Below are 72,089 nucleotides of genomic sequence, written 5' to 3'. Positions count from 1 at the left end.
GCTGTTTCCGAAAAGTCTGCATGTTAGATTGGTCACTCAGCTCTTGTGGAATAGAAATCTTGATAATGAAAGTGGGATACAGAAAACCTCTTCCGCCCCACAAAGCTCTGTGAATCCTTAGTACCACTACTTTTTTTGGCGACTGCAGATCACAGATTCCTCTTAGGTATGGTCCAAGAAAATCTCCTGGACCTGTCAGGTGAAGAGCTTTGTGAGATGTACTTAGCACTTTGAATGCAACCTTCTTTTTAACACGCAGCCAGTGTAGTCCCTCCAAGACTTTTGAAATAGTCGAACGTCTTAATTTTACTGAGCAGATGAGCTGCTGCATTCTGAATCCACTGCAGTTTTTTTTAACAGCCTTTGCTGCATTCGCACATAAAGGTTATTGCAGTAGTCCAATCTTTTATGACAGGCACTTAAGCATGCTTCTGCTTTAAAGGATGTGAAAGGTTTTTTGAAGGCTGTAAATGCTCCGTTCCTGGCCGCCAAAAATTCACCAACCTTCGCAAATATGATAGATGAGGATAAATGGGTGTCTTACTTTTCTAACCTCTACTGCAACAATGTCATCCCCATTACCAACGAGGGCCCCAGTGTGGCCTCCTGTAGTTACCTCCCTATCTGCCTTGATTTTGAGGTGGATGAAGTGATTGTGGCTATTAATGCTAGTATAGGCGGTAAAGCCCTGGTGCCAGACAGTGTACCAGAGGACCTCTTTAAATCCTGTCCTCTGCTCTGAAGCCCTCTTTTACCCAGGGTCTTGACGGCTTGTTGTACACAAGGCTTTACCTCGAACTGGACGGAATCTAACCTGGTTCCCATCTTTAAGAAAGGTGACCGCAACACCCCGGCCTGTTATAGACCTATCTCTCTTTTGGATTCCTTAGTGAAAGTGTGTTCTGAAACAGACTACAGGTATGGGCTGAGGACTCCGGTATCATCTCAGAACTCCAGTATGGATTCCGTAAAGGCATAGGCACCATGGAACAGGGCTTGAACTTGAGCTTATAATGGGAAAATACAGTCAGGCGAAAACAGGAGTCTTTTCATTTGCTTTGCTGACCTGAGCTCCGCGTTCGACTGCGTTAACCACCAGAAGCTTTGGTGTATCTTAGAGGACATGGGGGTGGAAACTCAAATAGTCAACTTTATAAAACAGTCCTACTCAGAGGCCAGGGATAGGGTTCGCTATGGCAGAAATGGTGAGCTTAGCCATAGCTTCCCTGTTAAAAAGTGGGTGGGGCAGGAGTGTGTGCTAGCTCCACTCCTCTTCACCATCTACATAAATAGCCTTGGTGATACTTTATCACAGGAATGTCACGATCTACCCCTTGTCAGTAAAAAGAAAGTTGGCGCATTGTTATACGCCGACCATGATGTCTTGTTAGCAAGCACCCCAATTGCCCTACAAAAAATCGTCACAAGCTTTGTTTCCTACATGTCAAGACTAGATCTTCATGTTAATATTTCCAAAACTTTTATCATGAAATGTAGTAAGCCTAGTGTTAAGTGCCGAGAGATTCGGATGTATGACGTTACAACGCATGCTTTTACCACGCATGCTGTTACAACGCCAGTTTTACAACGCAAACCTTTACAACGCAAAGTGCTTTGGGGTGCTGGATAGTGAATAGTTTAATTTACTATTCCAACTCCAGTCCCCGTGGACACTAGGGAAGGTGTTGGATAGTAAATTAAATCTATTCCCTATCCTAGAGCACCCCCAGCGCAATGCGTTGTAATGGTTTTCGTTGTAAAACCTGCGTTGTAATAGCACTGCGTTGTAAAAGTTTCGTTGTAAAGGATGTTTCCCGAGAGATTCTTATAAGTAAATGAAAATTTTAATTTGTTGATAATTTTTCATACTTGGGCATTGTTTTTGATAAACGGGGTACATGGGTACAAGCCGTAAACTGTAGAAAACTACTCTTCTCAAAAGCTATAGGTGCCTTAATTAATTTCGCTAGGAGACTGGGTCAGTGTCCCATGAATGATCTATCGACGATTTACAAAGCCAAATGCATCTCAGTTCCTCTGTATGGAGCCTGCATCTGGGGATATGTAACCGTGGAGTCCCTTCAACGAATTGAGAATCAGTTTTTGAGGTACCTATTAGCTGTTCCGGATAGTACGGCTATGTACATTTGTCATTCTGAATTGGGATTGCTATACTTGTCTGATCTTATTAAAATACAGCCGATCTTGCTGTGGCATAAGGTCTGGACAGGCATGACCATAGGTTTTAAACGGGATGTGATTTTAGATTGTCTGAACTTGCAACAAGTAAAAAGTATCCCTTGGCTTGCCTATATTAAAAACTATACGTGCAACTTAGGCCATCCTGAGTTTTTTGCTAATCCTGACAGCCTGTCCCTTATTACGAGGGAACTAAAATCAATATGTTTAAACCAACTGGAGATGATCAGGCTGTCTTCTAATATCATGAAACCTTCAGTGAGAGCCAACCAATTGCTCCTGACTCAGACTGGGATACAACCATATTTATTGCGTTCTTGCAGTAAATATGACATGTTCTTAATGACGTGCCTACGTTTAGGCAATTTTCACATCCTGGTTACTTTTCCCCAGATTAACGATTGGTCACATTCTTTATACCCTTGTCCCTGTGATGCTATTTCAACGCAGACAACAATCCACATCATGCTCTTCTGCAAGTTTTACACCTCACTTAGGAAAATATGGATATTGTCTTTTCTGAAAACACAAGGCTTGAGAACTTGCTGACCCACTTTTCTCAAGTTGCAAATTTTGGATGATGAAAGTGTTAGTGACCATATCGCTAAGGTTCTGAAAGGGGTGGTCAGAACTAGAAAAATGATGCAAGGCCCGAACCTCGATTAAACGAGAATGGTTATCAATCGTGTTTAGGTGGTGCATTGAACTGAGATGGTGGTCTTCTCCTTTAATCGATTGATTTGATCTGTGTAAATTGTATTTGCTGCTACATGTTTTATGTTTTATGATTTTATTTATTTATTTATTTAAAAAGTTTTATATAGCGCTGGCTAGATCCGAAGGTATCAGAGCGCTTTACATGAGAATCAACAATGTAACAGAAAAAGATTAACAATTACACAATGCATCAAAAAATAGGCAATGCACTTAGGAGAGGAGAGAAAGGAGAAAGAAAAGTAGTGGAGGGGGCAAGGGAGGTGGGAAAGGGAGGATAAGGGAAGAGACAACAAGGAGAGACGAAAGGAGGTCTATCTAAAGACCGACTGGGTAGGTGATGACCAAGGCGGGAATCCACGGTCCATCTCCCCTATAGCTAAACCAGGTAGCTCCATCGGGTATCATACAAAATATTTCAGTCTCAATACATTGAGAGAGGAGAGAAGGAGAGACATAGATGGAGGGAGGATGCGGGAAGAGACGACAGGAGAGACGAAAGGAAGTCTGTCCAAAGCCAAAGACCGACAGGGTAGGTGACCTCCAAGGAGGGAATCCCTGCCCTGTCTCCCCTATAGCTAAACCAGGTAGCTCCATCGGGCATCAGACAAAATAGCTATATCTCAATTGACAAGGGAAAATTCACAGATAAACAGGGTGGGGACTAAAGGCCAGGAAAGGCGAGGGCAAAGGTCAGTAGCAGGAAAGTGGAGTAGAGCGGAGAGGGGTAGAGGGAGGAGGGACATAAGGTTAGGAGAGACGCAGGAGGGTTTGTTACGGCAGTAATTTTAGGCAGGTACAGGCAGTATTTCAGGAGCAATCACTGTGTGGGGTGACTACATCGCAGCTTTGTTGTCTCTCGTGTCCCTGAAGGCTCTGAAAATCCACTGCATAACACTGTTTAACACATTAGTTGATGTGTTCATTGCTTTTATGATCTGATTTTTCAAATCTAATAAAGCGTATCTTGACTTGAGTTGAATGCAACCTTCTTCTTAACACGCAGCCAGTATAGTCCCTTTAAGACTTTTGAAACAGAGTCGAACATCTTAATTTACTGAGCAGATGAGCTGCTGCATTCTGAATCCACTGCAGTTTTTTTTATAAGCCTTCGCTGCATTCGCACATAAAGGTAATTGCAGTACTCCAATCTTGAAAAAGCTAGAGTAATGACAGCTATCTACCACCAAAGCCAATTCCATACTATTAACTTTTCTATACCCAAACTGGTCTTCATCCAGGATCTCGTTATTCCCCAAACAAATTTGAATTCATGATGTTCTTATGTCTCTCCATGATTTTAGCTGGAATGGGGAGCTGAGAGATTGGACAGTAGTCCTTCTCTTCATTAGGGTTTAACATGGGCCCTAATGATATTATTTAACAGTGTGGAAAGAGGTGTGGCAATACATCCCGCAATCTCATGCTACACTTTCAGAGGACATGGGTCTGCTGGGGCACCTGATGTGGTCAATATCAATTCCACTACTCACTCAGGTGTCAGGATAGGAAAGTTGTAAACACCCAAAGTGTTTTCCTCTGGGGGAGTATCATTACCCTGTGGGCAAGCATCCCACTGCCTAACACATAACTCCTCATAAAAATCCTCTACCATTTAAAAAAAAAAAAATCTGCCATCACTTAGTTGTTGGCTCAGAGATATTGGGCTAGCAGATGGGAGTTACATAGGTGACTGCACAGTTTGAAATAATTCCCTTGGGGAAATGGTAGCCATTTTAATCCTGTCAGAGAAAAACTTAGGGGCAAAAGGGGCCTCGCCTTATTTACAAGGCAGCGTTAGGCCACTCAACGTGGCTTAATGCTGCCTTGTAAAAAAGGCCCCCTTTCAAGCTATGCTAAGCGTGAAACAGGAGGGTAATGAGTGTTGTTGCTGTGGGCGTTCCACCGCAACACCTATTGATTCTGATGCTGCCACCTATTACCAAGGGAGGCGTAAATAGAAGGCAGCGCTAGAATTAAGACCAGGTAAAACCTGGTCTTACCCTGGCGCAAGGAGAAATGCTTCATTTCGCCTCATTTTTGTTGTTTTCATGAGTGCTGCATACATGAAAACAGCAAACGGCCAATGATTGTTTATGTACAGGAAGGTCCTCCTTCCTGCACATAAACAATCATCTTTTTTTAAATGCTGTTTCGCAACTTCTGTGTGTGCTGCATTGAGCATCACACATAGAAGTTATAAAGCAGCATTTAAAGATTGCTTATGTGCAGGAAAGGGACCTTCCTGTACATAAACAATCTTCCCCTGAGGCAGACACCCTTTTACCATGGTACAATTGTGCCTATGTTGGCGCTAGGTTGCTAAACTTAGTGCAAGCTCAGGGGGAAACGCAGAGTTGCACCATATTCTTGTAAATATGGTAGAGCTGTGCGTTTCAGAAGTGGCAGAGCATGCCGTTAAGCAATGAAGGCTAATGACACACTCCACCACTTCTGTGTAAATATGCTCCTTAGTCTTCTCCAATTTAATCAAGGATTTATATTCTTGGATACAACATGTATAATTTTCCATCTCTTCTAAGGAGTAATTACCCCTCCAGATTTTCCGTTTTTTTTTTGGCAGCTCTTTTTAAATTATTTTAACGATTGTGAATATCAATCTATCAATCCATCATTTGTTAAGCGCGATTATTCACCCTTTAGGGTCTCAGGGCGCTGGGTGAGGGGGTGGGTCAGTTCCAGTCCATCAAGGAGGGGGTCTGTCGAAGAGCCAGGTTTTGAGGTTTCTTGCGAAGATGGGAAGCGATGTAGTCTGTCTGAGGTAGAGTGGAAGGGCGTTCCATGCTTTGGCCACAAGGAAGGACAAGAAGCGGCCTCCTGATCTGGTTTTTCTGGTGCGGAGGACCACAGCATAGGAGAGCTGGGCTGATAGTACGGTCCTTTGGGGTGCGTGGTGGCTGTTTAGGTATGTTTGTCTGGTGTTGTGGAGGGCCTTGTGTGCGTGGGTGAGCATCTTGAAAGTGACTCTATCCTCGATGGGGAGCCAGTGGAGTGTACGCAGGTGCTGGGAGATGTGGCTGTATCTTGGCAGGTTGAGGACCAGTCTTGCGGCGGCATGCTGGATGTTCCATAGCTTGCGGGTGAGGTTTTTGCTTATTCCGGCATAGAGTGCGTTGCCGTAGTCAAGTCGGCTGGTGACCAGGGCGTGAGTGACAGTCTTTCTGTGTTCGAGGGGATCCATTCGAAGGTCTTATGTAGGAGGCGGTGGGTGTGGAAGAGGGAGGACGAGACAGAGTTGATCTGGCGGTTCATTTTGAGCTCGGATTCCAGGATTATTCCCAGTTTGTGTGCGTGGTCCGTGGGGGTGGGCGGGTTTCCGAGGGCAGGGGGCCAGGTGTCGTGGTTTGGGCCCATGATGAGTACTTCTGTCTTGTTGGTGTTTAGTTGTAAGCAGCAGATTTTCATCCATTTGGCGACAGCTTCCATGCCTTCTCGAAAGTTGTGTCTGGCGGTGTTGGGTTCAATGGATATGTAGAGGATGAGTGGGCTGTCGTCTGCGTATAACACAATGTTGAGTCCATAGGTTCTGACGATGGGGGCGAGTGAAGCCATGAATATCAGGCAGCAGTTGGACAACTTTTATGCTATTTTACCATCTTAATGGGGGCCACATGGAGTGCTGCCTCATTAATCCAGTTAAAAAAATAATCAGCAAGTTCATTTGGGTCGCTACTTATGGTTGGTTTCAATGCATTTAAGGTTCTGACTAGTATTTTCTTATTCATTTAATTCCAGGCCCTTATAGCTTTTGACTGATTGGCTTAGTCATGGATTTGAGAATAATACTGAAACACACCATCAAATGGCCTGACCAGACAACTGGAAAAGTATTCTCCCACTGTAGGTCAGAATAGTTTTAAAATATCCTGTGAATCATATGTCCTGCACTCTGAGTAGGGGTATTTCAAATCAAAGCCATAATTATCAATGAATGTTTTTGCGTCAGCTTGCAACTGAAGAAAAGAGCTTCACAATCAGTTATTTTAACTGGTTCACAGAGAGTCCCATAGCACTCCTTATGAATTACTGCTAATCCTCCCCCACTCGCTTTTCAACCTTGACATACATGCCTGCTGGAAGTGTAAAGGCTAAATCTGGGTCAGAACATTTGTCTGCCCAGGTTTCCTTTATAAAGGAGATGTCAGGGGAATGTAGGTCCAGGTACTCAAACACATTGTGAATATGTTTAATTGTTGAAGGGGTGTTGAGCAAAAAACTGTTGAGCTTACAATTCAAAGGAAACCCACTGGTGATAATCACTGAGCTGGAAGCATTGGGTGCTGGTTCTAACTGGCACATGTACTTACACATATGACAGGCATAACCATTTTGTTCCAGATTAAATTTAAACTTGTTGCATGTTACATTCTTACCTGTATCTTTAAAATGGAGGAGTGTTTTTCTTGAATATGTAAAGAATTTTGCAAGGGTCCTGGCGCATGGCTCTGTCCGGCCGCGGAGGGCGTAGATGGACCTGCTCAGGGCACAAGCGGCGCAAATATTCTCTGCAATTAAATTTCACAGCCAGCTTGGGCGCATGGTCGGGGTGTAACTAATCACTGATCTCCAGTCATCATCAGGAATTGAAAAAAAGGGACAAACAAAATCATGAAACCGGAATCGAGCAACTCCTAACGCCTAGTTCAGGCTTCCCTGAACAAAGTGCTTACTGGAAAAGCAAATTTAACTAAAAAAAAGGTGCGAAAAGAAAGTCATAAATTTAAAAGAAATTCGACAAGCCCTAGTATGAATCAGGTCAGGTAGGAGCCAGGCACCTCCTTAAAGTATAGACACCCAATGTCCTACAAGGAAAAAAAACACAGATTTAAATTATAAGGGCATTGTAGTGCAGACGCTGCATGAATGAGCTCAGCAATTGAATTTCACAGGCATCATGGGGGCATGGACCGGTGTGTAAGCGAACACTGATCTCATGTCATCGTCAGGAATTAAAAAGCTGGGACACACAAAATCACGAAACATAGAGCCCAGTAATTCTTAACACCTGGTTCAGGCTCCCTTGAACCGGGTGCCTACTGGGAAAGTAAATTTAACTAAAGAAAACTTGAGAAAAGGAAACCATACATTTAAAAGAAATTGGACAGGCCCATAGTGGATGCAGGTCAGATAGCACTTCCTTAAAATATGGACAACCAATATCCTACAAGGAAAATAAAATCACGTCCAGAGTATCAGAGCACCGTAGTGCAGAATGTGCAAAATATAATTCATTAGTGTATAAAGACCTTGGGCCCCATTAGGATGGTGGGCGGAAAACCACCCCGACCGCCATGGAGGCTGGAAACAACCTCCCGCCAGGACCGCAGTGAAACCGGCAGTCAGATTAGGAACAACTGCCAAAAAAGACTGACCGCGGCGGTAGCAGGCCTTCAAAAAACGCCCAGCATGGGTGGTGACATAGAAAAACCGAAACTGCGGTCAGAAACGCAGCGGAAAAGCTACAACCCGCCTCAAGCAAAGCGTAGACACCGCATGGGAAATTAGTATATCCCTGATTGTCCTGCGGTACGAACCGCTGTTTCTGACCGCTGCGGTCGCACACTGCAGTGAATGGGAGAGCCAATGGGAGAGCTGCAGCATGGCCACCGCTGCAGACAATCCTCATAAAACATGGCGGACAATGCAAAATAACCACAACAAAGGCAAACAGTGCACACAAAAAAATTAGCCATGCCCCTCAAATACACAAAACACTTCCAAATGATAAAAATCTCTAAATGCCAAACAAAAACATACAAATTCCAGGACAACTCCCACAACACACCTGACAGCAATACCCCATTGTGACACACCCACACAGCTGAGTATAAAACCAGCCCCTTCACTGACCACAATCCTATGCAACACTCCAGAAGCGAAGGGCACGCACCAGACCTGACAGGAGAGGCAAGACAACACAGAACACCCACCACCACCACCTCCACCACCACCACCATCACACCAGCACCAACAATCCCGCAGCACATAACACACCTCACACAAAAACACCACACCCACCACCTACACCCTTGCACCCACAAACACTTCAAACACCACACACCAAGGTATCACAGAAAATAGCCAAATTCACAGAGAGTGAGTTGACAGTCATGGTAAATGAGATAGTCAGAGTGGAACCACAACTGTTTGGTAGCCTGATCCAACAGACACCATTAGCGACAAGGACACAAATGTTTGAAAGGATAGTACAAAGGGTCAATGCAGTAGGGACCACCCCTCAATCCAAGAAGGAGATCATGAAGCGGTGGCATGATCTCAAGAGGGTTGTCAAAGAGAGGAGGAGCAAGAACTGGGAGCTGGCTAACGGGACTGGCAGTGGCCCTCCCATCCCACAGAAAACATTCACACCAGGAGAGGAGAAGGTGCTTGCCACACTGCATCCTGAGAGTCTCACAGGAGTGTCCGGGGGAGTGGAGGCTGGTAAGTACAAACAAATGTTAACCAACACACCGATATGTACTGTCTTGCACAAACAAAAACCTGCACCACCCAAGACAAATCCCACCACACACCCACCAAAAACCTGTCTCACAGATCCAACCTTCACTCCCATTTACCCTAAACATAGCCACCAATATTACCATGGGAGCATGAACACAGGCAGCCTGTACCACTACTCCCACCATACTCCCTGGCCCACACCCCAGCAGTAAAGAGCACTCCCCCACCCACAAGCAGTTGAAAGCCATTGCATTGTCTACCCTCACCTTACAGGTAGGTAGCCATCTTGCTTTGAAGGCTTGTATGTGGGAGGGAGGCCTGTACTACTACTCCCACCATGCCCCCTGTCCCACTCCCCAGCAAGATGAAGCCCTTCTCCCACACCACCCAGGAGCACATGGAAGCCATTGCATTATTCGCCAAACAAACTTACAGGTAGGTAGCCATCTTCCCTGGGAGGCATGTTTGGGGGAGAGAGGCCTGTACCACTACTCCCACCATGTCCTCTGTTCCACACCCCAGCAGGATACAGCCCTCCCCCTCCCAGGAACACTTGGAAGCCATTGCATTGTTCACCAAACAAACGTGCAGGTAGTTAGCCATCTTCCAAAGGAGGCCTGTTTGGGGGAGGGAGGCCTGCACTACTACTCCTACCATGCCTTCTGTCCCACACCCCAGCAGGATAGAGCCCTACCCCTCCCAGGAACACTTGGATGCCATTGCATTGCCCACCCTCACCTTACAGGTAGGTAGCCATCTTGCTTGGAAGGCTTGTATGTGAGAGGGAGGCCTGCACTACTACTCTCACTATGCCTTCTGTCCCACACCCCAGCAGGATGGAACCCTCCCTCCAACCTATAAGCATGTGGCAGCCATTGCATCACCTTCATCAAACTTACAGTTAAGTAGCCATCTTGCTTAGGAGGCTTGTAAGTGGGAGGGGGCCTGTACCACTACTCCCACCATTCCCCTTGGCCCACCCCCCTTTAAGATGGATCCCTCCTTCCACACCAGACAGGAGCACATGGAAGCCATTGCATTGTTCACCAAACAAACTTACAGTTAGGTAGCCATCTTCCCTGGGAGGCTTGTTTAGGGGAGGGAGGCCTGCACTACTACTCCCACCATGCCTTCTGAACACAAACCTGAGTAGGATGGAGCTCTCCTCCCACACCACCAAAGAGCATATGGAAGCCATTGCATTGTTCACCAAACAAACTTACAGGTAGGTATCCATCTTCCCTGGGAAGCCTGTTTGGGGGAGGGAGGCCTGCACTACTACTCCCACCATTCCATCTGCCCCACACCTGAATAGGATGGAGCCCTCCTCCAAGACCACTCAGGAGCACTTGGAAGCCATCGCATTGTTCGCCAAACAAATTTACAGGTAGGTAGCCATCTTCACTGGGTTGGTTGTTTGTGGGTGGGAGACCTGCATCACTACACACAGCACCAATTGCATGCAATGCATTGATATCTGACATGTATGAGTAATTGATGTTCCTCTGCACCATGTAATGACGCACAGTATTGCACTGAATAATAATAGTGAAGATCTCTCAATTGTGTAGTGTACAGACAGTGGATGACATGCAGCTAACAGAATACTTGCACACTGCCCAACACTGACCATTACCCATCTAATCCACAGGTGATGAAGAACTCACTGCTGAGGACAACAACGACCAGCAGAGCCAGTCTCCATCACCGGCACATGGACTCTCGGATGTTGACTCCCCGGATAGTTTAAACAATGAGCTCTAGGCCGGCCCATCTGGTGTGCCAGGGACCAACAGGTCCCAGTCCCCCATCCTCCCCACCACCATGTCTGCTGCAACAACAGCACAGCAGACCACTGCAGTCACGGCCTGTGCCTCCACCACTGCCACCTCCACTACCACCAACACCACCAGTACCACCTGCAGCACCCTCCCTGTCCCAGGGGACGACCAGGCCACACCAACAACTGGGGACAACAGGGAGATTGTGCGGGGACCCACAGTGGTGAGGCAACAGGTCCCTGGCAGCAGAGCAGGTGGGAGGGTCAGGGTCACCCCCAGACCTCACGAGCTTGGCACACCATCCCTGGAACACTTCATCCGAGTCATCGAGACATATGAAAAGGTCCAGGGACAAAGTGGCTAGTCTGATGAACTATTACGTGAGCTCATCCTGCCGATGAGGTCCATCGACACACGCATTGGACAAATGGTTGACCTCATGGCCCAGCAAGTGGCATTACTGAGGGACAGGCCTGCCTCCCAAACAACACCTCTGCCCCCTCTGTTGTGCTGCAGGATAACAGCGCACCATCCTCCCCTGCGGCCACAGAGTGGGGTAAGTCCTCAGACGCCGCTGGCCATGCAGCAAGCCCCCCCGCCAAAGCGATCAATGGGGCATCCAAAGAAGAGCCTGGGAGTCTCTGGAGGCAAAGCACCAGCCACACGCCAGTGATCAGAGCCAGCCCTGATGGCAACCCTCTTCCCCACTGCATTGACTATTTGGACTGTCCTTCCCCACACTGCCTTGTGAATGGCACCTGTCTGTTGGACTGGGTCACCACATCCATGTGGTGTCTACTCTTGCATCTCATTTACCATGACTGTCAACTCACTGCTCCATCACCACCTTCATGTAAATATGCCCGCACCCCTCACATGTCAACTTTGTAAAAAAAATACCTTACACACTTAAATTGTTGCAGCTTTGTCTTTAGTGCAATACTTACAGTGTTCAAAATGTCCATGATGTATCCAAAAGATGTACAGAATGTAGACCTTGATAATTTTGAGGCACCTAGGGAGACAAAACAGTCACTGGCGTTAGTGTGGCATCGGAGACATAACACAGCACCAAACATCCAGATAAGTCTACAGGCAGACAACACAATGTGCAGCAAGTATCAACAAACAGAGTTTGGTATATGGTCACATGTGAAATGTCACTGCCACATTTCTACACACAGGTGACTCAACATGTGCCTTTCTGTACCATCTGCACATAGCCCTTCACAACAACAGCAATCACACCATACAATATACAAGTCGTACCTCGTCACTCACCTTCAAGTGAAATAGCAGGTGATGAGCTGTTGACGCATGTCAATTCTTCCTCCTCTTCTCTGTCCTCATCACTGGACTCAGGGCCCTGAACAGGCGGGGACCTTAGGTCCTCAACATCATCCAGGATCAGGGGAATCCCCTTGTGAATGGCCATGTTGTGGAGCATACAGAATGCCACAATGATCTTGCAGACCTTCCCAGTCGAGTATGACAGTGCACCTCCAGTCCTGTCAAGGCAGCGGAATCTTGACTTGAGCAGGCCAAATGCCGCTCAATGACACAACGTGTCCTGCCATGGGCCTCATTGTACCTGACATCAGTCGGGGTCCTGGGATTCCATAGTGGGCTCAGCAGCCATGAACGGCTGGGATATGCAGGGTCACCTGTGAATGACAAACATACATTGCCATGTTGCACAGGCAAAGGGGAACAGGTCACACACACAGCACGCCATATCACTAGGCATACTCACCCACAATCCAAGCACGATCCGGAGGAAGATTACCCATCAGCCTGGGCACAATGCTGTTCCTCAGAATGCAGGAGTCATGGGCTGAGCCAGAGAATCTGGCACACACATGTGATATGGTCATGTCCGCAAGGCACACCACATTGATAGAGTGATAATGTTTTTGATTCCTAAAAATGTGCTCAGTCGCCTGTGGTGGCACCAGACCAACATGGGTGCAATCGATGGCACCAACAACATTGCGGATGTTCCCAAGCGGATAGAAGTCTCCCTTCACAAAGGCCATTTCTGCTCCCCTGAGGAAATGTATGTATCTATGCTTATAGATCATCATGGCTGCAAGTACATCCCTCAGCACCAGGCTGAACATGGGTTGCGACATCCCTGCAGCGCTGGCCACAGCCTTCTGGAAGGAACCAGTTGCAAAACAATGGAGGGCTGCCATCAATTTGTACATTGGTGTGAAAGCAGTTGGGTAGTGGCAATGAGGCTGCAGGTGGAGCTCCAATAGATCACACAGGGTCTTCAGGGTGGGTCTGTTGAGGCGGACTTTTCAAACGATCGCAACATCCACCATGTCCTCCAGCAGTGTCAAGTGATGTAGGAGATTAGGCATCCTCCTAGGTGAGAAGAACATGGACAAATGTCAATGACTACCTTCATGAGATGCCCACAGCACATCCCGTCAAGGATGTCACGGAAAAAGAAAGACTGCCATGTTAAATGCGTGACACTCCAGGTTACATGGGTGTACATTTGTGACACACAGAGAGGACACCTCTCCATTTATTATGCATAAGTGCCACAAACAACACATAGGTCAATGTGAATGCGCACATACTGAAACCCACATTTCACATGTGTACGCCTTGTAGCGTACCATCCAGCCAATGTGTATAAAATTAACATGACTATCTCATATTCATTTGCGGTACCTGCCACACCTCAATACATCATGTAAACTTGGCACACATCCACAACACAATGATCATAGTAGGCGGCGAGCTATCGTTTGTGTGCATGATCAGATATGAAAGCAAAAGTAAGTAACAACACCATACAGTGAGACAAGCCTTGCCAAGGTCAGCAATGACACACAACACATTGATGTGTTACACATTGTTGAGTCCACTACAACCCTGTCACGCATCATCAACCATCAAATGCATAATTGACATGGCGGGGACCACAGACCAATGTACGTCACACATATCTAACCATGGCACATGCGTCAACCTGTGGATTTGATGGAATAATGTCATTGTGTGCACGATGATGTGCCCTTAACCATGTCTCCGCTGTGTACTGTAGAAGTGTTCAGGATGGACATTGCCATTGCATGTGACCCAAATCGGGGTAGTTACCGCCTGGCCCCGGTGGTGTGACACCAGCACCACCCCCTTCACAAGTGCTGTAGTCATTGGCATGGAGACATGGGTAGATGGTGGTGGGCATACTCTGCCACCCAAATCGCGGTAGCTACCACCTGGCCACAGCACGAGACACCAGCACCACCCCTTCACAAGTGCAGTAGTCATTGGCATGGAGACATTGGTAGATGGCGATAGGCATGCTCCGTCACTCAAATCGCTGTAGCTACCGACTGGCCATGGCGGTGTGACACCAGCACCACCCCCTTCACAAGTGCGGTAGTCATTGGCATGGAGACATGGGTAAATGGCGGTGGGCATGGGCCGCCACCCAAATAGCGGTAGCTACCACCTGGCCATTGCGGTGTGACACCAGCACCAACCCCTTCACAAGTGCGGTAGTCATTGACATGGAGACATGGGTAGATGGCAGTGGGCATGATCCGCCACCCAAATCGTGGTAGCTACCGCCTGGCCACGGCGGTGTGACACAGCCATGGGGCATTGCCTACAGCCAATGGGAGCGATGATTGTGGTGGTAAGATGCAGTTTTGAAAATTGCGGCGTGTTCCGCCACCGCGGATGCAGTCATTGGATGGGTTTGAAAGATGCACCTCGAGGTAGCGCACCCCAGGCCCCTGCAGTGCATCACAGCCATGGAGCATGGCCTACAGCCAATGGGAGCGATGATTGTGGTGGCAGGATGCAGTTTTGAAAATCGCGGAAGGCGTGCTCTGCCACCACGGAGGAGGTCATTGGATGGGTTTGAGAGATGCACCATCGTGGTAGCGCACCCCGGCCCCTGCGGTGCATCACCTCCATGGAGCATTGCCTACAGCCAATAGAGCAATGATTGTGGTGGCAGGATGCAGTTTTGAAAATTGAGGAAGGCGTGCTCGGCCACCGCGGAGGCGGTCATTGGATTGGTTTGAAAAAGGCATTCCTGGACAACCAATTGTTGCAGCTTGGCACCTAAGAAACCACCCCAGAGGGCTATAAATATGTGGGAGTGAGCCTCACATTTCCACTGCTCACTGAGCCTTCTGCCTGGGACCCTCTCCTGCTGCTGCCTCCGGACCGTGCTGCCTGGGACCCTCTCCTGCTGCTGTCTCCAGTACCTGCTGGCTGGGATCCCTCACCACCCACTTCCACCACAGGTGTTTCATGTCCACAGGGATGGCAAGGAGAGAGAAGATCCGTGCTAGTCCATTCACAAGCGAGGAGCTGGAGGTCCTTGTGGACGAGGTGCTGGCACAATACCCAAGGCTGTATGGGGCACCCAATGTTGTGGTAAGTCATTGTAAAGGGAGGAGTATGGCAGGGGGGGTCAGAGATGTAGTTTTACTGCTGCAGTATATGCCTGAGGGTGTGGGGTTGTGTCATACACTGACAAACATGCTGTCTCCAGTGCAAGGGAGTGTGTGTGTTCTTAAGTCACGGTTTACCCTGCCTGCAGTGGTATGTCTGAGTGGAGTGTGTTACATTGTTAGCCATACAGAGCCACAGGATGTTGGACATGCAGGTGCTAGAACACTAATTGCTTGGGTGATCGTCTCTGTGTGCCCCTGGTATCTGACTCAGCATGTACCCAAAGACTATGCCAAGTGCCCATCAACCAAGACGAGATGACATAACTGTACTTACTGTGTCCTTACTCTTGTTCATTAACACGGAAATAAAGATATGCACCATCTCAGCCCTGTATAATTGCACACAACCACACTTGTGTAGATGGATATTTTGTTGGTGAGTCCATGTACCCGATGCCACACACATTACATACACATAAGTTCACAGGCCATGCTCATTGAATGCTGCCCAGTCATGCACACAGTGATTCTACACATAGAAACAGGTAAATATATGAAGTATGTAGTGGCCAGACATGCATAGGACTGGAGATGTGTGCAAGCCACTGAAGGGGTTCAGTGCAGTCATCCTGCATGTGTGTGAGATTATCAGGGACCCTGTACGCCCTCATAAATGCATGCAATCACATGTGTTTGGACCATGCAGAGTGCCCTTGTGAGGTGTACCCCAGTTTGGGATGGTAGGAGATTACAATTGGTAATGAGTTTGTGTCTTCCTACTGTACTGATAGATGTTGATCCATGACACTATCTCACTGATCATTTCCCCTTCTCTTCTCCCATGCCTGTAGCTCAAGGTACACGACCGTAAGGCCTTGTAGAGGGCCTTTGCAGCAAAGGTATAAGCCTTGGGGGTATCCAATGGATGACGCACCCACTGCCACAAGAGGTGGGCCGACATCAGTCGGCTGGCTAAGAATGTGGCAGAGATGACATTGGGGCTGCTTTCACGCACTGGGCATTTGGCACAGCGCAACATGACCCCGCTGATGGGCCGCATATTGGCATTGACTCATTCTGAGCTGGATGCACATCTGAAGGAGCACTGGCAGCAAGGCAGGGGTGAGTATTTGGGGAGGGTGACTTTGCCTGGGAGCGGATGCATGTGTACACGGCCTGTGGCAGCGGTGGCACATGTGATGTTTGTGGGGTGGTGGTGTCATGTGAGTGGCTGCTGGGATGTGTGCCAGTGTCATGCAATGTCCCAAACTGCCCTTACAAGGGTGAGCCTTCCTGCTGTGCTTTCCCATTTCCAGATGTGTTAGCATCTACATGGTCATTCAGCATTGGGATGGTGTGGGGAATCTATTAGTGGGTGAACAGCAGTGTCCACTATCTGACTATGACTCCATGTATGCCTACTTTGCATGCACCTTGATTGGTGAGGCACACACCAGACAAGAATGTGCCCCAGAGTAGCACATGGTCTTTGTTGTGGCCTACTTGGCCGATGTGGACTGTATTGTCCTAATAGGTTTGTGTGTTGTCCCCTCCTGTTCCTTCAAGGTCTGTCAGTGGTAATAAGTGGTGTCCCCACATGATGTCCCTAGGTATGGGCAGAGCAAGTTGTGTGTTTGGTACACTTCATACACAGGCAGGGTGTTGTACTGTGTGGCCTCAGCATTGGCAGATATTCTGGGTTACAGGCACTGTTTTGGTCGATGTAGTGTGTAGTTGTATTGTGATTGCAGGGTGTGGTGGTCACCAAGTAGATTTGGGCATCTCCTGCACTGCACTGATTGTTTTGCTTTGACCTGCTAATGACCCTAACACAACCCTGCATCTCTCACTCATTCAGAATCAACAGTGGACACGGAGGAACAGAAGCCGGAAACCAGTGGTGGCGAGGGTAGCACTACAGCTGCACCGGATGCTAGTGACACAGAGCCCACCAGGACCTGGAGCGTGAATCGGGGGACTGTAGTATGCAAGAGGAATCCCTGCCTGAGACACAGAGTACAACATCATATGATGCCAGCGGGGATGCATCCATGTTGGAAGGCACATGGAATGGGGTCTCTGCATCATCTACTACCACACAGCGGCCAGTGCCCACCTTCCCATCCACTTCCTCTGGTGCTGCCCATGTTTGTGTCAGTAAGAGAGGATGTGTTACATTCACACCTGGCACTGCTGAGCCTGAACCTGTCCCCCTCAGTGCTCAGTCTGTAGAGCTCCTGCCCCAGCTTTGTGTGGGCCAGACAGCCCTGCTCAATGCCTTCAGTGACCATGACAAAAAATTAGGCCAGGTGGTTGCCTACATGGAGGGTATACACTCTGACGTTGGTGGGCTACACAGTACTGTCCAGGCTTTGTCATCCACAGTGACGTCTGCCCTTCAACCGGCACATGCTCCCATTCCTGCTCCAGTGCCTTTGTCCAGCCCCCAGTCAGTGGCCACATCAGATGATAGTGACCACGGGTCCCACTCTGGATACAGCACAAGAAGCACCCAGCAGAAGCAACCCAAGCTGTCCCGCCCACAGACGCCATCCCCCACAAGAGCAGAGCCATTCCAAAATGCAGGGAACAGCAAGGCAGAAAAAGCAAGAAAGCAGGCATCAGGCTCCCATGCTTTAGAGGCATCACCAGTGAAGGACTCTCCAGGCCCTAAAACTTCACGCAGTGATGGGCGTGCAGTGTCTATGCCCACTGAGGGGGTGTTGTCTGGCAAGGGTACACCTAGGAAGAACTCAGGACCACATTCCCCCGCCACAACAACTCCAATTCCAGGCCCAGTGAAGCAGGTGAAGGAGGGAACTCTAGGGGCTACCCCTGACAAACAGGCAAAGGAGAACACTGTTGGGGCTACCCCTGACAAACAGGCAGAGGAGAGGACTGTAGGGGGTATACCTGGCAAACAGGGGAAGGTGGTCCAGAGGCGTAGCCAGACAAAGCGTGCCACAGGATCCAGCACGTCACCAGAGGGAGTGCCAGTGTCTGCACCTGAAGCAGCTCTGTTGGTGTGTGTGCCTGTTGTGTCCCAACCAGTTCCCATTAACCCCAGTGCAGGAAAGACATTTTGCATTCCCAAGAAGAGGAAAGGCACCCCTCCAACCTCTCCCACCCACTGGCGTAGCTAGGGGGTTTGGGGGGGTGGGCGGAGGGGGTGGTCTGCCCCAGGCCGCACTATTTTAGGGGCAGCTACCATGCAGCACTGGTGGTCCGTCCGTTAGAGGGCACAGCGAGGAAGGCCTCCTGCACGCGGCCTGTGAGACCCAGGCTGCCCAGGGCAGCGAGGTAAGGCCTCAGCTGCCCCTCTGGGGGCAGGTTCAGCCTGGCGCTGCGCCCGATGTTCCCCAAATACGTGCTGCCAGCGGCTGGGCTCACGCTGTAAGTTCATAGTTAACGATGCCTGGCTGCATATTTTCTGAGGCCCACTGGCGCCGCATGCTTTTCAGACAAGCACCATGTTAGGCCAGATCGAGTGACTAATTAACTTCCCACTCACAGACAGGAGGACACTGAGCCGCTGCGTATCAGAAACATGACATCGTGGTGATGATCACAGGTGCAAAATGCGGCCTGGGGGGGACGAGTCAGTGAGTAACATTTAGCTCACTTGTTTATTTGGTATTCTGCACTTTAGCTGAGGAATGTTTAATCTGTTTGGGAGCGGCTTATTTGTTGCACCTTCGCTGTTTGGAGTAATCCTACAGCTTCGGCAGCTTTGTGCACAGTTGGATGTCAATTTGTGCACATACCAACTTATTGTTTTAGTATTACATACTGTTTGAGCTTTCTCATATTCCTTTGTGGGGGATCGCTTGTAGTTTTTTCATTCACTGCAGGTTTATACCGTATGAGCTAGTGTTATTAGTGAAGAAATTCCCAGACTAATTGATGTCTTTCTCTATTTGTAACCACGAAATATTAAAATGCCTTCTCTAAGATCGCTTACAAACAATCAATTACAGGCTAAGTTGTTTGATCTGGTTCCTCGCTCAGCCCCACCCTCTTCAACGTCTACATGAGCCCTCTCGCAGCAATCGCTCGCCAGCACAACCTCAACATCATCTCCTACGCCGACGACACCCAGCTGATCCTCTTCCTCACCAACGACCCCGTCACCGCCAAAGTCAACCTCCAGGTGGGAATGAAAGTCATCGCAGAATGGATGAAGACCAGCCGCCTGAAACTGAACTCAGACAAAACAGAAGTCCTCATCCTAGGACCATCTCCCTCCACCTGGGATGACTCCTGGTGGCCCCCTACCCTGCTCACCGCACCCAAAAGAACAGACCACGCACGCAACCTGGGCTTCATCCTGGACTCCTCCCTCACAATGACCAAGCAAGTAAACGCGGTCTCATCTTCCTGCTTCAACACCCTGTGCATGCTTCGAAAGATTTTTCAGTGGATCCCCACCGAAACCAGGAAGACAGTCACCGAGGCCCTCGTCACCAGCCGTCTGGACTACGAAAGCACCCTCTACGCGGGAACCACACCCAAGATCCAGAAGAGACTGCAACGCTTCCAGAATGCCTCGGCACGACTCATCCTGAACATCCCTCGCTGCAGCCACATCTCTACCCACCTAAGAGACCTGCACTGGCTCCCGGTCAACAAAAGGATCACGTTCCGACTCCTCACCCACGCACACAAGCTCTGCACAACGCGCACCCAAAATACCTCAACAGCCGCCTCACCTTCTACACACCCACCCGCCAGCTCCGTTCCGCCAGCCTCGCCCTCGCATCCGTTCCTCGAGGTCAGAAGTCCACCATCGGAGGAAGATCCTTCTCCAGCCTGGCAGCCAAGACATGGAACTCCCTCCCCACTCACCTACGGAACACCCTGGACCATCTCTCATTCAGGAAACAACTCAAGACCTGGCTGTTCGAGCCATACTGTCCCCCCTCTAAGCGCCTTGAGACCCTCTCGGGTGAGTAGCGCGCTATACAAATTCTATGATTGATTGATGCTGAAAATGGGTCCCCGTCCATAATTAAATCTGGGTATTGGAAGTGCTGTTGGAATTGTATTTGTTCTTTTATTCCTCTAGATTTTTATCCCATATCGGCGAGCTCCTTGCTCACTTTGCTCATACCTGTGTGGATCACTCTGCACTTATTGCTTGCTTGCTACCAGCCCGGCACCCTAGGTAAGTTATGAATGGGGTTAAAAGGGACAGGGATAGGCCAGGAGTTTTCATGCATCAAGAAAAAAGGTCAAGGTAACCTTGGTGAATAATGGAGTCCTGGAGCGAGATCAGAGTTTTGTCTTCTGACAGTGTCTGCTATAGAACGAGAACCATGTATATTCGCAAAACTATTTTAGAGGATTAGCTGTGAGTTACTGCTTTAAATAGGTTAGTGCTGTTCCATTTCTGGTGCTTTGCTGCAGTTTTAGGATCTTCCTAGACTTTCTCAGTGCTCAAATGAATGCAATTTTTGATAGTTATATGTTTGCTTCATCTTCATTGCTTATTTTTGCGCACAAGAAAGTGTCACTCACAGTTATTAAAATGTCACTCATAATTACTCTGAAATTATGAAAATGTCACACATAGCAAGTTAAAACCTTGGAAGCTATGTATCACGCACAGCACTTCTTCCTGACTTCACTTGATGATACATTTGTATAAGGTATGAATACACAAATGAAGTCTTGTTTTTTTGAAAATATTCTTTTTCATGTCTTTCCGACCAACACAATAAGTGTACATTATTACTGGTGTCCAACAGAAGATCCGTTTCTCCCTCTAATCACAATTGAATTTAAGATTATTTATCATGGCGAACAGGAACATCTTTCTGTGTTGAATTAAGATCGGGCTTAAAAAGAACTATGATAAAGTGAATCTATTTCCCCCACACTACACACCCTTCTCAGCCAAGCTTCTTTCCCCCAGGGCACATTGGCAGACTGCGGATTTTCCCAAGAGAGCACACCTGGGCCCCCTAGAGGCTGGTCTCAGCTCCTGTACACCGATTCCATTCCACCAGGGTCACAAAAACGGAAAGTTACAAGAAAAATTAGTTCAGCTCTTCACAGTCTTAAAAAAAATCACTTCTGTCTGTCCTTCTTGTGTTTTGTTTTTCTTCGTTGTTGCTGCTTTGGAATTTAAGGCAAGGGGTCTTCATCAAAATCTTAGACCAACAGGTTTCCACTGAAATCTAAAGCATAAAGATCTCCATTGGAGTCGTAGGCAAATGGGACTTCAGCAAAACATAAAGCTCAGGGGTTTCCGTTCGTTTTCATTGAAATCTAAGCTGTGATGTTATGAGTGAGATGTAACAAACAGGGTAGGTAGAACTGATGTATTTTTGGGTTTCCTTCTGCTATTCCTTCAGCGACGTAGCTAGGTGGTGGCGGTTCGTCCCAGGCGGCACTATTTTGGGGATGGGGACTATCTAGCCCTGGACCGTGTCATGTATGTGCATGTAACTTGCATGATCGAGGTAACTATTAGCAGCGATATTACGTGTCTCCCAGACATCTTTCAGGTGCTCGCCGTCCTTTTTCCCCAGCACCCCCCCCAAGGGGGCGGCAATCTGAAGGATAGCCCCGGGTGCCACAAGCTCTAGCTACGCCTCTGCTCCCACCCACACTATGTCACAGGTCTGCATGACTCCGCCTCCATGTGCCACTACACCACCTGGTCCAAATAGCCCTCCAGCTTGCAAAGCCACTGATAGACCTACATCATCTGGGCCTCTGTCTCCCCAGTCAAGTGGTCCTGCTGTCCCCCACACACAGCAATCTCCAAGTCCCCCTGACAGCCAAGAGTCAGTGTTAGTCCCCCTCTTACACCTGTCTCTCATACAGGTGTGCTAGTCCTCCCCATTGGTTACAACCTGAGTGTGTTGCTGGCCGTGGACGGGTACAGTCAAACACAGTCAGTGTGCAGCTTCTCATGTCCTGACTGCAATTCTCCCTGGCCACTGGCCTTGTCATTCACTGCTGTTCTGGCCTTGCCTGTGCAGCTTCTCATGTCCTGACTTGCCCTTCGCCCTGGCCAATGGCCTGGTCATTCTTTGCTTTTCTGGCCCTGCCTGTGCAGCTTCTAATGTCCTGACTCTGCACTTCTCCCTGGCCACTGGCCTTGCCATTCACTGCTGCTCTGGCCTTGCCTGTGCAGCATCTCATGTCCTGACTCTGCACTTCTCCCTGCACACTGGCCCTGCTGCTCTGCTGTGTTGTACTCTCACCTGTGCCATGGACACTGGCCCTGTTGCTCTGCTGTGTTGTACTCTCCCCTGTGTAGCATCTCATTTACTTGCTGTGCCACCTGCCCTGGACACTGGCCCTGTTGCTCTCCTGTGTTGGACTCTCATCTGTGTAGCCTCTAATGTACCTGCTGTGCCACCTGCCCTGGACACTGGCCCTGTTGCTCTGCTGTGTTGGACTCTCCCCTGTGCAGCCTCTCATGTACTTGCTGTGCCACCTGCACTGGACACTGGCCCTGTTGCTCTGCTGTGTCGTACTCTCACCTGTGTCATGGACACTGGCCCTGTTCCTCTGCTGTGTTGGACTCTCCCCTGTGCAGCCTCTCATGTACCTGCTGTGCCACCTGCCCTGGACACTGACCCTGTTGCTCTGCTGTTTTGGACTCTCCCCTGTGCAGCCTCTCATGTACTTGCTGTGCCACCTGCCCGGAACACTGGCCTTCCCGTTTAGAGTTTGCCTGTGCATATTATCTTACAAATGATCAGCATTTTGTGCCTTGCTCTTGTCTAAGGTTGATCTACTGTCACATCTGTGCAATATGTGATAAAGACAGTTACTCCTGTTGTCTGTTTTGTCAGTGTCCTTGCTGATTAAAGTTATTTTGGTGTGTGCATTTGGTTGCCTGTGCCCCATGCGCTATGTGGCACTTCAACATTGCCAAGATCTTTGCCCACATCAAATTTTTATACAGGGGTGACAGGGTCTTCAGGCCATTCAGACACAGATACTAGTATTATCTGTGATGGCTCTTTTACCCTATGTGTGCTGCTTATGAATAAATGAATGAATGATTGAAAATACATTGCTATTGCACATGGCTACCCTGGGGCATCCCCGCGAATTTAGGACAGCTAGCACTTTACCTCTACTCATGGGAAAAGAAAGGTCTTTAGCAATTTCCTGAAGTGGAGATAATTAGGTTCAAGACGAACGGAGTCGGGGAGCCGGTTCCACAGTTTTGCCGCCTGGAGCATGAATCGTCGGCCGCCCATACGTGCCCAAAGGATCCTAGGGACTGTCAGAAACTTTTTATTATTGGATGTAAGTGTCCGAGATACCCGATGCAGTTGAATCATCGGCAAGATCACAGAGGGTTGCCGGTGATGGATTTGTGCACGGTACACATGGCCTTAAACCAGATTCTTTGTTGCACTGGAAGCCAGTGCAACTGACAGAGTGCTGCCTTAGCTGAGGTGTGCCTCGGAACATTCATTAGAAGTCGAGCAGCACAGTTCTGGAACACTTGTAGGATCTTAATAGTCCCCTGTGGAGCACCCAAGTAGATCGCATTGGCATAATCAAGTTGCGATAAAATAAGGCTTTCACCAGCAGACGTGTAGCGTCAAAGGGAAGGAGTGGCAGTATCTTCCTCATCAGTCTGATCAGGCCATAGCAGGTGGCGGCCACTTTGCGCGATTACACAGAAAAACTAGGTTAGAGTCCAACCATACACCCAGACTCTTAATTTGTTTCTTTGGTAGAGGGGGGGGGGGCTAGACATATTGTCCACCAAGGGTCTAAGATAAAAGGAGCTGCATGTCCTAGTATCATGACTTCTGTTTTGGAGCCATTAAGTTTGAGAAAGGACGAATACATCCACTCAACTACGTTTACCAGGCAGGAAGTCAGGTTCTTGTCATTCATATCATGTTGGTTGAGGGACACCACCAGCTGGGCATCGTCAGCGTAAGTGACCAGCTGGACCCCCCAGGGAAGCACAATGTCCGCAAGGGACCGCATGTAGATTGTTGAACATGGTGGGGCTTAAGGAATATCCTTGGGGGACACCATAATGTAGAGGGGTCTGTTTTGACAGAACCTCATCTTCAAAGACCATGAATGATCTATCGGAGAGGAAGGACTGCAACCACTTATGGGCAGCCCCCGCTACCCCTACCTCCCTCAGTCTTTGAATCAGAATGTGGTGATTTACCGTATCGAAGGCTGCGCTGAGATCTAACAGAATGATAGCAGCGCAGCCTCCGGTGTCTACAATTTTCCTTGTTTCTTCCACCACAGCAAGAAGGGCTGTCTCCGTGCCCTGCTTACTTCTGAATCCAGTCGGAGTGTCATAATTTGACGGTGATCGGGTTAGCGTTAAGCTTTGCTACACGAATTTTCCCTTAACTTGACTATGGTGTTCGGAAGACATCTTGAAAACATTGGCGTCCATTTTATATGAACGCGCTGCCTCGTGGTCAGCATGCCCTTTGTCCTTTCTTTGTACCGCTGACCACTTAAACTTGCCCAGCAACAGGCTATTTTTAGTACTGGTCAAACTTGCACATGCGCGGTTAAACCCTCTGTACTAGTGGACAGTCATCGCTTAGGAATGTACTCCAAACTGACCAGTGGTGTTGTAACCCCTTCCATGAGTTGGCTCTGTTCCAAAAATGACCTATATGTACCTAAACTGAGCAAATGTGTTCCGCCTACTCTTTTTATTACTGTAAAACTGTATAAAAGAGGCCTTGCACCGATGTTCGGTGTGATACTTCTTGCATTGCCGAAGGGTGCTGTAGGAATGTACCACCACCCCATGGGGTCCTAATAAACTTGTCTTTTGCATTTTCCAGTTTCCGTGCCAACGTCTGTTTTATGGTGTAGCGGGTTTTGCGGAATATGTAGGCCTGGAGAACCCAATACCGCAAATTGGCGACCACGAAGGGACTCATCGGCGACTCGGATGCCCGAAGGAGAGGTCGTGACGAAGGATTGGAAACTCGCCATGGACGTGTACGCTGCCACTGAGTGACCCGAGTCTTGGAACCCACAGTGTTTTTTTCCTTTCCTTCTGATCTGACCTTCCAGGTGGCGCCGGTCCTCGACTGAGATCTTGCTCGTTCGTGTTGTCGTACAGTGCCGGTTTGGCTGATTCGATTAAAGAACTTGGCAGTTGGAACCTGGATATTTGAGAATTTGGGAAGCTTGTGATTGGTAAGATAGTCTACGGACGCTTACTGTGGCTCTTTGAATATGTTTTGAGTTAGCTAAAATTTGGTTCTATGATTTGAATTATATGTGCAGTGCACTTCACATAGGCGGGCATGTGGAGATATTTCTCTAAATTTGTCTTTGTTTGAACGGCACACCTTGTGTGATATTTAGTGCCATTTTTGTGATATCGCGTTTCCGTGATATTTTTGACATGCCTATTTTTAGCACACTCCGAGGAATGTGTTGTCTTGGAAAAGGTACCAATTATCGATTAAATGAATCTCAGCCGGCTCCCCCAGAGGGGACACCTAATCGCGAAATGTACGTTAAATTTGGCATTCCCCCTATTCTATACAGTACATTGTGGCACAGATATACAAAATCTGATCCCGAATTGCAATGGCCAGTACATGGGTCGTTTGATTTACGAAAGGTTCAGTATGTGAAGCAATGTTTGTTTCAGCGCAGCTCTAGACAAGAAATGTTTGATTGTGTACGTATGTGGGAGAAAGCAGTGCGTGAACGAATGAAGCGTGAATTAGCCTTGGCGGACAAAGAGCAGCGGAAGGCTGCTCGGGATAAGGCTTTACAGCTGGAGGAGAAAGAGTTGCAGGAGAAGAAAGAGAGGGAGGCACAGGAACGTAATTTGCAAACGAATGGTCAATTTCCTATTCGACGACCTCTTTATCCTGTCCTTACTAATGAAATGGATGATTTTTCATTATTAGATCGTTGCCCGCCTCCGTATGTTCTACCTATGGCCCCAGATGAGGATTCGGACGGAGATGATCGAGGGAGTAGCCATGTTAGGTTAAATGCTAGTGAAGCTGCGGAATTGCGCAGCTTTGCTCGAAAACTCAATTTGAGCAAAATAACTATGTCAGAGATTAATGATGAAATAAGTAAGTGGTCCGAGCGAGAACGGTTGTATTTCTTGAGTCAGTTTGGAGACGAAGTTGTAGAACGATTTAGGAAAAATTCAAATGATTTAGAGCCTAAGGATATATCAGTTGGTCGTGAGAACATGCGTAAAGGTCTTTTTGTTATTACAGATGCGGATCGGTTTTTCCAACGGTTGGTCCAGCTACGGGATGAGGCGTCAAGATTACGGGAGGCGAGAAAAGCATCAGATTCGCCTGCGCCGGGATCGTCGGAGATATCCAAAGAGTGTCCTATCTTTGGAGCAGATAAGAGTTCTACGATTCATGGTATGCCTATGCGTGAAGCTGCACCTTTATATGTCGCTCCTAAAGGGCATGGTAGAAGCAATGACATAGTGTCTGGGGATGCAAAGGGTTATTTTATATATAATTGGGTTTATACACCATGGAATAGAGCAGATGTTATGGCACTGAAAAATGCTTTGCCTGACCCCCGTAAGAATCCGGCAGCTTTCTATGAAGGAGTGGAAGGGGCTATTTCTTCGTGTGTTATGACGTTAGTTGATATTGACCTTTTCTTTGGGTTAATATTGCCTCCTGATATGTGGAGGGCAATTCGTAAGTTCGATGATGGAGCGATCCTGGGGGCGGATTGGAAGACTTTATCCCAAGCTGATTTAGACAGGGAGCCTGCATGTAAGCCATGTCAATTATTCTTAGATCTCCCGGCGGCTATTTTGAATAAATTAAAAACGCTTGTTCCCCCTAAAAAGATTGATTGGACCATGTTAGCCTCTTGTAAGCAGAGGGTGGATGAGTCGGTGTCTGATTTCTTCTCACGTTTTGAAGAAGTATTTCATGATTATAGCGGGCAGTTACTAACAGAAGACACGGGTAGGCATTTGTTCGTTGATAAGTATGTAGCGAATCTCTTACCGGAGATTTCGAAGCGCTTAAAGACTAGTGAAAGTTCTTGGACCACGGTGACCCCTGCTTCTTTATTGACTATGGCTCAGTATTATGAACGTCAGGAATTAAAGGCTAAAGAAAGTACTGATAAGAAAGCGAAGGAATTGAAGACGAAAGTGATGTTGGCTCAGGTTTATGCTACACAGCCGAGAGGGAATGATAGAGGTAGGCGTGGTTCGTATGGTACGTCTTCTGGTCGTACCGACATTGCTGAGGATCAGTGTGCATACTGTAAAGAGTTTGGACTTTGGGCCTCAGATTGTCCGGTGCTTCGTGAACAACGTAATCAGCGTGGTCGAGGAGGTGGAAGGACACGGAATAGTTATTCAGGAGCGAGGGGAGGAGCAAGTGATCGTGGCAGTTTTGAAGCGAGGGGTCTTGGTCAGGCTGATAATAATACTTTTGATCGACGGAATCAGTATCAGATATCGGAGGGTGAGAATGTGGAGTCTCAGGACTATGTGCATGCATAGGATTGCATAGGATGGGGTGTGGAATCGGTTGAAGTACCAGTAGATCAAAGAGGTCCATACGTATCAGCGGGCGTTTTGGGTTCTACTGATCAGTTCCTGGTTGATACGGGAGCTACTCGTAGTGCTCTGTCTAAAAACTTAGTTCCAAGGGCTCCCCTGTCTGGCAAAACGATTACATCCATAGGGTTCGTTGGAACACCCTCTCTTAGCCCATTGTCACAACCCCTTACATTTTACATAGACAGATTCTTTGGTCCGTGCCCGTTTTTATTGTCACCAAATACTCCAGACAATATTATGGGAATAGATTTGCTCAAATACTTTCGAGCAACAATACGCTGCGCTCCTGAAAGAGTGCAGGGTATTTTGAATGACAATTACCCAGATGTAGAGAGATTGTGCACTATGCAAGAAATTGAAGTGCTGGCCTCTCTCCCACAAAAATGTATGGGCTACTTCAGACACGGATGTGGGACAGATGCTTATTCCCCCTATTCGAATAACTGTTAAGGAGGGTGTGTCTCTGCCACGTGTGCCACAGTATAAAATCTCCAGGGAAGGTGAAGGTGCCTTAACTCATATTGTACACAACTTGATTATTGCAGGAGTTGTGGAGGAAGTTCCTTATAATGTCTGTAACAGCCCCATTCTTCCGATTTTAAAGAAAGATACTGATGAAAAAATCTATCGATTTATTATTGATTTGAGAGAAATTAACAAGATAGTAGTGCCCCAGTACTCGGTGGTGTCTGATATTACCACCTTACTTACTTTGATTCCGCCCACTGCCACCACGTTTACCGTGATTGATCTGAAAAATGCCTTCTTTTCCATTCCCATCCATCCTGACAGCAGATATCTATTGGGCTTCACATTAAATAATAAATTGTATAGATTTTGTCGAGTTCCTCAAGGCTATACAGAAAGTCCTAGCATTTATAGCCAGGCTTTAAAAAGACAGCTTGATTCTTTCGATTTGCAGTCCGGAGTGGCTCTCATTCAGTATGTTGACGACATTCTACTTGCAGCAGACACGCAAGAACAATGTGAGGAGAGTAGTCTTGCTTTGCTTTCCTTTCTTGCTCAGAACAATCACAAGGTTTCTAGGACAAAGCTTCAATATTGTAGACCAAAGGTGACCTACCTTGGTCATCTTTTGTCTAAGGAGGGACGTGCATTAACATCTGATCGAATCCAAGCGATTTTAGATACACCAGTCCCCCGTACTCAGAGAGATGTGCGCGCTTTTATAGGCTTAACGTCTTTTTGTAGACAGTGGATAATGGGATTTTCACATATTATAAAGCCTTTGTTAGCACTATTGTCCAAGACTACACCAATGCCCCTTGAATGGACAGATGAATGCCAGAATGCTTTTGAACAATTGAGACAAGCCCTTTGTTCTGCACCAGTGTTAGGTACACCAGATTATACAAAGATTTTCACATTATATGTACATGAGAAGGATGGGTGTGCACTGTCAGTCCTAGTGCAGACACACGGGGATAAACAGAGACCTTGCGCGTATTTTTCAGCAATACTTGACCCCGTAGCACGAGGATTACCTGGGTGTTTTCGAGCAGTTGCAGCAACAGCAGTGGCCATATGACAGAGTGAGGGAATAGTTTTGTCACACAAATTGTTGGTGTTAGTTCCCCATGCAGTAGACGCTCTGTTAAACCAAACAAAAACTCAGTACCTCAGGAGTGCACGTTTAACAGGATATGAGCTCACACTGTTGGCGCTGCATATAACATTAAAGAGATGTGCTACTCTGAACCCTGCTATTTTATTGCCGTATCCAGTTGCTGAGGGCCAGGAGGAAGAACACCATGATTGTGCTTTCCTGACTGAAGAACAAACAAAGGGTTGTGTCGACTTACAGGATAAGCCACTTCCAGATGTGGATGGGGAACTGTGGGTTGTTGGATCGTGTTTGAGGCTACCAGATGGTACAACTTCCGCAGCATATGCGATCATGACACTTAAGACAGTGGTAGAAGCAGCACGAATACCACAGAAATCGTCCCAAGCAGCGGAACTGATAGCCTTAACAAGAGCATGCGAATTGAGTGCTGGCTTGTGTGTGAACATCTATACTGATAGCCGGTACGCCTTTGGAGTAGCGCATGATTTTGGCCTACTCTGGAGAGAGCGAGGGTTTTTGATTTCGCATGGAGTGCACATCATGCACGGAGAACTAGTGCGTCATCTTCTGAATGTGCTACTTTGTCCAAAGAAAGTGGCAATAATCAAATGCAGTGCACATAAGAAAGTGACAGACAAAGTAGGACAAGGAAACGCCTTTGCAGATTGCATAGCGAGGGAAACTGCTATGTTACGAAATGCCTCGCCAATGTATGTAGTGAAATCGCAGGCTGAGCGATGGCATGATGCTAGAGAGGAGATACTAGACATTCAGAAATCAGCATCTGAAGCAGAACTCGCAACCTGGGCAATGGAGGGAGTGCTGGATGATGAGGGTTGTTGGAGAAGCAAAGATATGGAAAGATGGAAATTGCCTGCAGCTTACTTGCAGGCAATGGTCCAAATGACACATGGATTGGCACATGTTGGAGCTCTCGCAATTACTAGATTGTTTACACGAATCTGGGAGCATCCTGAGATTGCCAATACGGCCAAAAGAGTAGTGCAGACCTGTCTGATATGCTTGCAGCACAATCCTGCTAAAGGGACGTATACTCCGAAAGGAGGGTTTGTTCCACCTACTGCACCATTCGAAGTGCTACAAATGGATTACATCCAGCATTGAGCGTTGCAATAATGTTAAGTATGTCTTAGTGGTGGTGTGTGCTTTCAGTAAATGGATTGAGGCCTTCCCCACGAAGGATAATACAGCGTTGACAACAGCTAAGGTTTTGCTCAAGGACTACTTCCCACGCTATGGTGTTTGTAAATTTTTGTGGAGCGATAATGGTCCTCATTTTGTTGGGAAAATTGTGGAATATGTCATGAAGGGATTGGGAATTCAGCAAAAATGTCATGCTGTATTTCATCCGCAGTCAGTAGGTCTTGTGGAAAGGTACAACGCTACTTTGAAATTGAAGCTAGCAAAGATCGTGGCATCCACTTCTTTGAAATGGCTGGATGCTCTGCCTCTGGCATTGTTATCTATTAGATCAGTGCCCCATTCCCGAACTGGCCTTACACCTTATGAAGTGGTGTTTGGAAGGCCTATGAATATTTGGGGAGTTCCTAAGCCTCGATTGTTACATGATGTGCCTTGTGTAATGATGAACGATTATTTGGCACGATTAACAAATGATTTACTTTCCATTCATCAACAGGTTCGAGAAGCGCTCCCCGACAATTCCATTGGAGAGGCTCACAATCTTCGTCCTGGCGATTACGTGATGGTCAGGTCTTTTGAGAGAACAAGCAGCTTGGAGCCGAGGTGGCGTGGACCCGAGCAAGTGCTACTGGCGACTCGTATAGCTGTGCGAGTCACGAACAAGAAACGGTGGGTGCATTCCACTCATTGTCGCCATGTCTCTCCGGATCTGGTGAACCCAACTGTGCTGTCTGACTATCAAAACATCTTGGACGAGGAGAAGAGCCCAGCTGTTGCATCTACTGAATTGGAGGGAGCCTTCCTGGACCACACCGTCTCTGGAAGAGAGAGATACAATCTACGACCAAGAGAAGCAATTGTTTTGTGCAAGACTGGTTGAGTTACCGCTCCAGGTTTGTGAAACGGAAGCCGGGAATATCAAGGGGGGGATCAGTTCTGCCAAGTGTAGCGACACCCGTCATGAATCTCGGAGAAGAAACCAACGGCTACCTCGGAGCTCAGCACTCATATTTTTATTTTTTAGTTGCTTTCTTTTTTGAGACATTTTGAACTTTGAACTATGGCATCTTCTACAATGCGAAATAAGAGAATTCTTGGTGCAGTACTCTTTGTTATAACAATTGTGGTGATAGCAGTTATAGCTTGGGTGGTAGAACTACTGGTGCCGGCAAGAGAACATTTATTGCCAACTACCCCTATTCCATCCGAACATTTTCATTTTACTCTGCCTTATCATGAAGAACAACACAGACAGACTTATCGGAATAATAGCTTCATCCAGATTCTGCATCACACCCATAATATGACGAACACTTCGAACTGTTGGGTATGTGGGATGTTGCCTGGACATCAAAAGAAAGGAGGCACTCTGCTTATACCACTCCCATTCTCTCACAATGGTTCTTGTAATGCTTGGTATACTCTTTTATTCACTTTGAGATGGCCGACAAAAGGTGGATTACTTTTCCGACTCAATAAGGTCTGTTTTAATGACCGAGATGGTTATCCACAAGCTGATGGAACTAAATTTGAATGGGAAGAATATCGACCCGATAATGTATCCTCGCCTCGAATTTACAGTAACCAACGAAATGTAAATATGTCTAGTCTGTATGTAATCACAGTCATTGATACGAAAGCCGATCTGTGTGTCCGAAATAAAGGTACAATCCCAGTAGGAAGAAGTGAATGTAACACTACTCTCACCTTTGACACTCCAAATGGTATTACCTTTGTGGCTTCACAAAACACTTACTTTATCTGTGGAAATAAAGGTTATCACCGTCTCCCTATAGGATGGTTAGGAACATGCTATATATCCTTTGTATTACCCCCGTGTTTATTGCCTCACCTATGTACCATTATGACTTTGTTTTGTACCATGATTTTATATTGAATAGAGTGAAGAGAGCATTAGTTCTCGATGAAATAGACCAAACTGATACTTCTCTGCAGCAGTATGTTGATTTTAATTAAGGTCTTTTCTCATTTGTTGGGGCTGCTTTAAACAGCCGAAAAATAAGACGACTGACACGTGTTGTAGAAGCTGTTGCTAATGAGACAGTTTTTGCTTTAGGGAACTTGACTGAGGAACTTCAAATTACCAGAATTGTAACGCTCAAGAACCGAATGGTTCTAGATGTAGTATTAGCTGATCGTGGGGGTGCATGCCGCATTATCGGAAGTAGTTGCTGTGTATATGTGCCAGATAATTCGCCCTCTGTATATGATGCAATTTCTAAGTTACATAAGATAGCTGCTGAGATACATCCTGATAATGGTACTTGGACACTCTCGGGGTGGTTTTGGACATTGCTTAGTACTTGGGGTTGGAAGTTGCTGACAATCCTATGTGTGATAATTGGATACTGTTCTTCCTATGTCTCTGCATTCAATGTGGCCCTATGTTATGTTCCATGTGCCTTTCTGCTTGTATCCCATCCAAACGAGCTATTGTTGAGAATGAACAAATGATTCACAGAGAAGTAGCAAATATTATGTCCATTAATATTGATGATGAGTGCCCTGATTATGTCCACTATGAGGTAGCTTCAGCTAAACGCTAAAAGGGTCGTCTGTCGTAATTTGACGGTGATCGGGTTAGCGTTAAGCTTTGCTACACGAATTTTCCCTTAACTTGACTATGGTGTTCGGAAGCCATCTTGAAAACACTCGCGTCCATTTTATATGAACGCGCTGCCTCGTGGTCAGCATGCCCTATGTCCTTTCTCTGTACCACTGACCACCTAAACTTGCCCAGCAACAGGCTATTTTTAGTACTGGTCAAACTTGCACATGCGCAGTTAAGCCCTCTGTACTAGTGGACAGTCATCGCTTAGGAATGTACTCCAAACTGACCAGTGGTGTTGTAACCCCTCCCATGAGTTGGCTGTGTTTCAAAAATGTACCTAAACTGAGCAAATGTGTTCCGCCTACTCTTTTTATTACTGTAAAACTGTATAAAAGAGGCCTTGCACCGATGTTCAGTGTGATACTTCTTGCATTGCCGAAGGGTGCTGTAGGAATGTAAGAATGGAAGGGTGCGTGACATCAGCCGGAAATCCAGACTTAAGGTTCTCCAGCAGACGCTGTGAGTCAGACAAGGAAAGAGAGGCAAAAACTTCAAGCCTGACATATGGGGGGGAGTTGCATATTACCATCCCGTTGAGGGAATTGCGAATAAATGTTAGCAACCTTAGTGGCAAAGAAATTAGCGATCTCGTCACAGCCCTGTTGTATATTAGTAGGGTCAGGAAGAGGGCTAGGGGGAGTAATATTAAAGATTAAAATTTCCCTAGGAGCCAGCACAATCTTTTCCTGATAATAACTGGATTGAGCAGCCTTTATTTCGTCTTTGTACAGTCTAAGTGCCGTTCTATAGTTCGCCCTGCTTGATTTAGAGAAATCCTTCCTCCATTTCTGTTCGGACTGCTTACAAGATTGTTTAAGCATTCTGATTTCGGGAGTATACCAAGCTTTCTTGTTGGAGCCAACTCGGTGACAGAATTGTTTCTTAGGGAGAGTAAGATCTAACGAGGACTCAAACCAACTATTGAAGTCATCATTGGTCTTAATGGGATTAGGGCCAGGTGCAGGGATAACATTATTAAGATTTATTACCCATTCCTCCACTGAGAGTTTTGACCAGGTCCGGCCCAGCTTTTTGGATTTTGTAGAGGATTGTGGGAGAGCCCAGGGAGTCCAGACAAAGGATAATAATGAGTGGTCTGACCAGGGTACTAAAATGGTCTTGTTCAAGGTAATATTATCTAGATTAGTAAAAAAGGGATCATGTAAGTCACCAGCTTTGTGGGTAGGGCCAGTTACGATTTGTTTGAAGTGAAAGGCTTCAAGGCCTGCCACAAGGTCTTCCGAAGGGGAAGAGTCTAGTTCATCTAGGTGAATGTTAAAATCACCAAGAATTGAGAAGTTGGAGATGTGGCTAGCCAGATTTATAGCGATACTGGGAAGGTCATTACAAAAATGAGTGTGTCCTCTAGAGGACGATAGAGGAGAATAACTGAAAAGGTACAGGTGGGAGAAAAAGCAATGGCAAAGGAAAGGCTCTCGCCGTCCGCCAAAGAGCCCTTAGTCGATCTACAACTATAGATAGTTTAAAATATAATAGCAATTCCCCCTCCCCGACCAGACTCCCGATCCTGTCTGACCAAGGTGTAGTTAGATGGAAGAGCCTGGACAACATCTGCATTAGGGGCCGAATTGGTCCAAGTCTCCGTAAGAAAGAGAACATCAGGGGATCTGTCCTCTAGCAGCAGATGGATTTCACTAGCATGCTTGGGCAGGGATCAATAGTTGAGATGTAGGAGGGAAAAGGATTTGGCTTCTCTGGTATCTGAAGGAGGAGACTCAGGAGGTATGAGACAGTGCAAAGGTACAATATGGACAGTGAGAACAGTAATTGCCATCCTCCTCCAGTGACATAACATGCGTACAAACATCCCTCAGTTCATCTCTGTACCACAACAGTACATCCCTGCTGTAGCAGATATTACCCGGGAGAGTTCGGCCAGGGATTCCTGCCCCTAGCCCCGACCTGCCGCGGACGGGCGTAGACGGGCTTGCCTTTGGCGCGCCTCTGGCGCGAGCGCTGCGCGCTTGCATTTCCCTGATTAAGTACATTGGGCTGAGAGCCCTGCCCAGCCACTAGAGTACCTCCCCAAAATGGCGGCAACTAATGTGCAATTGCCTGCCTTCCTCAGCCAAGATGGCGGGGCCAAGTGTTGGAGAGTGTATGATCCCGCTCAAACGGCGGGTGCAAGGAAGTATTTTACGGTGTGGGTAAGTGGATTGTGTTCCATCTAGCAATCAAAGCAGAAGACACAACAGTAGCAAAAATTAAATTAAAAGAGTAAAACCACTTGTAACACAATTTAAAACCAGCTGATTTCTGCAGCTCTTTCTAGTTGATCCGCGAGATCGCGGTACATTTCTCCTGTCCTGTGGTGCCCATGCTTGCACTTCCCCATTTAAATACGTTGGGCTGAAAGACCTGCCCAGCCACTAGAGTGCCTCCCCAAAATGGCGGCAACTAATGTGCGAGTGCCTGCCTTCCTCAGCCAAGATGGCGCGGCCAAGTGTGGAGAGTGTATGATCCCGCTCAAACGGCGGGTGCAAGGAAGTATTTTAGGGTGCGGGAAAGTGGACTGTGTACCATCTAGCAATCAGAGCAGAAGACACAACAGTACCAAACATTTAATTTAAAGAGCGAAACCGCTTGTGACACAATTTAAAACCAGCTGATTGCTGCAGCTCTTTCTAGTTGATCCGCGAGATCGCGGTACAATTCTCCTTCCATGGCTACCCATTGTGGGTCTGCACTCCCTCTTTTTGTGTATGGTACACCCCTTCCATGTCTACTACTGACAAGCAAGTGAGTTCACTTTGATGCCAGCTGTCCCCTGGGTTTACATGTGTGTGTGCCTCCCCATTACTTCATTTGTGACACTGTGCTTTGTGGTGCAGTTCTTGGGCCAGGGCAAATGTTGAACTCTGGACATTGCCCCAATGGTTTATGTGCGGTGTTCTTGTGCTATTAATCAGTGAGGATTGCTCATGTGCACTTCAGCTGTGTGTGCTGCCCAGTGCTCTGGTGAAGATGGTTCTGCTCTTGTGTCCCAGAGTGGTGCATCTGTTGTTGTTGTGTTGGATGTATGTGTGTTGGCTGTGGTATAGCTTCACTTCTTGGATGTGCTGTTGTGTTTGTGCTGTGCTGATTAGTGTTGTGTGTGTTGAGTTGTGTCAGTCATGTCTGTGTGTGACTGTTCTGCTTGTTGTGCACATACTGCTTGTTGTGCATACAGTGCTGTGTGTATGTGGCCTTGTCATTGCCTGATGTGCATCCCCAGCCATGTTGTGTTGGGTCTAGCAAATTATGTAAATTTAGGTAGTCACTCAGCACCTTATTCAACGATTTCTCAATGACCTTTGCCACCATATGTAATCCAGCAAAGGGACGATAATTCTTTAACAACTGAGGATCCAGGTTGGGTTTTTTGAGCAAGGGTCTAATGGCCACTTGTTTCCATGATGCAGGATATGAACCAGTCCCCGATACTTGATTAGTGAGGGGCGTCAGCCTCTCACAAATCTTCTTGGAGGCCAAATGTATAATAGCAGGGGGGCATGGGTCCCTAGGAGAGCCTGATTTTATTGAAAGGAGCAGTTTTTGCACCTCCTCATTTGCCATCTCTGGAAAGCAAGACAACCTGCAATGCGTTAGCGGCAGATCCTCCTCTGAGTATCCATTGGCATCGCAGGATCCCTGCATGTTTAAAAAGTCCTCATGTATTATTTGGACCTTGATTTGAAAGAAAAAGGCCAGATTGTTGCAAATGTCCTGGTCTGCCTTAAAAGCATTTACCTGCTGTGGTTTTGCCAAGAGGTTAACCACTCTAAAAAGTTCTTTATTACAGTTAGCCGCATCTCGAATTTTAGTAGTAAAGTAGTGCTCTTCAGCCACAATTATCTCGCTCTTGTATCGCTGCAATTCGCGGTTATAAATTACTTTCCTGCTCACACTGTAGTCTTGTCTCCACAGGTTCTCTGCTCTCCTGCATTCCACCTTTAGAGCTTTGAGCTGAGGACTGTACCAAGGCGAGAATATCCTTGGCCTCCTTGCAGTTAGCACTTTCTCAGGGGCTACCTGCCTGGCCGCCACCTCAAGCCATTCATTAAACAGGAAAGCTGCAGCATTATTGTCCGATGAAGGCAATTCAGGAGAGGGAATAACCCTACATTCCATCATAGCTCTTTACAGACATGATTTCAGATATATGATGCCCTAGTATCCCCACGATTGTACACAACATAGGAAAAGCAGCTCACATTCACCGCGAACCCACGAGCTTAGGCATGACTGAACTCAAAAAACACCTACCATGCCAAAATGCGCATTCCCCTCAATATTGGATATCTCCCATTTTTCTTTTGATTTTATTTTGTTCTAGTTAGTTGTGGTTAAAATTTTTAAAATATGGATATCTCACAGGCGATTATGGTACTCACCTTTTCCCACACGATAATTTTGAGTTGAGTGACTTTACAAGTTGAACCGTGCATGGGCTGTATCCATGTTTCTAATGATAAACCTGCACATTGAATACCATTGTTGGGATGAGACACGCATGATAGGTATGTCTTGGTCTTCACTTAGAGATGATGATATAAATGGGCTGTTGAAGTCTATGCAAATGGGTAATTGCATGTCGCTTACTAAGTTGCGGCTGAACGTCTATGCATACCTATATGTTACATATATTTTGAACTGTGTAAGCGATGGAATTGTAACACTGGTCCTGCATTACAATGTGACCTGCCCTAATGTTTGGTTTGTATGGAATAAGACAAATTGATAAAATGCAATAAAGATATTTTTAAAAAATGACATACATTAGCATAGCAATGACGGTACTGGCTTGGTCTTGTAGGCAAATGTGTTGATATTGTATTTATTGATATTACAATTGTCGAACCTGCCTACGTGATAGTAATCATTGACATTGTATTGTCCCATTCCAACATTCCCCCTTTAGTTGATTTGTCAACTACTTTATACTTTTTATATGTCTTGACAGTTATGAAATTAGAAAGTATGTGTGTGTAGTGTCTGTTACTTTTTCCCTAGTTATGGGCATACTACCTTCTTTGAGGAAGGCTTGTTTTACAGCAGGAAACCCCCACTTGTTGGAAACCACATAACATAAATAAAGCAAAGAGAGTTGGCACCAATGACTTAAATAGTTTGGATAGTCATAAGGAATCCACAAAAAAAAACTATGCAACCAGTCCTGCTCCAGGGCGCCTCCCTCCTCATACATGTTGGCTTGCAGACAATGCAGTTCTGGGAATAAAACTACAACAGGAAGCACCAATCTTGGCACTCCACAATTCATAGCAGTCATCAAGTCCAACACATACTGATGTTGGACACCATAAGGTGGTTGGCTCTCAATTACTCGTTGACAGCGATTTGGCCAAGCTCAGGACTATTTATAATCTTTAGAAGAAACAATTGATAGACGGAATAGTGTACAAGGCAAACATTCAACCCTAGTCACAAGTATCTGGGTTTAACACATAATTATTTTGATCACCACACCACCCCAGTATGGACCCAACCATAGGCAAATCAGTCTTGACCCTGTTCCCTGTTGGGAACAGTCCAGCTCGGACTGCCAAACCTGGTCCTCCCTGGACCGGAAACAAGCATCCTGGGACCAGTTTCAGGGCATCCCCTTCATCTGCGAGGCTAGCTTGAATCCAGTGGTGTAGTGAGAACCAGTTTCGGGCTTTCACTGTTCTGCATTCCGTCCATCAATTGTTCTTCATTTTGCATTTGTCACCGCGAGTGGGACGGGTATGCCCAGACGTGGGTCCAGTGCTCTCCATGCCACTGGAGTCAAGCTATCCTGGCTGATGAGGGCTGAAAGCCTGAAACCGATCCTGGGATGCTTGTTTCCATTCCAGGGAGGACATGGCCTGGCAGTTTGGGCTGAACTATTCTCATTGGGCGCCGGGTCAACACTGATATGCATATGCATATGACTGGGTCCAAACTGGAATCGCAGGGTGAGCAAAAAAACAATGGATTTAGGCCCAGATCTCTGTACTGGGGTGAATGTATGACATTGTTCTGAATTCTGTTCATCAATTGTTCTTCTTTTTGCGTTTGTCACCCCAAGTGGGAAGGGTATGCCCAGACATGGGTCCCTTGCTCTCCATTCCACTGGAGTTAAGCTATCCTGGCTGATGAGGACTGAAAACCCGAAACCAGTCCTGGGATGCTTGTTTCCAGTCCAGGGAGGACCTGGCCTGGCATTTTGGGCTGGACTGTTCCCATTGGGTGCAGGGTCAAGACTGATTTGCATATGGCTGGGTGCAAACTGGAATGGCACGGTGAGCAACAAAACAATGGAATTTGGGCCAAATATCTGTACTGGGGTGAATGTTTGACATTGTTCTGCATTCTGTCCATCAATTGCTCTTCTTTTTGTTATTTATCATCTTCATGATCTCCCACAGTGGCGGCCAGTACAAGTGGGGCAGGTCGGGGTCAGGATAACGTGACAGAGGACGCAATAGGTATAATTAAATAAACAAATTATACCTATTCCATCATCTGTCAACTTCCCCCGCCACACCCTACCCCGCCCTGCCCACCTCACCACGCTTACCTGTGCCAGCTTTTGCTGATCTCCCATCTGGTTATTTGTAACCAGCGGATATTCGCTTTTGTTTACATGGTGAAAAAAGGTATTAATCCCCCGCGTTTACTTGAGCGTCTGTGAACAGTCTAAATTCTTCTGAAAAGTCCTTGTACTGAGACCAGCCAAAATACTCAACAGTTTTTTTTCCTTCAAGCCTGATGCAACAGAGATATTTTCTTTTGCAAAGGATGTTGAGATAACTCAGACAGATGTTCTTCAGGGAGAAACAGGGTTGTTGTAAGGATGGTCATGAGCATGGAAAAGCCCTGCCATCCAGAGACATATCCTGCCGGTGCATATCCATCAATCTGGAGGTGCCCCATTGCATGTCTGGTTTGTGCAGTATCATCCCACAATTCTCATTGTTGCCCAATGGTATGGTTCCTTTGCCACTGAAGCATAAAGAGTACAATATACGTTTCTGAACAATTAGGAGATGCCCTTTCCTTTTCAACCATGTGTACCTATGGATCTCATTATCCCAGGTTTTCTGGCCCAGAGTGTCAATGCTGGTGTTTTCCCCCCTCCCATGGGATTCATTTACCCTTGTGTGATTGAGGTGAGTGGCATGTACTGGAATTCCATGTCCAGGGTCCATTTGTCATTAAAGAAGGTGACCCCCCAAAATGTTAAGGGCTGCCCTGGGATCACAGACAGAGGAGGGTGGTAGTGTATGTGCATTGCTGCAGTGGTCTAGCTACCTCCAGGAACCTCTTTTCTACAAAGTACCAAGGCCAAAAAATGTCCTCCCCCATGTTGCCTTTTCTAAGCATTCTGTCTACCACAGATTGGATGTCATTTGGTTCAGAGAAGAGGTAAAGTGCAAAGGGGTTGGTCTCATAATGGGTGATGTTTACTAGGGTTCTACAGGATTCTACTCTATTGGTTGGATTCCTGTCCTGAACCTACATAGGTACAGATGGATAAGCCATTTTGCTTTTTTGGGGGGCTATCTTCTGTGATAAGTAAAGCCTGTCTGTGCCTATGGCATAAGGTATCAGTGAACAGATGTAGCATGACCTATTCATAGTTTGAGTGCCTACATTGGTCATGTGTTGATACTGGGTATTGTGAATGAGTGCACAGTCTAGTGTGTTAAGAATACTAGTGTTTGGTTTAGTGTGCATGCGTTGCAGGAATTCAGAAGTAGAACTCAACTCATGAGATTAGGCTTGCCAAGGGCTCCAGAGGGACTCAAGAGCACCCCGGCTAGAGAAAGTGTATACAAAAATTTAAAGACACATACCTTAGGAAAAATGTTATAGGGTTGTCTTCAAGGGAGATGGCAGTAATCTGGGCCTGTCATCTGTTATTTGTTGCCTGTTGTTTGTTGTCCAGTGCTTAGCTGCCCAGAGGAGTCTTGTTCTGGTGTGGTGCAGAAAAATGTCTTTTAGGATGAGGTAACATAAGTCAGTTCAGAATTTGTGTTAGATGAGTGATTGACCTTGTAAAACAGTCTTTGAACGCTTTGGTCTAAGAAATGGTTGACTGCGGCCATGTTGTTGCACTTGAAGTTTTGATCGCAGACCTGTAGGATATGAGCTGAAATTGTAGGTTAGCTGGGAAAAACACATTATAAGGCCTTTTTGAAACATTCCGCAGCTTATTTGTAAACAGTACATTCTAATGACTTTACTCAGTGGCACATGTTTCTCAAGCAGGATGAAGATGATCGAATTTTTGGGGAATGGTGGGGGGTTTAACTTAATTTTAGTCAGTGTTAGAATTTTGTGGAAAATGGTGACCTTTAAACTTTTTCAAGGCTATTTGTTTTTATGGGTTTTTCTCCCCTCTCCTTGTCATAGTGGAACAGTACTCCTTCCTGTGAGATACTATGCTTAGAGGAGTTCTTTTAACTGGTGAGGTGGTGTCCTTTTGAACTGCATGAGCAGCGTACACTTGTGCGAAGAGGCAGATATTTAGTTTTAGGCTAATGTTTCTGTTGACTCATGTGCGTCCCTGGGTCCCAGCACGTTGTGTGGATCAAGGTTTACTTCTAAGTGGGCTGAGTTAAGGGGTAACACCCTTCGTCTGGAAGGGTTGAGAATCTTTGAGCTGTCATCAGGCTGTTTTGTGCAGGTTCCAGGGGGCAGTTTCCAGTAGATTTGGGCACTGCTAACTATAACAAAGAATACTGAAAGTTGTGTGTGGACCCCTGTAAGATAAATGGCTGGCTCTATGTTACTTTGCTGTGTTCTCGCAGCAAGAGTCAGGGGTCTTGTTGGGACTTTTCTTTTATTTAAAACAGATTATATGTTGTCAAATATCAAATATTATGCCGAGCTCTGTAACCCAGAAGACTTCTGCCACAATATACATTATAGGGTCATGTAATCAAGAAGAGAAAAGGAAATTCAGAAACAACAACATGAAAAAAAACTCCCTTTATTGCATGTATTTGAATGGTTCACTTGTGATCGTGACATCTGTAGTGGATGGTGGCTCCAGCTGCGGACCCCGATAGTCTGCCCATCGTGTCCTGATTTTGGAATGTTTTTGCGGGAATACCTTTGCTTTGAAAATTGGAATTTCCAACCCCATACAGAAGTCCAGGACCTTCTTCCAAGCGGACAACGAAGGCGAAACTGTTGCTTTCCATGGTCTTGCAATATCCCTTTTTGCCATTGTAAGTCCTAACAACATATGATGGTATTCTTAAATATTGCCCCCAATTCCCTCCATGATATGCAGGACTACCAGCTTTAGCGAAGAAGGGAGGTCCCACCCCAATACCTCTGCAAGCCTAACCGTAACCCCCTTCCAAAATTTCGTGAGTGCTGAGCAGTGCCATATTCTATGTAGGAGAGATCCCTCCTCCCGTTCACATCATAGGCAGTCAGGGGAGGCCAACAGGCCTGCCTTCCAGAGTATGACTCCGGTGGAGGTATTTTAATTGGATGAGGCATAGCCGCATTACGATTGCAGCTCCCAGAGGGGAGGCCAACGCCTCCGTCCAATCTTCCCCAATGGATCGAGATCCCCTTCGCAAGCCTCCCTAAGTGTCTGTAGCTTAGTATAGCTATTTGTGACCAGTTATTGGTATATTTGGGAGATTTTATGTTCTCGTAGGTTCCCCATAAACACTTCGGCTTCAATAGGGCTAAATTCAGGGAGGGCCTCTAGCCCCGCTTTAATGGGAGAAATAGCATGTCAGAACTGAAGGTATCTGTGAAATTGGGTCTTTGGCATCTGGATGTCCCACTGAAGATCTTGAAAGGATTCCAGAACCCCCATTTGGGGGGGGGGGGCGGATAGGGATGTTTTTGCAATTGGTAAAGCAGATGTGGCAGCAAAACCATCTTAAAAATAGCCGATCTACCCTAAATGGATAGGGGCATGTGCGACCAAGCCTTGAAATCTTCGCGCACCCATGCCCATACCGGAACAACATTTCTATCCCAAAACACACTTGGCGAGTCCAATAAAAATACACCCAAATATTTCATTCCCACTGTAGTGACCTGCACTGCCAAAGCACAAGGCCCCAGTTTCGTTGTGTCCCCCAACACCCACAGGTAAGATTTGGTGGAGTTCATGAAGAGCCCCCATGACTTCCCAAAGATTTTCATAATGCAGAGCAGCCTCTGCCTGTACTATTGATATTTGTTAAGAAGAACAAAATGTCGTTGGCATACAATACAATGCGGTCCAAAAGCCCGTATGCCCACTCAAAGCCTGCCACCTGTTCATCCATCCGCGCCCATGCAGCCAAGTGCTCCATAGCCAAGGCAAACAGATACAGTGACAAGGGACAACCTTGACGGGTGCCCAAACCGATAGAGAATCTGTAGGAAATGGAGCCTGCAATGCGCACTGATGCCTTAAGATCTGTGTAGAGCAGTGTCAATGGGGATAAAAAGCATGGGCCCATATTCAGGCGATGCAGGAGTGCAAACAAATAGACCCGACTAAGGGAGTCAAATGCCATGTCAGCCAATAACAATGTCCCTTGTTCCCCCGATTCCTGAATGGTGGCAATGGCAATATGTGCATGACAAATGTTATGACGTGTTGCCCGCTGGGGCATAAAGCCAACCTGGTTGAGATGAACATGGGTAGTAATATGGGATCAAAGGCGATTGGCAAGTCCCTTAGCCAATATTTTTGCCTCCACATTCAGCAAGGAAATAGGATGATACGATGTGTGTTGGTTTGGGAGTCGACCTGGCTTATGAAACATGACCACCTCTGCATGACTTCAATCTTGGGGGAGACATCCTCGTTCTCTTGCTTCATCTATAACTCCAAATAAATGGGGCCCCAGATACGTAACGTGTTTTTTAAGTTTTAACAGGAGAAACCATTGGGATCAGGGGCTTTCCCGGAGTTCAAATCCCCCAGCGCCCTACTCAACTTCTCCTCAGTGAGTGGGAGATCAAGCTCCAAACGTGCCTTGTCAGACAGGGACTGGGGTGGGAGATCATCAAGAAAGCAGTGTATCATGTCTTCCTGTAGGTATTCCTTGGGGGTATACAGATCCACAAAGAATATTGCAAAACTTTTAGCTATCTTAGAGGGGTCCCCGAGAGGCTTTCCATCAGGGTTCGGTATGCCTAGGAGATCCTGAGGGCGCAGAGCTCCCTGGTACAATCTATGAAGAAGCTTACAGGACTTATCTCCCCACTGATAGATCCTGCTCCGAATAGCCAACCGTGCCATAAGGAGTTCATCCAACAGGAGGTCTGCATGTGTCTGCTGCACCAGCAACAGTTGGCAATGCACCCGGCTTCCCCCTTCTTCCCTGCTGCTACGCTCAAGCTCTATGATGTTTGCCTCTGATTTCAAAAGCGATTCCTTCGGGATCTGTGTGCTGCTGAGTAGAACAAGATATCAATTCCCCTTATGGTAGGCTTCAGTGCCTCCCACAGTGGTTTGGCCCCTGCTACTGATCCCACATTGAGATCTCTTGTTGGGACTTTTATGTGTTCACCCTGATGGTGGTGCTATTGACTACGATGGATTGTCCAAATGGATAATGTGGTTTTGTGGCTATCGCCAGACTATGGTCTCTACGGCTTGGATGTGGCCACGGATTGGTTCAGACAGTCATGAGGTCCTGTGAATGTCATTTTGGCCAGCTGGGCACAGTTGATGAGCCTGTCCCTGCACCCTGGGTGTGGGCTGGGAAAGTCTTTGGTGGAGACCCTTTCCTTCCCATCAATCCCCTTTCCCTTGGACCCAGGATGTTCCGGTTTTGCCGTACTTGGCGTAAAACAAAGGCTTCCTACACAACCTATCTAATGGGCAGACCCTGGATGTCTTAAAAGCTTTTAGGGGAGAGGAGGCTGACTGTTCTGCCAATGGTGGAAGTCAGGTGGGCCCCTGGGGCTTGTTGTGCTGTGAGTAAGTGAACCAAATCGGCTACCTAGCTGAGTTGATTTTCACACTGACTTGGTTCCAGATTTGTGCATGGCTGACGGAATTTCTTGCCTTCTTAAAAATTCTTTCCCCAGAAGTCCTGGCTTCTGCCACTAGAGCATCTGTCTTGTTTTGGAACTAAAGAAGGTCCTATAGGAGTAAACCCTGAGGCGGTCTAGACTTAAATGCCCACCCAAAATTGGTCTTGGGTGAGTGGTTCTGGGTGCCTTTTTTTATGAACCAGTGGGGTCCGCTCTGCTTCCTCGTCAGACTGTCCTCCCCCGGATGGTGAACTCTAGCATGTAAGGACGTGTGTGTGGCTGGGAGTGATACGAAGGGATGTAGGTCATTTTAGGGTGATGGTTTTAGACTTATGGTGCATTGGTACCCTCTGACTATGCTAGGGCATTGCTACACAATACAGTAACCCCATCTTGCCAGGACTGGGGATCTGGCTCCTGCTGGACTGAACTCCCCATCTGTTGCAGCACTTGCTGCATGCTCAGCCACCCACACAGTGGGATGGGTACATACTGGTTTTCTTGAGACTGATTGGGTGATGCAAGTGCAGCTTTCTGAGCTTGGCTTTGAGGGGTGACTGCTTTGTGGGGGCTGTCCCTGTACTATTCTGTTCTGATCATGGTATATATTTAGGCGGCACCCGTTGGCCATGCAGTCAATTTTGGGACTGTATTGGCACTCTATAAGACCGGCCTGAGCCCAGCATCCCTGACCTCAGCCACTGGGTCTGAGCTGATGCACTCTGGGGTCTATATGTGGAGCTCTCTGTGAGACAGGTGCCATCCGGTTGTTTGTGGCTAACGTGGCCCCATCGAGGGCGATATTTTTCAACTTCTGTTGGACCAGTTTGGCAGTGTCTCTGGTTCTTTCTGTCCTTCTCCTGTCTTTTCAGTCATAGTGTAGTATGTGGGCCTATGTTCCCTGCCAGGGTTTGGTGTCTAGCCCTACTACGCTATCTAATCTGGTCTGGACCTCCATGGGTAATCCTGTCTTTAGTATTTTGTAGAGGAATGCAACCTGGAGACCCGTGTCATTCCAGGGGTTTCCTGCTTCCTGCCCACACCATTCTCTCATTCTGTCCAAGAACTCAGTCATAGTCTCCTCGGGTTTTATGCCCTCTACCATTATTCCTCCTACATCTCAGTGGCCAGGGAACAAACTCCCAGTGCCATCTAGATCATGTGACTGAATTAATTAAATGAAGCCCCGTCGTGCTTGGTGTTGATGAGAATGACTGTGGGGATGCGGGCTTGGGAGAACATTGTGTTGGTCTGCTCCACAATGAGGCAGCTGAGCAGACATTTGATGCAATCCATAGCTAGGTTTGTAATATCCTCTGGTTTGTACATATGTTCCCTTGCACCTCTGTATCTAGCTGCTCATCCAGTGTGAGTGTTCCAGGTAGAATGTTAGTGTGATTGACATGAATGGAATGCTTTGGGCCTGGTATGAGTGTTGTCAGTTGGGAGATTGGCTGAGCAGCTAGCAGGCTGCTCCTGGTGGGGCTGGTTGCTCCAGATCTCTGCCTCCTTTTAACTTACTTATGGACTTAAGAAACCTACTATTTATATCAGCTACTTCATTATCTGAACATGTGGACTAGCATACTACATATTTTTTGGCGACGATCGTGAGGAGACATACCTGCGCTCAACGTGGCATCTAACAGGAGTTGGGACTAACCAGTAATGTATATGGAATAAGCAACAAGTAACTCTTGTTAAAGGAACCCCGTCAAGCACGCTCTGTAGCCCCACCAGCGACTACAACACCAGACAGCCCTAGCCCAGGCTTGCTGTGAAGTAATCTCAACACCTGGCAATAAGTCATCAAATCTGCCTAAGTAAGTTGTCGCTTCTACAAAGGTCTACTAAGTCAAAACAAATGTCTGCGCTGCCACTACTAACGTCTTCAGTGCTAAGTTATTCTGTGTTTGACTGAGTCTCTTGTGGGAAGTGAAGTTATTATGTTTGCAAGATGATTGCTTGCTTGTTCAACATCCATGTCATTATTGAACCATGTTTTCCTTTCTGTGGGTTGGATGTCTGACTGTTTTTGGCGTTGCTTCGTGTTGGCTCAGCACCACTGTGAAGCTCACTGGTGCCTATTTACTTTTGGATTTGCTCTTTGAGTGTAGTCACAGCTGGAATTGATTTTTATTGCTGAGTCTCCCTGCCTGCAAGTGACACTGTGACCATGGTGGAGTTTGACTTTGTGTATTTCAATGGTTTCTACTCTGCTGAGTGGCCTGTGAGTCATGACAGTTGCACTTCATTTTAAATTAAAAATTCGCTCGCGCAACTTACTTTGACCACGATGCAGGGCGGAGCTTCTACTGAGCTTTTCATGACGTCTTCTTACTTCATGATCCACAAGGATGCCAAAGGACGTTTTGAAGCAGGAGCTTGCTGTGAGCCACTCGGCATGCGTCTCCTGTGCGTCCCACCATCTTAGAGTTGGTGGATCCAGGCATTTTTCCTTGCCTAATATTGTCTGCTGATACCCGTAGTGTTCTTTTCAAAGCAGGAGTTCCATTTTCCTGCCTTGTCCATCAGTGTGGGCAGTTAGTTCCAGAGCCCCCTTGATCATCTGTGACCAAGGCTCGGAGAGGGTTCCTGCTGCACCTTTCTAGAGTAGAGGACAAATTATGGCTCGGTCAGCTCTTTTGGTTTCTCCCCAAAGTATGGTTCTCATCATCTCTAGCACTCCTATATGTAGGAGTAGTTCCATTGTGGATCTCCTCATCCATGCCGGATGCAGTCTTCTACAATGGCCATGTCTTCAGGTTCGAGGGATCCATCCTATGGCCAAAGATGATCATACTGGCGGCCCTTCTTATTAGTTCAGTAGGCCAGTAGATGGCAAAATTGCCATGTGAAGTTTTCACCCTCCTCTCTGGATATTATCTCACTAGGGGTAGGTCTTTATGACCAGTGTGTTAGGGGGGAGCAGAGGACATCCTAGTTGTCACTCTCCTCATGCAGTGTAAATCTGCCATGCTTCTGCAACTCAATAAGGTCTCTCCCACGCTTTCCTTTCTACTTATTTCCTGGTCAGTCTCTCTCCTACGTCGATGGCCTGTTGATGTGTAGGCTGTGGTTAGAGGCTTTCCTCCTGACTCATCCTGGGGCTCATTCCTATTCTGGGTATTAGACAGAGCCCTTGTTCCCTGTGGGGGAGCGAGAATTATTTCCCCTCTTTACTAGGATCCCAGAGCTCTTTCTCTATCTGTCTTTCCTCTAACTTCCACCTGGGTTGGCTCCTTCTCTCTGTGCTATATGCTGTTCTTCTAGGCATTATCTCAATCCCTGAGTCTTCCTTTGTATCATAGGCCTGCATAGCTGGACGTTAGCCCATGGGTCCCCCTTCTGAGTCAGCTCTTGCAGGACTGGCACTTCTTTCTTCTCCTCCACTGGTTGAATCATCTTGTAGGGGAGCCAAAAAACTCCATCCGACCAGGGGCGCTCAGGAATATGAGATCCTTATTCGGTTCTGACCCGCTGGGTTACTGGTGATGATTGAGGGGTAGGCCCAGAGGGGGCTAGGTACCAGTCGGAGCCAATGCTGGTGGTTTCTGGGCTAGAGGAAACTAGGATCCTCTTCCCCGCCCTGAAGCTTGCTGCACCAGGAGGGGTTCAGCAGCCTGTTGCCCAATGCGACGGGAACTGGGAAGGCTTGCATTAGTGAAAGTACATCCCTGCTGGTGTATGGTGGGAAGGTGCAGATGCCTTATGTATGAGTTCAGAGATAGTCTTGCAGTCTCAAAGAGTAACATTATGCCTATCATTACAGCGCACACCATTACAACATAGACCATTAAAACGCACCCCATTACAATGCAATTATAGTAAACAAAAAAATACTGTATCAGCTTCTCAATAAAAAAAAATAATGACACTTCACTTTGACATAGCAATAACAAAACAAATGTGAGAATGAACATTAACTGTACTCAACAAGGTTAAAAAAAAAAACTAACCAATATAACGCTGAAAGAAAAAGAAGCAGATGCATTACAAAAATAATTTTACAGGTGTGCTTTCTCTATTTTTACCAAATGCCTGTATTCAGTGACCTATCAAAGTGGCTGCTGAACTAACCATGAAAGAGAAAAAAAGTATTTGTAAACATTAACAGGCCTATTATGATGTTGTCAGGAAAGGTTCCAAACGGGATTCAGATTCCGCGAATCCGATTCGGGACCTACGTTCCAGACTGAATCGGTCACCTTTCTGGAGGACCGATTACAATGCAAGGAAGCCGTCCAGGCTGTCCGAAGTCATTCCAAATGGGATTCAGGTAGCCCGAGTCGTTCAGAGCTGAATCGTAAAGCCCAATCTAGACGGTTTCCGAACGAGCGAGTACGATAACTGATTCGGACAGCCGTTTCCAACTGGTTTTGCACAGACTAAGCAACTGTTGGAAACAGACTTTGGGGGCCTATAGCATGCCCGTCTTCAACTGTAGGGCTACAGATGGGGCCTGTGGGGCTACTCAAGGACCCCCCCTTCCTAACCATGCACAGTGTGTCAGGCACCATGTAGTGCCCACCACAGGGTCCATAAGCATCCTGAAACATCAAGATTTTTCAGTCGGACTCCCGAATATGAATCTTTCAGAAAGCATTCCTAATCTGATTCAGTGGGAATGCTTTACTGATGACATCCTAATTGCCCCCTAAGTATTAAATATATTTTTGTTAGAACTAGGTTCACAATTGAAAATGCCATCAATCAATCAATCAATCATTACATTTGTAGAGCGCACTACTCACCCGTGAGGGTCTCAAGGCGCTGGGGGTGGGCAGGGATGCTGCTACTGCTCGAGCAGCCAGGTCTTGAGGAGTCTCCTCCTGAAGGCCAGCAGATCCTGGGTCTGTCGTAGGCGGATGGGGAGGGTGTTCCACATTTTTGAGGTGAGGTGGGAGAAGGATCTGCTGCCGGCGGTTGCTCGTCGGATGCGAGGGACGGTGGCGGAGCGAAGATGGCAGTTCGGGGTGTAGAAGGTGAGTCGTTTGTTGAGGTACGCTGGTCCGGTGTTGTGGAGTGCTTTGTGAGCGTGGGTGAGGAGCTTGTAAATAAAAAATTGTAAATTGATACTTGTTTAGCGCACTACTCACCCGCAAGGGTCTCAAGGCGCGTGTACGAATACCGCTGTCGAACCCATCCTGGCTTTCCTTGTGAGGCGTCCACTCTTGGGCACCGCCAAGGTGGAGGCCAGGCATCCTTAGCGTTGTGGGTGCCGTTGTAGAGATTAAGCAAGCTATTGCCCAGAGTTGCAGAGTGGAACTCCATGATTGGAATAGGCACCGAGGTGAGAATTATCAGGTCCGTGGAATTTTGAGCCCAAAACCCGCCGAGGCGGGGAATTGAACACTGGTCCCGGGCTAGACCTCTGCATTAGGGTCTGCTGCTCTAATCATTGAGCCACACTTCTCAAGTGATCCTCTTGTTGACGGGAAGCCAGTGCATGTCTTTCAGGTGGGTTGTGATGTGGCTGTGGATGTCGAGGATGAGGCGTGCAGAGGCGTTCTGTATGCATTGTAGTCATTTCCGGAGTTGGGCTGAGGTTCCTGCGTAGAGAGCATTGCCTTAGTCAAGTCTCCCTTTGACAAGGGCCTGGGTGACCGTTATTCTGGTTGCAGTGGGGATCCATCCATTCCTTAGGAAGATCCGCTTTAAAAACATTCTTCATGGATCAACCAGAACAACCAGCGGAAGAGGGATTCACTAATCTGAAAAGGAAATCCACATTCAGCCCTCCCCTGTCCTCAATACCCCCAGAGGTCTTGGCCTTAGAGGAACAAGTGGTGAATGAAATTGAAAATGTTCATCCAAAAGGGAATGGATTTAATAATCTTTTAAATCAGGAATTGTCCACCTTAAAATCACTTGGCTCAAAGGAACATATAATAGTGAAACCCGCTGACAAGGGAGGCGCTATCATCATCTAGGACAAACATGACTATAGAACAGCATACATGACACTACTGCAGAATGAAAGGAATTATACAGTACTTTGGAGTGATCCAACATATAAAATACAACAAGAAATCAGTCCTCTTCTAGACACTGTGTTTGAGAGGGGATGGATGAAGGAGAAGGAATTCCTGACAGTGAAGGAACCCAGGACCATAAGATTCTATACCATACCAAAAATACACAAGGGGTGCACTCCGCCTCTAGGGAGACCAATAGTCTCAGGAATCTGATCCATATTGGAATCCCTGTCCCAGCCAGATCTTATGTCAAAGACAACACTCATCTCCTGACTCTACTCAAAGATTTCTCTTTCGACCCTGAACATGAAACATTGTTGTATCTTGAGGTGGAATCACTCTATGTGAGTATCTCCTAAGAAGAAAGTCTCAAGGTAATTTATGACCTGCTAGACACTGAAGATTGGAGATTGAATGCACCAATTGATTGGGTGATGCGACTAGCCAAAATAGCCCTAACAGAAAACTTTTTCTGCTTAGAGGACGTGTTCTACTTGCAGCACCATGGGACTTCCATGGACAGCACTTTTACCCTAAATGTAGCATGTCTGTATATGGGGTGGTTTGAGAACCAAAATATATGGAGCAACAACCCTTTTGCAACAAGATACAGATATGTGGCAAGTATATAGATGATATCCTGGTCATTTGGAGTACCCCAATGTACCTCCCAAATCCTTTAATGAGTGGCTAAATGAGAGGAACCCTTATTTAAAATTCACCATTGCTCACAACAAGGAGAAGTTCTCATTTCTGGATTTAAACATTGTGGCAGAAGAAGGCAAACTTTACAGATAATTATATGCAAAACTGACGGATCGCAATAGTTGGCTGCACTTTGAGAGTGCCCATCCAAGGGCGCTCTGCAAGAACCTCCCAGTAGGACAGTTTATTTGCTTACGCCGCAACTGCTCTAGACTGGAAGACTACAACAAGGAAGCAGAGAATCTGGCAAACAAATTGCAAGCAGACACTACCCCATGCCCACATTGTTGATACCACTAAACCGGTCCTAGGATGCTTGTTTCCGGTCCAGGGAGGACCTGGCTTAGAAGCTTAGGCCGGACTGTTCCCATGAGGCACAGGGTCAAGACTGATTTGCAAATTGCCAGGTCTAAACTGCGGTGGCATGGTGAGCAAAATAATGATGGATGTAACCCAGATCTCTTGACTGGGGGTAAATGTTTTGATTTGTTCTGCATTCCTTCAATCAACTGTGCGTCTTTTGCTTTCTCACCCTAAGTGCGCCGGGTATGCCCAGACGGTCCTGGACTCACTGTGCCACTGGATTCAAGCTATCCTGGCTGGTGAGGGGTGAAACCCCGAAACCAGTCCTAGGATGCTTGCTTCCGGTCCAGGGAGGGCCTGGCTTGGCAGTTTGGGCTGGACTGTTCCCATGAGGCACAGGGTCAAGGCTAATTTGCATATTGCCAAGTTTAAACTGGGATGGCATGGTGAGCAAAGGAATGATGGATTTAACCCAGCTCTCTTAACTGGGGGTGAATGTTTTGATATGTTCTGAATTCCTTCCATCAACTGTGTGTCTTTTTGCTTTTTCACATTGTTGATAAAGCCCAAAAAAAAGAGTATGATATATTCCCAGAGACTCTCTCCTAGAAAAAACAGATTGCCCAACAAAGACTAATCTCATTTGCATCACGACCTACAACACTGGTTCAAATTTGTGTAACGGACAATTAATAAACACTGGCACATCCTTACTTCCAACAAATTGGACTTTGAAAAGGCCATGTTCTCTTTCCAAAGAAACTGAAGCATTAGCAATAGAGTGGTCCACAGTGACATGGGCAGAAAAACATCTACAGAACAAAGTACCCTGTGGAACTTACCACCAATTCTGGGACACTTCCCATGTGGGAACTGTTCTGTATGTCTGTTCACATCCCACACAAACAATTTGGAACTTGGAATGTGAACTCCCTGGGTGCAAAGGTCTCATACAAATTGTAACAGCTCAAATGTGATTTATATATTCACATGCCTGTGCAGCCTCAGATATATCGGGATGACTACCCGTAAAATAAAAGTCTGTATGAACGAACATAGGAGCATTATCAGGTGTAGACGTACATCAACCAAATTGAGACCGCACTTCCTTAAAAAAAACACACAGACACTGATTTAGACGTAGCATCATTGAAAAGATAAAATCTGTAAATGACCCACAAAAAACCCTCTTAACAAAAGAACAGGGGTGGGTTCATCGCCTTAAAACTCATATATTTGGTCTCAATGCTGAGGTACCGTGGAACCAACTTAATGCTCCGAATAAATAAGTGAACAAAAGGTAGACACATAGGGGCATATTTTCAAAGCCCCTTATCGCCGCGTTATCGGCACTTTTCTGCCAATAACACAGCAATATTTGCATTGCCCTATTATCAAGGCAGCGTTAAGTCAATTAACGTGGCTTAAAGCCACGTTAATTGACTTTACGCTGCCTTGGTAATAGGGCCCCTTTCACGATAGACTCATCGTGAAAGGGGGCGTGCAGTGGGTGTTGTGGTGGGTGTTCCACCGAAACACCCATTCACTTGGATGTTGCCACCTATTATCAAGCTTGCTGATATTAGGTGGCATCGCCAAATTTAACACCAGAAAAATCCTGGTGTTAAGGTGGCGAAACGAATAGAAATGCTTCATTTCTCCTCGTTTTTGCTTTTTTCATGTGTGCTGCCTTGTGTCCCTTCCTGAACATAAACAAACCTCCTTGCTCGCAGAAACCCTTGCACTCTGGTGTAAGAGTGCCTGCACTAGCGCTAAGTTGTAAAACCTGCCACCATCTCAGGGGGAAACACTAGGCTGTATCATATCCTTGGTAATATGGTGCAGCTCGCATCTGTGTTTAAAGGGCGCATTTGTGTTTGTGTTTTTTACTTCATCCTCTTCATTGAGACTAACGTTACCGGTTTTCTCTGACTCTGTGCCGATTTGGGGGCAGCTTTCCATCACCGAGAGCGGGACTGCGAGGACCAGCAGTCCGAGCGTGCTCTCCACCGTTGCCGCACCTGAGCCTTCTTCCCGCCCTCCACCTCCCAGCACCATATAACGGCTCGCGGCCCCCGCTTCATGGGACCCGCTCGCAGCTGTGTTTAAAGGGCGCATTTGTGTTTTTTACTTCAGCCTCTTCATTGGGACTAACGTTACCGGTTTTCTCTGACTCTGTGCCGATTTGGGGGCAGCTTTCCATCACCGAGAGCGGGACTGCGAGGACCAGCAGTCTGAGCGTGCTCTCCACCGCCGCCGCACCTGAGCCCTCTTCCCTTGCTTCACCTCCCAGCACCATATAACGGCTTGCGGCCCCTGCTTCGTGGGAGCCGCTCGCAGCCGTGTTTAAAGGGCGCATTTGTGTTTTTTACTTCAGCTTCTTCATTGGGACTAATGTTACCGTTTTTCTCTGACTCTGTGCCGATTTGGGGGCAGCTTTCTATCATCGAGAGCGGGACTGCAAGGACCAGCAGTCTGAGCGTGCTCTCCACCGCCGCGGCACCGGAGCACTCTTCCTGCCCTCCACCTCCCTGTATATAACCCTGACTACTCCAGCGACCTGCGGGACGCATCCGGGCACACGCGGGCGAAGCCTGGGCAAAGGGTGGGCCGTCTGTGGCCGTCCGGGGCTGGCCAAGGATGGACTGGCCCACCCTATTAACATTAACATTTCTTCTGAACTATTGAAAGTAAGAATCTTTTAATCCTACCCTATTACATGTAATTTTGTATTAGTAGTCCCGTTCATAACATTGGTAAAGCACAAGCTATTACTGCCATTCTGCCGTGACTCTTTATAAGAACCCGTAACCCCCATATGCTCTCAGTTGCCGAATTAACGTTTAATTAGCTGAAGTTACTGAGGCAGTATGAGTATACACACCAGCATAGGAAGGACATCATAGGTGGGTGGCTCTGTTAGGGGGACATTAGATGGGTTTATCACCAGGGCGGCTTCTGTATTAGAAAAAGAAAAAGTTTTGACTGAAAAGCGCATTTCCATGAAATTTGCAAACGAAAAGCGATCGTCGCTGGGTTCCATTAGGTTCGCATCTACACCCCCGAGGCAAAGGAAAGCAAATGATCAATCTCTTGGGTCTGGGGATTTTCTACAGCCACAACAAATACAATTACCTCCAACTGAGGTAAATAGAAATGATCTTACCCTAGAAACAACATTGGATATTCCCTCCGAGGAAGAACTATCTGTAATTTCTGACAGGTCCCCTTTGAAAAATAAACTGGGTAATAAAAATAGAGATCTTGGTCGCACTACCAAAAAAAAGGAAGCGAGTGTGGAGCAGTAAGGGTGGTAGAAATGCTGGATCGTCGGAAGCGCCGGAGGGACTCGGCGACAGTGGCTGTGACCATTGCCGGTCATATGCTGGGACACGTGGACGCTTAACACGGTGCCCCTTTGAGTGGTGCTGGTATGTGCTAACGTAGCACCCTCAAGGTCCATAATTTCATGAAAAGACTGAGAATTTTTTACCCCTCATTGCCCTGATGAAATCGCTAAAATTGCAGCGATGAAACATGTCGGCTTGAGAACAAAAAGAGTTATGGTACATACTTACCATTTTTAAGAAGTGGGGTTCTGCTGCATCAGAATAAAACGGTAAAGCAAGCACAACCCTACCACACTTTTACAGATTATTTGTGTGTTTGGTTAGGGGTCTGTACATCTTTCTCTGTACACTATAAAGTGTGTGTTAGTGGTGAGACGTTTGTCACTATTTGTGTTTTTTCACATCACTATTCTCACGTCTGCACTATTATTTTCTTCTAGTGCACTTTTGTCTTTTCACATAGAGAGAGTGGCCAATGATGAGAAGTGGGTATACCGGCAATTACTAACCGGGAACCCCCTCGGGTGGTGCTACCGTGAGGTACTCTCTCTATCTCTCACACTTTTTTTGGTGGATGAAGTAATTGTGGTCCTGTGTGATTTTTAGTATTTGCACACATCCTAACCATTGGATTTATGTCATTGACAAATGCCTGGGGATACTAATGAGAAGGGGTCCCCATCCCTGGGGTTTTTTTATGTAGATGTGTACACATATAGGTGAGGCTCTAATTGTTTAAATACTGTATGAGTGGGGGGCTGCCTTACCTATTCCCTTCCCCCTATACCTCCAAGTGATTGTTTGGTAGAAATGCTAAAACATCAAAAGCATCTAACAGTCCAGTAGGGAATGTATGTCCAACCATAACTAAGACTCTTCCCGACCATTATCTCCCACCTACTCTTACTATCAAAGAACTAATGGGGAATTTGGAGCAATTGTGTAAATCGTTGATATTGCCATTGCTGGAAAGAGTAAAAAGAATGGGTGAACAATTAGAGCGTATTGAAAAGGAAATGGTAACGCATACAAAATTGATGGGTGATTTTGGCCTACATAGACAAGTAGATAACCACCATAATACAACACCTGAGCAGATATGAAACCCTGAGCAACATAACAGGGACCCTTTACCTGTACAAGATCAGAATATCTTGGTTGTCCATCATATAGATAAAGACCCAGTTATTACTGCGGGGGAGAAAAATGATGACCAGGCATACCTGCAAGGCCCCCTACAAAAAACTGCTACTTGTCCCCCACTCACTAAACACCACAGAGGAAATCAGGAAAAGATAGATCTGCCGCCTGAGGCTGTCCCCTACGTCGTGGTTCTAACCGGGGTTCCAGAATTAGTGGAAGAAAAAACGGAGGATTGCAAACAGCTAAAAAATAAAGTGATCCATTGGCTGTGTAAAAATAGGCTGTTACCCCTAATTTTAACGGTGAAATCCTCAAAATAAGGAGATTGGGTTGGGTGGGAAATAGACCAAAGGACATTAGGGGGGACATCGTCATTGTCAATTTTAGGGATCAAAGAGCAGTCAGATTCATTGGTGATTGGTACGTTGTGGGAGGTAGGGAGGAGATCTCCACACACGATTAAAACATTTTTTATCCACAAACACTACTGGCACATTCTCCAAGATCCCGGGCCCCATATGGGCCGAGTACAGCACATTTCAGTTTTAGTCTCCCAACCTTTAATCGCTTTTCTACGCTGTATGGGCTGGAAGGAGTGGATTGACTCCATAACCAGGGTATGGGGATATTTTGAACGATAAACAGTCCCCTAAACAAGAATTTCCATTGGCTGATAAGTTAGGTAATCAATCAAATCTAGTACGGGGAAATACTTTGTTGCTGGAGCCAAATCATATTGTAACCGAGATAGGTAACGCTGAAACCGGAGGTAATGCTTTTACTTCGGGGGTAGCTTCACCCACCAGTGTTCTAGAAATGAATGTGGTACCTGGCATGACCGATGATGATCTACAGACATTTCGGTCTACCACACCATTAGATATTACCATAGCCACCGAGTTCTCGCTGGTAAAGCTTATTTCTTGGAACATAGCTGGTTTACGCTCCAAGGTAGAAGATGGTATCGGTTTGAAGTTTCTTGAGAAACAGAATATGATCTGTCTTCAGGAGACATGGTCCACCACTGAAATCCATCTGGTGGGGTATAAAACTTACTTTTCTCCCGCAGTTACCATAGCATCAGGTAGGGCCAAAGGTGGCCTAAGCATATTCATAGCAAAAACAATAGGGGGGTAAAAATATCACCATTGGAATTGGAAGTAAAATACCAATTACTTAGTCTCTGTTTCAATAACAAAGACACTGTTCTCCTCGTTAATTTTTATAATAATCTCTCAGAAGGTGAATTGTTGAAGGCTCTGCGCAAATTGCGCCACAAACTATCCTCCTTATTGAGGGGTTTTTCGAGTGGAAACGGGGTAATTATTATTTGGGCGGGTGACTTTAACCATCATCCATGCCAGCACTAGAATAGTAATCTGTGTGGGATCGTGGACGAAAATGAGGAGCCTATGGCCCACTTCCTCCATTCGAATACTGGAAATTACCTAAATGAAACCCTCGCAGACTTGGATCTGATAATTGTTAATAAATGGAATAATGTTGGTCCATACCTGGATACAACATTTTTCGGGAGGGGGAGCCAGACCACGATAGATTTTATTTTAATATCAAATACCCTGGCCAACCATGTTATTGGCTTTGCTGTATTGATTAATACACTAAGCGACCACGGTGCTCTTAGTTTAGAATTCCGCTCATTTATTGAGCACAAAACTCAATCTATAGCTAGTGCTTTGAGACAAAACACTCTGCATTTGGACAAAATAAATGGATTCAGTATAAAATGGCAGAAAGTAGACCCCCTAGACATAACAAAAAAAAGTTTTATGAACGGCCTGTTCCTCAATCGCCAAATGTCTAGATTTGTCTGTAACAAACTAGGAGGTCTTAAGTAACTTCAATTTGGTCTTAAAAACAATAAATAAATTCCTTCTGGTAAAGACAAAAAACAAACACACAAAGAAAGCAGGGTGGTTTAATCACAAATGCACAACAGCACATTCTAAACTAAAGATAGCCCTACAAAAAACAAGCAGAGTGGCGCAGGAAATAATAAAACTCAGGAGGGAGTACAACATTGCACTAAAAGAGAGAAGGTCCGAATTAAAACAAGCTTTATGGGACCAACTCCTTAAAAGTTCCATCAATAAAAATAGCGCAGTGTTCTGGGCAGTTGTTAAATCTCCCTTTTTGGCTGATCATAAAAATCTCCCGTCTCTAGACGTGGCCATTGATGAATCTGCGTGGGTGGCGCATTTCTCAAAGTTTTTTGAGAAGGGTTCGATAGATACAGGAGGAGTGTTTGACACCACCACTGTGCCCCCGAACCATGCTACCAAATGGTATTAGATATTACTATCAACGAGGTACTTTGGGCCCTAAAAGCTAGTAAAAATGGTAAAGCCCCTGGACCAGACGGGGTCCCTATAGAACAATTAAAGTCAAACTTGGACCTTTGGGCCCCAATTCAGACCAGGGTTTTTAAGGCAGCGATGGAGGTGGGCCTATTGGACTCCTGGACAAAGTCAATCATGGTCCCCATTTTTAAGAAGGGTGACCGCCAGGAGGTATCCTGTTATCGCCCGATCTCACTGCTGGACTCGCTGGGCAAAGTGGCAGGAAGAGTTGTTCTTGAGCGTCTTCAGCAGTGGGCGAATGATGGTGGGGTCCTCTCGGACCTCCAATTTGGGTTCCGCAAGGGTTTTGGAACAACTGAACAGGCCCTAAACTTGACTCTGCTATTGGGCAAATATGCATGTGCGAAGGCGGGCAGACTGTATAAGGTATACGTTGATCAGTCTGCAGCCTTCCACTGCGTTTCCCATACCAAACTATGGTCTGTTTCAATAGTAATGGGGGTTGACCCACCGTTGGTAGACTTCCTGCGAGAATTATATTCCAATGCCTCTGCTAGGGTGAGGTTTGGGGTAAAGGGGGAGCTGTCAGCGCCGTTCAGGGTAGAGCGTGGAGTCCAGCAAGGTTGCGTCCTGGCCGCCTTTCTTTTTTCTCTTTATACCAATGGCTTAGAGAAGGACATGGTGAAGGAGGCCAGGATCTTCCACAAAGAAAAAACCACCCCATTCCCGCTCTGCTCTACACGGATGACGCGGTGATACTTGCCCGCACTCCTCGTGAACTTCAGAAGGCGCTGAATAGATATTCCGAATTCATGGGAAACCTGGATTTACACATAAATATAAAGAAAACCTTTGTAATGACAGCAGGTCCTGGAAAAAAAATGATAAAGGATATCTATCTTAATAATGAGAAACTTTCAATTACTGATTAATACCCATATCTGGGAATTATCATTGGCCAGAGATTGATTTGGAAACCAGCACTCCAGGATAGAAAACTCCATCTTAGGAGAGCAATAGCAGCCCTAATAAGTTTTTCACAAAGGTTAGGGAAAAGGCCGCCAGCTGAATTGCTAAAGATTTATAGAGCCAAATGTCAATCAATAGCCCTGTACGGGGCCGGGGTATGGGGGTACGTAGACAGCAGTGTCCTACAAGTGGGTGAGAATGCCTTTTTAAGATTCCTTTTAATGGTACTAAAGAGTGTTTCCACTTTATCGTGCCACATGGAATGGGGGCACGAGAACAGCTAATGCACATCCTTCTTTCTCACAACAGAAGAGCGAAAACGCTTTGTTATAGTCTGGCATACCAAGTGCTGGAGCGTGACATAGGCTCTCTCTTAGCTCATGGCAGGCACTCAAACTGCCGTCATCCCATGGTACCGGATCACTAATATCTTTTCGAGTCAACCTCAAAAGTGGCTTTGCCTGTAAAGAAAAGATTGAGATCCATTGTTGACAATAGCCAACCTTTCCCAGAAACATGCGGACATCTTTCTGTATTTTCGGAGTTCCCATTTGCGGAATCGTCTCTATGCGACGTGGTGACGCCCTTTCTTTTCCTTTCTCAATTCGATGTCCTAGATAATGCACTTCTGTCTGACAATATTGGAGCTCATTTGGGGACACTTTGTGTCAATTCTCTGCCAAATGATTAAGCAAAGCCACTGTATCGTTCCTACAATTATCCTCAGTTTCTGATTCGACCAACAGGTTATCAATATATTCAACCAGAACTGAATTTTGGGGCATTATCAATCCTTTAAGATTCTTCTTCTGGCACTGACTAAAGATAGAGGGGCTTTCTGTATACATAATCAACTATCCTGAATGCAAAAATATATTGGTTATCTTTGTGCAATGGTATAGAAAAGAAAGCTTGGTACAAGTCAATGACTGTGAACCACTTAGCTCCACACTGTATTTGAAATAGGATGACAGCTGGATTCGGTACCACAGGACAACATGGAATCACAATTTCATACCCTGCCTAGGTCTTGCACTATTCTGTATTTGCCACTAGGCTTCTGTAGTCCCATTATAGGTGAATTACAGGGACTCCCTCATGTCTTTTAAAATACCCTGTGCGATCATGGACTCAATCGCAGGTCGTATTCCAGCCATAGTTTCTGGAGTCAATTAATACTGTGGAATTTGTGGAAATTCAGCCTGGTGTTTGACCTGTATTTTCACAGGTTTAACACCTTTGATCAATCCAATGTTTCACCTGTAAATTCAAATACCCTTGGTTCACAGAATCCCCCAAGTCATGGGGCAACTCTTCTATTGTGAGAACTACAAACAGTTCTGCACATAGACTCATGTTTGCCATCTTAAAATCAGAATCATCATCATAGGTTATGCTACATGCAGAAGGCCAACGGTGGACTCCAAGTGTCGCACTGACCTGTTATTATTCCCCAGAGTAACTTTGAATATCTATGTTTACGTGGTGTGCAAACACAACTCCTGTACCCACCGTTGAGGGGTGCAACCCGTAGCCGGGAAACAAAATTGCAAAGAAGATGGAGTGGTGCACTACCAGAACGTTCAAGAATTAATAATGAAGCTTGCTCAGTTCCTTCATAAAAAAAGTCTTTATTCATATAAATCCAAGTGCATGAACACAAAACAACAACCAACGCGTTTCGTTCTTGAAAGAACTTCATAAGGGCTGGAGGAAAAGACATAAATAACATACATAAGTACCCAGACTAGTAAAACATGGACCCACAGTTCATCTATTACACTTCCTACATTTGTGAACATACGGCAACAAGATTATGACATCAATTACCTAACATACTACATACAAAAAAAGGGAATCCTCAATAACACATAAAGAAAAACATAAAATATTTATGTTAAAAAGAACACTAATTGATAGAAACCTAGGGGAGAGTAACGACCCCATGCATCTATACTGAACTAATGAAAAGACACAATCTGACAAAAAATACATTGTAATATTACTATATTACGGCCTAAACTGTATGTGTGGTGGGTGCGAGGCCGTTATTGATACATTTCATGCGTATATATAATAAGTAGGAGGCCATTCTTGGTACCTAATCCAATCTCACCTTGATGCAATAAGTGAAAATGGTTTGTTGGTATAAATAAAAGTTCCAAAGCTACCTGTGGCCTTAACCAATCATCTTAATATAGTATAATATTTAGTGACACTCAAAATAAGATTCAACGTGGTATTAGCAGCCATGTAGCAACCTTATATTTTAGCGATTGCAAAAAGGCTACCATCAGATGGGTTCATTGGATATTATCTAGCCCAAATTGCCCCAGATTATATAGTGGAACACTATACATGACAACACCGTGTATCTCTATTCGGATGGACACCTCTGTACATAGTAAAAACATGTCAAACTAGTTGGTCCCTAAACAGTAATATTAAAAAGTTAGTATCAATGTGTACGTACCAAGTATTTATGTCGAATAATAATATCACTGAGAAGATGCTTTTAATGATTCAAGAAATCGTCGCTCTTTCGCGTTACCAAATTAATGCTCGGGCTGCCATGATAAGGGCCGGTAAGAAGGCACTGTGGAGTAAAGTCAATGGGATATATAAGAACCAGAACAGAGTACTAATCAAAAATTTGTCACAAAAGACTATATAAAAGCCACATGCAAGCTGAAGCCGTGGACAGTGTGATTACGCAATTGCTCTCAAAAGTTCCCGCCGTAAATATGTTGGACGGAACCTATTGACAATGTAAGAACAAACGTCCCTTAAGTAAACAGGGGCAGTGTCCAAAAAACAAAAGTGATCAGTGCATACGTAAAGACTGTAGATATGGGTGCCTCAGATGCTCGTAAATTACATATTATGTATATATCAATACATATGAATGTAGTAGGCCATTTAAAATGAAAAAAAGTTAAGAAATCTGCACAGTGAATGGCAGACATGCTGAAATGGTGTACAAAAGAAACAGCTATCATGCAGCAAAAAAAAAAAAACATGCTAAATGCGCGGAGGAGAACAGCAGGCGAAAGTGCCTTCGGAAGGTCAAAAATAATGCATATATAAAAAAAAGGGGAAATATAATTAACAGTTACGCTTAGGATATCTAGCAACCCTCTCTTTCGTTAGAAAGGCCTAAAGAAAAATGGTGGTGTGCCATATAAGTGAAGGAATCATATCACTGACAACTTAAGTCCTATAACTTGTAACTTCCCTGCGCAACCAATTAGCCGTGTACGGCAAGCTTGATAAACGGTGTATTCTGGCTGCACTAAAACAATGCGATCACCAATTCCAATCATCCCAGCAAATGCGAAAACTATTTAGAGCATTTCTCCTCTGGTATGGGGAAATGCAGGAAAAGAAATCCGGGTACTCCTATGAAAAACACATGCCAAAATAGACTGAGTGAACTGCCTATAATCAGCCACGGGACTGATGGTAAAGCAAAGACGCTTAGGGACATTTTCTCAAGTTTACCTGGATCGAAATCGTCACGAAGTGGCACCGAATAGTAGGAGGGATTGAAAATACGCAACCCTGTATATATCAAGGAAGTAAACTTGCGAAAATCAATTAATTAACAGCAATCGTAAAAATACTCTATTGGCAGGAGGCCAGGAAGGGTGATCCAAAGACTAATGAATGGTGTTCGACTCTGCGTTCCACTGACATCAGGGCCAGCTGTCCGGTACGTAATGAAAGTGACGGGCGGTGTTGTCAGACAACTCGTAAATAAACAAAAAACAAAAAGAAAGAAGGAACTGTAAGTCCTGCAGTTGTTAAAACAGTGACCTTGGTACTGTATCGTAAGCAATCATAATTAACATAGGTCGAATTGTTTAACGGGTAAAACACAATGTCAATCAGGCATGTGGCCGGGCGCAGGCAAGCTACATAGTACATGTGCCGATAATCGCACTCGTAATGTGAGACATGAGGATTGCATCAAACATGCCACCCAGTTCGTGAATGTGCATGAATATGAAGATAAATAAGAAAAAATAGTAATAAGTCTGTACACCAAGTGTGTTCAGACTCTAAAGCGAAAGCCATTCTCGGTAATTCATCACATACAATAAATAGGGAAAGAATACCCGGTTTCCATAGGGCAAGGTACTAAACACAAAGCCCGCTCCGTATGCCGAGTGCAACATGTAAGAATCCACATAAACGACGGAAATGCCATCCAGCTCTCACACGGGCTGGAGATCAAAACAATAGCTGTGCCTAATGGTCGTCAGTGCTTAGGTAGAGAATGCATAACAAGCATCTTTAGTCGCCGGCAGCCATTCTGGGCAAAGTACCTGGTATGGTGAAAGATCTAAGTATGTAAAACCGCTATAATAAAAACCTAAGCATTAGAGGGTGGAGAGCCACCTGAACCAAGAGATAAAACGTTCAACTGTAAATAAAGACTGAAACTCAAAAAAATAGTATAAAGATTATGTAACTGATGGCTGCTAAAGTAAGCTCAAATGATGGTAATAGGGGTAAGTCCTACATCAAACATGCCGGTACCCAAAATAGGCAAATTAAATGAGACAGTAAACGGACCTAGCAAGTCTTAAGTGCACCCAGCGGCTGATGTCATGTTGGACAAGACAGTACAAAGTAAGGCTCTGCCCGATGAGATTAATACAGGGGTCATTTATTCGCACATTAGGTTGGACGTTTCAACAAGAACCATACCTTGAGAAATTATATGGGGCTGTTTATTTAAAAAAAAGTGGAAGTCATGATCAATGTTATGGCCCTTCTTAACAGTCTGGAGTCTACAAATCCATTTAGATTCCAGCTGGCGAAGTGCTAGTTCCCTGTTACCTCCCCGTATGTCTGTCGGTACTTGATCAATGCCACAGAACCTAAATGTGTTGTTATCTCTGTGTACATCATAGGTATGCAACTCCACACCTCTCGGAGTGCAAGAGATATTACAATGTAATTTACATGAAAGGTCACGTCCTAACAGACAGACCAGGCTGGAATTACACACCACAAATTGATGTTTATCTTGAAAGGGTCCTATGTTCACAGGCAATTCAGTTGTCAGAGGGTTAGTCATTTTCAAATTGGTTACTCCTACTACTTGGACTTTCCTGACAGAGTTAAGTCTGGACCAGTTCCCTCTGCACCGTGGAACGTGCAGCTCCAGTATCTAACAGGAAAGTAACAGGTTGTCCATTCACCCTTGCATCTACGAAGGGTCCACTTTGATACACTTCCAGGGCAGCACTCAAAGTGCATTCTCCCTGCTCCCCCCTCTGATACTCATGGGGATCTTGTATCTGTTCCAGTCTGTCTTTGATATCAAAAATAAGGCATCAGTCTATATATCTGATTGTTCATGGGTATTCTGGGTGTTTGAGGTATTTGAACTTGGGACTCACAGCTACCCCCATACATGGATCTGGGTCTTGTCACAGTATTCATGCTCTCTGACATCTGTCCCTCTCCTTCATATTGCAATTGGTTTGCTGGATTTGATCTACACTCCCGCTTCCAATGCCCATTTTTGTGACAATGATGTCAAGTATTTTTGATTGGCCACCCACTCAGCTCCCATACTAACTTCAGCACCTCTTTCCCTACCCTGTCCGGGTTGTGACACAATTTGTTGTTGGTTCATTCCTCTACCACTTCCTCTTCCTCGGGCTCCTTGCCCCCAATCTGGCCATTCAGCGTTTCTCAACTGTACTAACATCAACTTCTCCTTTGTCTTCTTTTGTGCTGCCTCCACTTGTTCACTGCAATATTTTGCATATCTCAGAATTTCATCAACAGACTTGTTCTGCCAACATATCAAGTGGTGCTATATCATTAGACTGATATCAGATCTTAATCCTAACACAAATTAAGACACAAACTGTCTCATATCTTTTGGCTCAACAGTATCCAATCCACTATGTTGTTTAAATGCCGCTAATAATCTTTCATAATAGTCATGCACAGACTCCTTAGGGTCTTGTATGGTACGATCAATTTTAAGCCAATCAACAGTCTGTGGCACAACTTTAGGCTGTATCCAGGTAATCACTTGTTCATATTTCTTCATCACCTCTGCTGAAGGACCATTTTTCAATGCATCTCTAGCAGGTTCCGCAGTAGGCCAATCAACAGCAACTTTGCATGCAGTCCCTCACACTTCGATATGGGAGGGAATATTACTCTAGGGACTTCGTGACTTATCTCTCGCTCCTCTCTTGATAGCATTGACTCTCCTACTGGTTGAACCCACATTCTAAGATCTGATCATGAATTTGCCAAAGCTCCTTTATGTTTTCGTTCTGACCCACTATCCACCCTTGACGGATCAGTGGTAGCTGGTGATGGGGTGCTAGATTCTACTGGCCCCTGAGCCATACCAGTCCCACACATAGTAAGACTTCCCCCTGTCATCGTCTCATCCCTTTCCCTGGATTGTTGAGTTTGTCTTTCATCTATCCTTTCATTGGGATTGTAATTCGAAACTACAGGTCCTACTGTAATTGGTACTGTTAATGAGTTTGGTAACTGCCTAGCACCAACACTTCCACTGTGCTCGATACCTTTGAACCCAGGTACAACAAAGAATGGTCTCAACACACTAACAATGAATAAATACAGTCAGAAAAACAGTTCTTGTATAACGTTGTATCTCAACACTTGTTCAAAGTAAGCACATAGGAAATAATCCAAGTGTAGTCGGTGTTCTTTTTTCAAAACTTTTTCTTCCTTTATTATTTAGAGTATGAAAATTCCTAAATTTGATAAAATCATCTCATACACAGCCATAGCCAAAGCGTTTCATCTCTTTTCTAGAGACTTCTTCAGGGCTTTTAAGAGCATGTACAATGTTCTCAATTAATTCGCATGTGAGGAGAAGAATCAAAATCGTGACTCCTCTGGAAGATCCAGTAAATCTCAGGTCAGATACACAAAAGTGTTAGTAAAAGGTAATTCAGCCTTCTATTGTGGCTCCAAAAAATGTTTAAATCGTACGTTCAGGCATCGTAACCGCACGCCGACAATCCCGATCCGAAGCGTCTCTCACGAACCCAGGCCCTCCACAGACTCCTTGGATCTTGATTCCTGCCGCCACTCTTCCTCGCACTCCTATTATTTGGTCTTCTGAACCTGTCTGATCTATTCTTACTGCTTTGCCGGGTTGCTGCATTCTGTCTTGCTCTGACCTAGAATCAATGGGTGGAGGACGATCTGCTAATAATCTCTCTAGACAGCTATCATCTGTTTCACTGTCCTCTTCTGTTTTGCTCTGACCTTCAGAGCCTCCTTTTAACAATCTAAATGGATACAAGTGTTTTCCCTCTATGGTTTCTACTCTCCACCTTTTCATCTGCACATCCAACCTAGTATCTTGATATGCCTTTGTTGCTCTTTTTATCCTTCCTTGAGTAGCTTCCCTTCTTTTGCCATTGCTGCTCTCATCCAAGCATCTTAAGCTTCAAATTGTGTTGGTCTGGGTGGATTTTTCAGAGCATTCATCACTTCTCTGAGCTGATACAACACCTCCATGTTACACAACCTATAACGAGGAAAAGCCAAATCACCCTCCTTCTCTGTAAGCCTGCGCCAATTTTGTAATGTAATGTAATCAGTAAGTCAGTTTTTATAAAGCGCGGCTATCACTCCAAGGATCATCTTGACGCTGAAAGACCGGAAAAGATGAAGGGTCTGGTCAGGCTGCATTCAGTTGTAAGGCCAGCGTACTCATATTAAAGCTCTACAGTACATGTCCGGAAGACTGAATATCCACGTCTTCAGTGATTTCCTGAACTCAGATTCCAAGACCATAGCACAGAGATGTGGGGGGAGTGTATTCCATGCCTTGGATCCTAGAACTACCAGGGATTTCCCTCCCTTTGAGATGAGTCTGAAAGTCGGGATGGACAACAAATTAGCATTGGAGGATCTAAGGTTGGGTGATGGATGGTAACGCAAGAACCTCTTTTGTAGATACTTTGGTCCTCGTGAGTGGAAAGCCATAAAGGTGATTACTAGGACTTTGAACAATACCCGTTTGTAAATTGGTAGCTAGTGAAGAGTGTTCAATGCGGCTGAAGCCTTGGATTTCCTAGGCCACGTCAGTACAAGCCTGGCCGCTGCAAGCTGTACCATTTGCAGCTTGTGTATGACTACCTTGTTTGTTCCAGCATACAGACTCTTACAGTAGTCGAGTCTCAATGTTATGAGGGTGACCGCTACCATTTTCCCGGCTGATAGTGGGAGCAAATCAAAAAATTTCCTTAAGCCCTTTAGAACATTAAAACAGGTACCTGCTACTGTCAAAGCCTGTTGTTTAAAAGACAGGGAGGCGTCAAACTTAATGCCTAGGTTTCGTGCTGCATTAATCATGTTTGGAGGCACCTCTGCATCTTCAGGCCACCAATATTGGGGAACAAAGTAATTTTGTGGACCCAACGGCAAGATTTCCGTTTTTCCCGCATTACATTTCAAATGATTCCTACTCATCCACTCAAAAGAGGCTGATAGGCAGCTCCTAAAATTTTCTTCCCAGTCCTTAGTGTCTTTATCCAGGACTAGGATAAGCTGCGTATCGTCCGCATAAGAGATAGCATCAACCTGATCAGAGGGGCTGTGTAAACATTAAAGAGTGTCAGGCTCAGGCTAGATCCGTGAGGGAATCCTGACGTAAGGGCTTTTTCTTTTAAACAAAACTCTCCAAGGGTGACCACTTGACGCCTGTCACTCAGACAGTTTTTGATCCACTCCAATACGTCTCCTGCTATGCCAGATGTTACTAAATGGTCTATGAGGATGGCATGTGAGACCGTATCGAAGGCTGCAGACAGGTCTAATAAAATCAAAACAGCCTTCTTTCCCTGATCCATAGCAGTGCGTATGGTGTCTGTGGTAAACAGGAGAGCCGATTCAGTGGAGTGCTGAGCTCTAAAACCCGATTGATTTGGGTGCCAGGCATTAGTTTCCTCCAGGAAATTTGTGAGTTGTCTATTCACAAACGTTTCCTTTAACTTACATAGCACAGGGAGAAGTAAAATGGGCCGGAGATTCGACAGAGTAGTAGGGTCTGCCAGTTGTTTTTTCTGTAAAGGCTTTACCGCCGCAAGTTTCCACTCTGTTGGAATCATTGCAGTACCCAGTGAAGCGTTTACAATGTTATTAACAATGAGGTTGACTGTATCCACAAGGGCCTGTAAAAGCATAGGCGGACAGGGATCAAACGGAGATCCCGACTTAATCGACAATATGGCCTGGTGGGTTTCCTCCAGACCAATAGGTTGAAAAGTCTTCATACCGACCAAGTCTGTACTTGCCGAGCTCCCTTCTTCCTGTATTTGAGCATTAGGCGGCGAAAAGTCTTTGGTAAGTACCTGCACTTTTTGTTCAAAGAAGTCCGCTATGGTATTGTACAACTCCTGAGAAGGGGGAATTTCATGCGACAATATTTTTGGATTATTAAAAACATTCACGATCTTAAAAATCGATTTTTGTTTATTATTAGCCTCTTCAATTGCCGCTGTATAAAAATTTGTTTTGGCCACCTTAATCAATGCATGAAAGTGTCTTATTGTCAATTAATACTATCGTTTGGAGTCCTACATTTGTGGCCATATGATGTGCTGGGGTATCCTCCAGTGGAGCTTCTTCTCCCACCCGAGTTACTACTCCTGTATCACCTCTGCACATATCGCGTAATACCTTGTAACATCTCATTGCAAATGTAGTAAATTAAAATCCAAAATACAATAATAAACTGAGGAGGTACTTCAGCCAATCCCAGTGCTGGGTTACATCAACTGACCAATCCTAGCGCAGCTCTTTCTGACGTCACAACTCCCTCCTTGCAGCCGCTCACCCTCCTTTACAATTTCTCTTAGCACTCTCTTGCTCACACATTCATACACATGTAACTGTATAACCAAAGTTGTTAACCAGGGAGCTGCTTCCTACTACAACTACAATAGCTAACAGTCACATAAACTCTTCATTCACATAAAGTTACCTACAACAAGTGGATCATCCATAGTGCTTCACGACACCCACAATTCTACAGGACGATTGCATACAGCTGTCCCGGGATCTTGGACTTCTCTTGAGTCCGCTCACAAAACTTCCTGATCTGCACATTTTCAGACCAGTAAACCAATTAACTCAAAATCGCTCAACATGCATTCTCACTCCACAAGACAACACGAACAACACATCACCACAATCTAACAAACCACACAACTTCATAGTCACTCTACCACTGCTTCCCACGCACCATCAGCATCCGCTGAACTCCATCAATCGCCGATCCTCCGCCGTCTTCCACTCCGCCGAGTCAGGTGCCAGAATTTTTCCTATTTCTACTCTAAATCCCTCAATTTCCCCTCAATTTAGAGGCAAACCATCCTCTGCTACCATTAGATAGAGCCAAAATTGGTCCTTGTCTTAATATTCAAGTTCAGCTCGGATGGTCTTTTATTTGCCAATTAAAATTACCAAACATGCTCATCCGTGAAATGTTAGACATGGGAAAGAAACTAGATCTGTACAGAGTTTGTCAGTATTACGTTGGATTTATCCACCGCTATTTGGCCATGCCTGAGAAATGATAGATATAGAAAACGAGACCTGTGCAGAATGCTTACAAATCACTAAAATGTCTATAATATACAGGATTGGTCTATTACCAAGTGGCAATTTACACTTGAGTGTTGGTTTTATTAAAAATAAATAGAAACAGAACGCTTGGGGCCACATGTATGAAACTTCCGTTTTGCGATTCTCAAATAGCAATTTTTAGAGACTTGGTTTTTGAGAATGGCAAAAAGATATGTATGTTGGATTTGCAAATAATTTTGAGAATCCTACATATTCCTTAATTGCAAGTTACAAATAGAAGCCCATAGAAATGAATGGGAAGACATTCTCAATTTGCGATTCTCAATTGGAGAATCGCAAATTGAGAATGCAATTTCAAGGGTTCCAGGGTGTCAAAAGGACACCCTGTTGCACCCCTGAAAAGTACATGTGTGCACATTCGGCAAACATACATGCCCTAAGGGCATGTATGTGCACCACATGGCACTTTAAAAAATGCAAAAAAGTGCATTTTTCAAAGAAATCTCAAATTACCACTAACTTGAAGTTGGTGGTAATTTGCGATTCCTTAAGGCCAAATTGCACTTTTTTGTACTTCTTACATTGCATTTAAGGAATAGCAATTTGTGATTCCTTAAATGCAATTGCAAAATAAGGAATCACAAATTTTGCGATTCCTTATTATGCGAGGCAGTTTTGCTTGCATACATAACACTGAGCCAAATTGCGATCACAAAAGCCGAAATTTGGCGAATTTCGGCATTTGCGATCACAAAATTGCCTTCATACATATGGCCCTTAATCAATATAACACTAAGCAAAATTCAAACGCGAAGACAATACCCCATGACAATAATATCTGTCAATCAGGGCATTGCCCGTGGCATGAGAAAGAGTCCTTGTTTACAACAAGTCACGGTCCACTACGTAGTCCAAGGTGTGTGTTGATCATGAGGGGCTACTATGGGCATGTCCAATGGGACGCAAGGAGTCGAAAATGCGGGAAAGCCTGTATTTAGCTGCAGTGAGCTCCCACGCCACTCATGCAAGCCGGGGAGCTCACGGACGAGTAGGTCCCTGCAGGGAATACCTTTGACGAAGTAAGTGGAGGGGGCTTGCTGATTGTTGGGTGGCTATGTTATTGAGGAATTCATTAGGATCCGCCTGAGCCCAGTCACAACTTTTACAGGAT

The sequence above is a fragment of the Lissotriton vulgaris genome, chromosome 6 (genome assembly GCF_964263255.1).
Source record: "Lissotriton vulgaris chromosome 6, aLisVul1.2, whole genome shotgun sequence".
Classification (NCBI taxonomy): Eukaryota; Metazoa; Chordata; class Amphibia; order Caudata; family Salamandridae; genus Lissotriton; species Lissotriton vulgaris.
This window is presented reverse-complemented; position numbering follows the sequence as displayed.